General features: G+C 41.8%; 2 protein-coding genes across 4 annotated transcripts in view; one reads left to right on the top strand and one right to left on the bottom strand.

Moving 5' to 3' along the window:
• Window positions 1-129, top strand: part of LOC109868959 (metabotropic glutamate receptor 7) — a 125,549-nt gene extending 125,420 nt beyond the window's left edge. The window contains exon 10 of the mRNA XM_031804360.1: window positions 1-129. This exon is cut by the window's left edge and continues 1,119 nt beyond it. The gene's annotated coding sequence lies outside the window, so the exon portion shown is untranslated.
• Window positions 130-28,963: 28,834 nt separating this feature from the next.
• Window positions 28,964-47,276, bottom strand: LOC109869016 (dystroglycan). Of its 3 annotated transcripts, none has more exons than XM_020458827.2 (3): window positions 46,982-47,276; window positions 36,299-36,884; window positions 28,964-33,396 (listed from the first exon to the last, which is right to left on the bottom strand). In XM_020458827.2, the coding sequence occupies exons 2-3, from the start codon at window positions 36,671-36,673 to the stop codon at window positions 31,093-31,095; spliced, it is 2,679 nt and encodes an 892-aa protein (XP_020314416.1). In that variant the 5' UTR covers window positions 36,674-36,884; window positions 46,982-47,276; the 3' UTR covers window positions 28,964-31,092. The 3 variants fall into 3 exon arrangements, with proteins under 3 accessions (XP_020314416.1, XP_020314417.1, XP_020314418.1); XM_020458828.2 differs by lacking the exon at window positions 46,982-47,276 and adding an exon at window positions 46,713-46,835; XM_020458829.2 differs by lacking the exon at window positions 46,982-47,276 and adding an exon at window positions 46,433-46,562.
• Window positions 47,277-72,089: the final 24,813 nt, after the last annotated feature.

Genomic DNA, 72,089 nt, shown 5'->3' with positions numbered 1-72,089 from the left:
GGGAAGAAAACCTATCTGAACAATCATGCAAGTATGTTGTGATGTTGTCTGTCCAATTATCAACATGTAATAAAATCATTTTGTTATCTTTTATACAATTAAACAAAGCGGAACCTAATCGTTATTTATGTGCATGTGTGTGAGTGCTTGTGTGTGTGTTTGTGTCAATATTCCTGTATTGGCGTGAGTGTGGAGTGAGGGGGCATGCGTGTGTGTGTGTGTGTGTGTGTGTGTGTGTGTGTGTGTGTGTGTGTGTGTGTGTGTTTGCATGCATTCACATGCATGTGTTTGTGTTCGCACGTGTGTCTAATAGAGAGATTGACAGCTGTGTATGCACTGATGCATGGGTAAATACCATTAATCAGTGTTTTGTTTATGGCTTCATGTAAACTGATGACAATTTAATCTGCTCATTTTGTGTCTCACCCTGTGAATGCCACATTATCAGGCTCACTGAGCTACGCTGTCATGCAGAGGAGATGGGTTCCTGGGAGATAGATAAACTATGTCCACTACACCCTCTGTTTCTGTTTCTCTCTTTTTATGCCTCTCTCTCTCTTCATCCTCTCACTCTCTCTTTTCCACCCTCACTCTCTCTCACTCTCTTTCACCCTCACTTTCTCCCAACTTGACTCTCTTCCCTTTTCAGCCTCTCCCTCAGCCTCCTCTTTTCCCAACACCAATACTCTGTATGTTGAAAATGAAATATGGTAGAACAATTTGTCCACATACAAAAAAAGCCTATTTTAAAGCTGCAAGCAGCGTTGCTGGGGTTCAGCTGTGTGTCCACTGTGCCACCATCAGGACAAATTGGACACATTGCCCAGGGGTGAGCTACTTCTGTACTGTTTATCACGCTTGCCAGATATCAGAACTCAACATCAATCAGGTCATTCAATATTATCCTTTTGAGGTATTTTGGACCATTTTCAATTATGTTTACTATTTCAAACGCCTTGTCCTTCAGGACCGCTGGACAAATTTGGCACCAAATGTGGTATATATATCATCTATGTACCCATGTCTTTAAACTGAACATTTTCCTGGACTCTAACTCAAACAATATGGCTGCTATGAGCCAATAAGCTTCCATTAATGTTTTTTCAATTCCAACAGTGCAACCATGTGGCATAACATAACCATACCTCACAGGTTAGGTAGACTCATATCCCTGAGCGTGTGTGCCAAATTTCATCACTCTGAATCAAACAGATTAAGAGATATAAACATGTACACGTTATAGCGCCAACGTGTGGTTGATCTGAACAGGGCTTGAATATGTTGAATCTTCACAGTATTTGGAACATGTGTACTAAGTTTTGTTACAATACAAATATCCGTGACTGATTTATATGCATTTATGTGCCCGACCATGCCCACATGAATGCTTATTGGTCAATAGCGGCCATGTTGTTTTAGGAACTAGTCTGGATGTTGCGTTGGGAGAACTTTGTCCATAGATGCCACATATGAGGTTTCGTACAGATCTGTCATTCCGTGCCAGAGGAGTAGCATTTTAAGTGTTTTTCACAAAATTCTAAATGGTGGAAAATCCATAATGGCGGCTCTTGATGGTCCTTGAGGCAAATTTGTTCGTTGTACCAAATTTGTTCGTTGTACTGAATGTCATGCCGCTAGATCAAAGTTTGCATGTTAAATTGAATGTTATAGCGCCACCATGTGGCATGTTGGCATGGTATTGCATGAGAGGGTGTGACCCTTTACCATCATGCCAGGTTGCACCTTCCTAGGCCTTATCATCTCAATATAATTTGTATTTTAATTTGGCCTAACAGAAAAAGAGGAATAATAATAATTAACAAAATACAAAAGGCTTTCAACAGCTTAGCTGCTGAACCCCTAATAAGGTAAACACAATTCACCTCTTGTATGTGCCTGTAAATGTACATTATTCTTTATTAACTACAATGCATCACAATAGCTACATTCCCCCGGAGAAACACGAAGTAAACCTGTTTGCTTACCATGTAAAGTCCCCTGGAGTCTATTACATAGACACATGACATGACATATGACTGGGCATGCTGCTGCTGCTACTGCTGCAGTAATCTGCCTGTGTGTGTGTGTGTCAGAGGGAGAGGAGAGCCATTCTCAGCACAGAGTTGCTGTTGTTTCCCTTTAGCTCCGTCTGGCAACTCCCAGGTTCCTTTGAGACCAGATGGTCTTTACTTCTCAAATGTATAGTCTGTCATTCCTCTCGCGTGCAGCCAAGAAAAATCCCACTTATGCCCAATTAATACTAGCCTCTCCTCCTCCAGCTTGTCAGTGTCTGTGTGGAGGCAATCGGTAGGGGCTGGCCCACATTTGGATTTGTGGCCCTCTGGGGAAAAAACGACAACAAATCAAACAAACTCCAAGAGCATTAATGAAAGAACAAACAATACAAAAAACTGCCATTTTATTGGATGTTTTGAACAATTACCTGCAACCTCAAACAATACTCTTCAGTATCTCTATAACAAACAACAGACTTGAAGAAGTGACAGTAATATTCTTAAGAGGAATTGATCTTTGAAATTCAAGACAAGGTGCATTCTGGAAATGCCTACCACTTCACAAGAATGGAAATCAGGTTCCCTTTTCGTTCTACACTAAAGACTCATAGAATAGTATTTGCTTTGTATGTGCTAAAGAGCCCGTTATGTAGATAGCCCACTTGAGTCTAGTGGGAGATTCAAGTACGCTGAGATCAGAGAAAGTAAAGTAATCATGGTAGTCTGATAGCTAGAAGCCGACACAAGAGAAAGTAAAGTAATCATGGTAGTCTGATAGCTAGAAGCCGACACAAGAGAAAGTAAAGTAATCATGGTAGTCTGATAGCTAGACACAAGAGAAAGTAAAGTAATCATGGTAGTCTGATAGCTAGAAGCCGACACAAGAGAAAGTAAAGTAATCATGCTAGTCTGATAGCTAGAAGCCGACACAAGAGAAAGTAAAGTAATCATGGTAGTCTGATAGCTAGAAGCCGACACAAGAGAAAGTAAAGTAATCATGGTAGTCTGATAGCTAGACACAAGAGAAAGTAAAGTAATCATGGTAGTCTGATAGCTAGAAGCCGACACAAGAGAAAGTAAAGTAATCATGCTAGTCTGATAGCTAGAAGCCGACACAAGAGAAAGTAAAGTAATCATGGTAGTCTGATAGCTAGAAGCCGACACAAGAGAAAGTAAAGTAATCATGGTAGTCTGATAGCTAGAAGCCGACACAAGAGAAAGTAAAGTAATCATGGTAGTCTGATAGCTAGAAGCCGACACAAGAGAAAGTAAAGTAATCATGGTAGTCTGATAGCTAGACACAAGAGAAAGTAAAGTAATCATGGTAGTCTGATAGCTAGAAGCCGACACAAGAGAAAGTAAAGTAATCATGCTAGTCTGATAGCTAGAAGCCGACACAAGAGAAAGTAAAGTAATCATGGTAGTCTGATAGCTAGAAGCCGACACAAGGGAAAGTAAAGTAATCATGGTAGTCTGATAGCTAGAAGCCGACACAAGAGAAAGTAAAGTAATCATGGTAGTCTGATAGCTAGAAGCCGACACAAGAGAAAGTAAAGTAATCATGGTAGTCTGATAGCTAGAAGCCCGACACAAGAGAAAGTAAAGTAATCATGCTAGTCTGATAGCTAGAAGCCGACACAAGAGAAAGTAAAGTAATCATGGTAGTCTGATAGCTAGACACAAGAGAAAGTAAAGTAATCATGGTAGTCTGATAGCTAGAAGCCGACACAAGAGAAAGTAAAGTAATCATGGTAGTCTGATAGCTAGACACAAGAGAAAGTAAAGTAATCATGGTAGTCTGATAGCTAGAAGCCGACACAAGAGAAAGTAAAGTAATCATGGTAGTCTGATAGCTAGAAGCCGACACAAGAGAAAGTAAAGTAATCATGGTAGTCTGATAGCTAGAAGCCGACACAAGAGAAAGTAAAGTAATCATGGTAGTCTGATAGCTAGACACAAGAGAAAGTAAAGTAATCATGGTAGTCTGATAGCTAGAAGCAGACACAAGAGAAAGTAAAGTAATCATGGTAGTCTGATAGCTAGAAGCAGACACAAGAGAAAGTAAAGTAATCATGGTAGTCTGATAGCTAGAAGCCGACACAAGAGAAAGTAAAGTAATCATGGTAGTCTGATAGCTAGAAGCCGACACAAGAGAAAGTAAAGTAATCATGGTAGTCTGATAGCTAGAAGCCGACACAAGAGAAAGTAAAGTAATCATGGTAGTCTGATAGCTAGACACAAGAGAAAGTAAAGTAATCATGGTAGTCTGATAGCTAGACACAAGAGAAAGTAAAGTAATCATGGTAGTCTGATAGCTAGACACAAGAGAAAGTAAAGTAATCATGGTAGTCTGATAGCTAGACGCCGACACAAGAGAAAGTAAAGTAATCATGGTAGTCTGATAGCTAGAAGCCGACACAAGAGAAAGTAAAGTAATCATGGTAGTCTGATAGCTAGACACAAGAGAAAGTAAAGTAATCATGGTAGTCTGATAGCTAGACACAAGAGAAAGTAAAGTAATCATGGTAGTCTGATAGCTAGAATCCGACACAAGAGAAAGTAAAGTAATCATGGTAGTCTGTTAGCTAGAAGCCGACACAAGGGAAAACTTTTAGCCAATAGTTTTGATTTTGTAGCCAATTGAACTTACATTTTTGTAGACAGTTTTACTGGTTATACATTTACTGGTTATAACTTTAAAATACTTTAAAAAGGCTATTTAAGGCTGTAGGTCGCAAGGTGTTTTCACCTTCTTGTTGGACACCAAAGAAGTGTTTTAAAGAATAATGGACACCCACAATTTCTGGAGTGGGTGTGACCTGGCTTAAAGCTTTCTGCTATCTTGACTTTTACATTAGAATCCAATCTTCACTTGTGTCTGTTGTTTCTTTATACCACATCTAAGTTGCAGAACTCACAAACACAACTCAAGCTTTCCCCTCAGACCCTCCACATATCTCTGTTTATTCAAGCACGGCCTTTGAGGAAAGCCTTCCTCATGTTGTCAGAACTCTGATGTGCTCTTTCACAGACAATTTACCAATGATGAGTCCAAATTAGCTCTGTTTCGTGGCTCCGACTCTCTCCACTCTCCTATCTCTCCATAAATGTCCAATTATCTATCTCTAGCCAGAGTGGAACCTTATCTGCTTCCCTCACTGGACGACTGGGACCGATAGAGCAACTTCCTGTGGATTAAGCCACTCTTCCATTCTCTCTTTATTTCTCGCTCTCTTTATCCCTTTGTCTTGGTCTTTCCCTCCATCTATCTTTATCTATCTAGCTATCAGCTAGGTGTAAAATGTTATCTTTTTAATGGAAGTCAGTCTGTAGGTACTTACCATGCAGTAGCTACAGTAGCTGAACTGAATCACCCAGTTTCCCTGTTTCCCATTAATGCAATTCCACATATCAGTTACAGTAAATTGATGATAATGACAATGCTCAGGGAATAGGGATCTCTAATTGAGCAATACCAGAGAAAGTTCCCTCTTTTTCTCTCCAACTCTCTCTATTAATGGCTGTGGGGTCTTCTGGTGTCAGCCCACTTTCATCCCCTGGTCCACCCATCTCTCCCTTTCTGCTGACACTATACAGAGAGTGTGTCATAACGTTATTGCATTTTTAACCAGGGGAACGGAGCAGGCATTATTCTCATTACATTACTGTCTCCTGGTATATATTTAGTTGTCTCTGTTTTACTCCCTTTGCTTCCGAGAGGAGTTTAGTGGGTGGAGAGAATACGTTTGAAATCTGTTGGTTTGACATTCATTAGAGATATGGGTTGTGGCAGTCTGCAATTAACTCAGTCATCTCCTTTATCTTCACCCGGGCTTGGCTGTGGAGTCTATTCTGCTCTGTATGGACGAAAGGATGGGTTTCTTCATATCTCTCTCTCTCTTTACTTCTCTCTCTACTTCTCTCCACTTCCCTCTCCTTCCCTCACTCCATGACTGCTAATTTCATTCTCTCTAGCGTCTAGCTGCTAATGATAATTTGGAAATCACATATCTGACGTTATGGCTATAATTGACTGATTGTGTTATTAAGATTGGCTGTGTGAGAAAGAAAACTCATTCTATTTGTAGCAGTAGCGCAGATGCAAACCGCTTTTCCCTACACAAAAAAAATAAATCCATTAATTGAGAAAATGACTGCCGCGTGTTGACATTATGATTTCTGTGAATATGCTGCATATTTGTTTTGCTGTCGGCTGAATAAAATCTGTTGTTCACATGGCCAGAGCCTGCACATGTACTGCAAAAAGTCATGCATTTTTAAAAGGGAATCATAACACAGGTCCATGGCAAAGCAACAGCCAACAGCGTTTATGTGAAGGCAGATACATCTGTGGCCTAAACAAGAGGTGACAGAGATAAGTACTCGCTGGCTGTGAAATATGATTAGAGCTAAGCCCTTGATTTCAAGGGGCATGGCAAAAACAATGCATTTCCACAACCCACACAAGTCACTACTTTTCAAGGGGAAAGGAATAAAAGGTTAGATAGAACTAGAAAACAACTGGAAAAATAAGAGAAATATACACTCTTGGAAAAAAAGGTTCCAAAATTGTTCTTCGGCTGTCCCCAGAGGAGAACCCTTTTTGGTTTCAGTTTTGGTTTCAGTTAGAACCCTTTTGGGTTCCATATAGAACCCTCTGTGGAACCCGGAACCCCCTAAAAATATTCAAAGGGTTCTCCTATAGGGACAGGTGAAGAACAATATTAGGTTCTAGATGGCACCTTTTATTCTAAAAGTGCAAAGCAGAGGAAGAAAGGAAGTAGTCTATGTTTACAATTAGACAATAAAGCATCTTTTGAATTTAAAAGTATGTCCAGTCCAGTGAAAATCACCAGTCTAGTGTTTTGTTTGCAGGAAAAGGTTTTATATACTGTAATACATCTCGCTCTTGGACACTGCGGCCAAATCTTATCTGCACATAACACAAACATATTGATCATTTTGCATGGTTCATGTGAAAGTTTGAATTAAGTGCTCCTATAATACCAGTCTGAATTTGGCCATGAAATGTACTGTAATGTCAAACTGAAATTCAGTGTGACACATTTTTCAGTTGTCTCTGAAGTATAGATCACTCTAGATTTGATTAAACTCTTCACAAAGGCTACATTAATTATGTATCATCACAATGGAGATAATGGACCAGAGTACCAATTGAAGATGACTTCACAAAAATTCCTCATGACATGATCTCAAATATTAAATGATTGGAATGGAGCAGTCTTCCACATCGTCTGTGAAGAACAATAGAGAGTAGAATTTTCATTTATCTTCTCTATACTGCATATGATACAATCTACGTACAGTATTTCTAATCGAGCAACTTTTTACCTCCTCGTGTAGTGTATGTGCGTCTGTGTGTCTGTGTGTCTGTCCTTCCCTTTGATCCATCCATCCTATGATCCAGCTTCTAGAGTCCTGTTCCCCAGGGTTGCGGTCCCCCGAGTGGCCCCACACAGAGAACAGAAGGGGCCTGGCGATGTCCAATTTCCACACTCACTGACCCAAACATACCCATCTGGCCCTCAGGGCCCCGGGAAACAGAGGACTCACACTAAAGCACTCGACAAACATGGAACAGGAGGGTGGACCATCACACAGTACTGTGTTGAGTACTGTGTTATATAAATATATATATATATAATTTTTGGGGGGGTCACATACACCGGATAGGTGCAGTGATATGTCTTGTTTTACAGGGCCATGGTAGTACAGCACCCCTGGAGCAAGTTAAGGTTCAGTGCCTTGCTCAAGGGCACATCCACACATTTTTCACCTTTTCGGCTCAGGTATTCAAACCAGCGACCATTCCATTTCTGGCTACCTGCAGCCACTAGATAAACTAATGTTAATAACTTTTCATGTTCATAACTGTGCACTCTCCTCAAACAATGAATGGTATTCTTTCACTGTAATAGCTACTGTAAATTGGATAGTGCAGTTAGATTAACAAGAATGTAAGCTTTCTGCCAATATCAGATATGTCTATGTCCTGGGAAATTGTCTTGTTACTTACAACCTCATGCTAATCACACCAGCCTACATTAGCTCAACCGTCCTGTGGAATTGACACCGATCCCAAAGAAGTTTTAAACTAGTTAACTTGTTCTCAAATTTTTTGGGGGTCAAACACCACTCTATCAATTTACTAAGAACATGCAACAAACTGATTTTGTGGCTGTTAGAGTCAGCAAAGGGTGCTTTACTAATTTTAGGCAGTGGAATTACTTTAGCTTCCTTCCCGCTTGTGACACACTCCTTTATGGTTTAGTTAAAGATATAGCAAATATGGGTGGCAATACAGTATGTTATGATTCTCAATAGTTTCCCATCAAGATTGTCTATACCTGGCGGCTTATCATTATTGATGGATAACACTATTTTTTCCATCTCTCCCACATGAACTTGACCAAATTCAAACCAGCAATCCTTCTCTTTCATTGTTCTTTTTTTTAAAACTTAAATATAATGGGCAATATCTATAGGTTTTGTTCTGCCAATGATATAATTTAAGGTACTCCAAAATCTTTTCCCATTGTGTTTTATGTCATTTATCTTGGTTTAGTAATGTCATTTCTTCTTCTTTTTATTAAGTCACAACTTTTCTCAATGTACAGTAAGTCAACCAATCAGCTGAGCAGCCTGACTTGTTTGCCAGCTCTTTTGCATCATTTCTTTTAACCATAATATTTTTCAATTCATCATCAATCCAGAGGCCTCTAACAGTTCCAACTTCATTTCTTAGGTGCATGATTGTCAACAATTTGCATGAATCATTTTACAAATACTTCTAGTGCTGCTTCTGGATACCCTTTCTCATATACATCAGACCAACATACAGTAAATGTTTTACATCTTTAACAAATGAGTCCTGAGAAAATAAATTGAATGATCTCTTATGAATTACTTTAGGCCCAACCATTGGCACTTTGGCTTTCCTTGTTATTGCCACAATGCCATGGTCACTACAGCCAATGGGAACTGCTATGTTTTTGGAGAAATGCAGCATTAGTGAAGATATGATCAATATAAGTGGATGTCACAGATCCAACACTATTGGTTTACACTCTAGTTGGTTGAGTAATTGGTCATTATACAGGCATTAGTCACAGTTAGAAGCTTCTTCTTGATAGGACAGCTAGTGGCTTACAAGTCAATGTTCAGGTCACCCAGGAAATAGACTTAACATTTTGGTAAGAAAATTTGGAGGATTTTGTTTTGAGATGCACAGGACAACCCTACTACAATATGTGGATGTTGGGGAGATAAATGTGGTTTAATATCTAAAAAGAACAAAGAGTGTTAACACGTTGCAATAGTGATGATCTGTTGAACATCATTTCTAAAGGTTGAAGATGGTTTAACAGCTGGTGCTGACATGACCTTAGTGCCGACTCATTATTATTGCAGTGTTCTCCTCCCCCTGTTCTAATCCCAGGCAAATTCCCCAATAACCTTTCACATGACAGTTTGTACTGTTGCTTCAAACTCGTGCCGTGGCCTCCAATAAGGTATTGTCTAGTTCGGAATGTGGCTCATGCCTTATAAACCAGGGGGAGGAGTCAGTACAACCAAGAAAATGTCATGTTTTCTTCCCATCCGAGCCCCCTTCCAAGACAATTCACAACGTTCATATGAATGGGAGCTTTATTGGTCTTCTATGAGTGACAAAACATTATTCTCTCCAGTCTCTGGAAAGGATCCAATTTACGAGATAAGAATGGAAAATGCAATTAGCCTAAACTTTTGAAATATGTAAGGGAATTACAGAGGAAGTCTCACAGTTGTTCCAATTTATCACATTTTTCTGATTATAATTGTCACTCCGGAGATTACTTTACACATGTTATTGTGTGGTGAATTAAAGGGGAATCCTTTCATTACTTATAGGCTATTAACAAATGGCTCATTTCAGGAACAAGTGTGAGTTTGAGTTGAATGTGATAACAACAGTGATGTACTGCTGAGAAGATGTGGTTGTGCAGCATGGCCCTCTGGGTAACACTTTCTGTTGCTTTTGGATGAAATTAAGAGCAGAAATGTTTCATGTGACAACCTTATCATTTTGAGTGACATAGCCATCCTCAGAATAATTATCATCTGCATTATTACCTTATTAACACCTATAATAAATTGTGTAAATCAATCCCAGTTCCTACTGTTGCTATCCATTTTCAATGTGACTTCATGTCATGATATTTCTGAAGTACTGTATTTTATGTCTGACTCATACAAATGATTATTTTGTGTTTTGATTGCAGGTTAGAATTTTTCATCATGAATCTTGTTCTGGAGGCAGCTCTGCAGAGTGGTCACTAGCTGGCAAAGCCACTACGTCATAAAATATGATTTAAAATTGAATCCTAACCTTAACCCTAACCCTAACCCTCATGCCTAACCCTTACCTTAAATTAAGACTAAAAAGCACATTTTTGTTATCATTAAATTTTACAATGTAGCCAATTTTGAAATGGCCATGTTCTGCCTCCAGGACAAGACTCCAGGACAAAACGTCAACCTGCGTTTTGTTCAGTGTTGCTCTGGTTTGGAACCCATTCTCTTTCAAAGGTGTGTTACTGCCCTCTTCTGGTTTGTGTTTATCTCAGTGATAATGCATGGGGTGTGGAAAAGGTTTATGCAATATTGACCTTTTTCACTAGATGGCACTATGTTCACTATCAATAGATAAAAATGTAATCCATATTGGTGACAACGAATTGTCTCTGGTTATTTCAAAAATATATATATTTCACCTTTATTTAACCAGGTAGGCTAGTTGTGAACAAGTTCTCATTTACAACTGCAACCTGACCAAGATAAAGCTAAGCAGTGCGACACAAACAACAACACAGAGTTCCACATGGAATAAACAAGCGTACAGTCAATAACACAATAGAAAAAAAGAAAGTATATATAGAGTGTGTGCAAATGGCGTGAGGAGGTAAGGCAATAAATAGGCCATAGTAGCAGGTAATTACAATTTAGCAAATGAACACTGGAGTGATATATGTGCAGATGATGATGTGCAAGTAGAAATACTGGTGTGCAAAAGAGCAGAAAAGTAAATAAAAACCTTATGTCCTGATTCTCCACCCTTTTCCAGAACTGTGTACATAGATATAAATCATAGGATTGGTGCAAACTTTGGCTGGAGGTACAAACCCATGTGACAAAGTGTGGAGACGAGTGGAGAATCGGTATGCAGCTAATGGTCCCGTGAAAAGAGTGTCTAGTGAATTTCAACCAGGGGTCTTCAACCTTTTCTTACCCAGGGCAAACCAGCAACCCAGGGACCCCCATCACACGTTACCAATTTTTTTAATTATGTCTGATCTTATCATCAGATGAATGATAATGGCAAGAAGTAATCAACATTCTAAAATGAATAGATTTGGTTGATATTTCTTCATTATTTTGACCTCCCCACATTATACATGGAAGAGGATGTGTTAACTCTAACATAGCCTATTAGCTACAAAGGTAATGCCAAACACATTTTTGCCAAGGGGCCGATTCCGACCCAAGGTAAGCGTGTGTAAATGGAACATAATTCTCTTTTATGCCTTTTCTCTCTACGGTAGTCTGACCTTGAACTTAAGCATCAGAATAGCATGCTCTTCACCCGCTATTCGTTGGGGATGGAGATCAAAGAAATTAAGGTCTGGTGGAGGTGTGTCTACAGATAAGACATATACTGACTTTGACTTAATTCCCTCATAATTCCACCATCTTTACATGAAACGATGAGTAAGGTTCTTGATTTGTGATATATAAAATGTTTTAATTATATGCCCAGATCCTTTACTGTATTATATACATTTTGTATTGTGATAAATATTATTCATTGGTTAAAGGTTTTTTGCACGCCCAATTTTTCAGTTTTTGATTTGTTAAAAAAGTTTGAAATATCCAATAAATGTCGTTCCACTTCATGATTGTGTCCCACTTGTTGTTGATTCTTCACAAAAAAATAAAGTTTTATATCTTTATGTTTGAAGCCTGAAATGTGGCAAAAGGTCGCAAAGTTCAAGGGGGCCGAATACTTTCGCAAGGCACTGTAAATGCTTTAAAGAGTTCAAGTAACAGACACTGCATGAATCAGGCCTTCATTGTTGAATTGCTGCTAAGAAACCACTACTAAAGGACACCAATGAGAAGAATATAATTTTGTGGGCTAAGAAACACAAGCAATGGACATTAGACCGGTGAAAATCTGTCCTCTGTGAGATGTTTGGTTCCAACTGCCATGTCTTTGTGAGATGCAGAGTAGGTAAACGGATGATCTCCGCATGTGCGGTTCACACCATGAAGCACGGAGGAGGAGGTGTGATGGTGTGGGAGTGCTTTGTTGGTGACACTGTCAGTGATTTATTTTGTATTCAAGGCACACTTAACCAGCATGGCTACTACAGTATTCTGCAGTGATACGCCATTCCATCTGGTTTGCGCTTAGTGGGACTATCATTTGTTTTTCAAAAGGACAATGACCCAACACACCTCCAGGCTGTGCAAGGACTATTTGACCAAGAAGGAGAGTGATGGAATGCTTCATCAGATAACCTGGCCTCCACAATCACCCAACCTCAACCCAATTGAGATGGTTTGGGATGAGTTGGACTACAGAGTGAAGGAAAAGCAGCCAACAAGTGCTCAGCATATTTGGGAACTCCTTCAAGACTGTTGGAAAAGGCTTCCAGTTGAAGCTGGTTGAGAGAATGCCAAATGTGTGCAAAGCTGTCATCAAGGGAAAGGGTGGCTACTTTGAAGAATCTCAAATATATAATATATTTTGATTTGTTTAACACCTTTTTGGTTACTACATGATTCCACGTGTTGTTTCATAGTTTTGATGTCTTCACTATTATTCCACATTGTAGAAAATAGTACAAATATAGAAAAACCCTTGAATGAGTAGGTGTATCCACACATTTGACTCATACTGTATTTTTAAATGGCGGTATACAAAACAATCAAGGTGAGTGAGTTTGGAAATGCTGGTTAATCTGTCACGTTCGTTGTAACGAGGAGACCAAGGCACAGCGTGATTGGAATACATTCTTATTTTATTAAATGAGGACCACTTAAACAAAGTGACACTATAAACAACTAGTGCTGACATGGAACTACACATAGACAATAACCCACAAAACCAAAAATGGCAACCTAAATAGGATCCCCAATTCAGGCCACCATAGACTTATATATACCTAGACATACTAAAACCCCATAGATATACAAAAACCCTAGACTGGAAAAACACCTAGACAATACAAAAACTAAACCAACCACCCTTGTCACACTCTGACCTAACCAAAATAATAAAGAAAAACAAAGATAACTAAGGTCAGGGTGTGACAATCTACTTATGTTCCGTGGGTGGCACTGGGTGCTCTTTTTAAAGCATGGGTCCAAATCTCTCAAAGGATCTAGGATACAGGTGGACAAGGGTGCTCTGCCGGTCACTTTGAAGACAATCCAATTTGGGATAGGGGGAGGTTTTAGCCAGTGGAAGGGTGGAGAACAATTGGTGGTTTACTCAGTAGCAGTGCAAATACCATGGTACAGCTATATGGACACTCAATTATTATGGTACTTTTTAATGGTAAGCTTTCAAAAATATATTATGATAAATACAATTGAAACTTGTATCTCATTATGGTAAAAGGTGAAATAAGCATAGCCAGTTATAATTGTAATGGAAAGCAGATAATAAGAAAAGATGATCGGTATTTAGAAGGCTAAAGGGAACAAATATAATATATATAGTTTATAGGAAACTCATTCAACAATTTCTGACGAAGTTGTGTGGAAAAGGTAATGGGGGGGGGGGGAATATACTTCTTCCATGGGCAAAGAAACTGAAAAGGAGTGATGATATTAATTAACCATTTTGATCCGAATGTGCAAATTATTCAAACAGATCCGCTAGGTAGATGGATTTGTTTAAAGATGTCATTGGACCATAAACAGATTTGTCTCATTAACATATACATTCCAAATGATGATCCACGCTTCTTTGAAAATATATATAATAATGTATCTGTCACGCGCTGACCATAGAGAGCTATTTATTCTCAATGTTGGTTGGGTCGGGGTGTGATTTAGGGTGGGTTATCTAGGGGAATTGTATATCTATGTTGGCCTGATATGGTTCCTAATCAGAGGCAGCTGTTTATTGTTGTCTCTGATTGGGGATCATATTTAGGTAGCCATTTTCCAGTTGTGCTTTGTGGGATCTTGCCTATGTATTGTTGCCTGTGAGCGGTAGTCTAGCGGCACGCTTTTTGTTCTTTGAAGTTTTCATTTCCAAAATAAAGGATGGAAACATACCACGCTGCATCTTGGTCCACTCCTTATGACGAACGTGACAGTATCAAGTCTACAAGCAACACAAGACTATTATAATGGTGGGAGATTATAATATGGTTTTTAAATACCTCAATGGACTGTAAAAGAAATCACACTACAAACGATCATCCTTATGCACTTTTACATGGCGGAGGCTCAATCAAGCTAGTCGTACTGACTACTTTCTTATGTCATTCTCGCTGGCACCAATAGTTTAAAAAATGTTGATAGGGGACAGAATGCGGTCAGACTATCAAATAATTGGCATATGTCCCCTTATTGTATGGGACACTTTTAAATTAGTCTTTAGAGGCCATGCAATTCAATAATCATCTTTAAAACAGAAGCAATTTAGGTCAAATGAATTCATATCATCAAAGGAAACAGAGGTACTAACTGTACAGATAGATAGCAATAGAAACGGTACCATAGAGGCACATAATAAGTTAGAGGAAAATCAAAAGGAAATTGAGGAAAGATCAAGTATAATATATTATACAAATAAAGCGAAGTGGTTTTTAAAATCCTCAACATAGAAATGCTACAAAAAATGATTTACTGAAACTTGTTACAAATGACAGTCACCCATGATTCACCAAACTATATTTTGAAAGAGGAAGCAAAGGACTTAAAGCATACAGTATGTTTTTGTTTCAGTCTCCGTCTCCACTAACCGAAGTTAAAAAGGTATTGTCGGACATTATTCATCCTAATCAGACAGATTTTTTACATGGTCGTTAAATTGGAGATAATATAAGACATATACTGGAAACAATAGAACAGTATAACAAATCTGGGAAATCAGGCCTGGCATTCATATGACTGGATGACTGATGACTGGAATTTATATATACAGTGCATTCGGAAAGCATTCAGATTCCTTGACTTTTTCCACATTTTGGTACGTTCTAGTCTAATACCAAAATTTATTAAATTGTTTTTTTTCCCTCTTCAATCTACACACAATACCCCATAATGACAAAGCAAAAACAGGTTTTTAGATTGTTTTTGCAAATGTACATTTATATATATATCACGTTTACATACAGTACCAGTCAAAAGTTTGGACACACCTACTGATTAAAGGGTTTGTTCTTGATTTTGACTAATTTCTACATTGTATATTGAAGAAATCAAAACTATAAAATAACACATATGGAATCATGTAGTAACCAAATAAGTGTTAAACAAATGAAAATATATTTTATATTTGAGATTGCCAAGAGAGTACAAAGCTGTCAACAAGGCAAAGAGTGGCTACTTCGAAGAATCTAAAATCTAAAATATATTTTGATTTCTTTACCACTTTTTGGGTTACTACATGATTCCATATGTGTTGTTTCATAATTTTGATGTCTTCACTACTATTCTACAATGTAGAAAATATCAAAAATAAATCAAAAGTGTTGAATGAGTAGGTGTGAACAAACTTTTGACTGGTACTGTAAGTATTGTAAGTAATGACAAAATGTGGAAAAGGGGCAGGGGTCTGAATACCTTCCGAATGCACTGTAAAATGCCTGGGATATTTCCGTTTTGGAGAATCTCTTATACAGTGGGTTAAAGTTATGCATAGTAACTCTATAGGTGTAAAATAGTAAATATTGGCTACATCTCAGAAAGTTTTAAACTATCAAGAGGAGTAAAACAATGTTGTCCACTATCGGCATATCTATTTATTATGGCCATCGAAATGTTAGCTATTAAAATCAGATCCAACAATAAGGGACTAGAAATACAGGGCTTAAAAACGAAGCTGTCATTGTACGCTGTTTCATGTTTTCTTTTAAATCAAACATTTGGATCTCTCCACAGCCTCATAGAGGATCTAGATAATTGTTAACCTCTCTGGATTGTACTATATATTACATATTGGATCACAATTTCTTTTAACTTTACATTATCGTGTAGTTTTCCAATAAAATGGTCTGACGGTGAAGTGGACATACTCAGTATTAATATCCCGATCTCACTACAATAGAAAGTTAAAAATAGGTCAGATCTTCCTACCATTGAAAGGAAAATACCTGTCTCTTTGTGGAAAAATCACCCTGATTAACTCTTTAGTCATATCCCAGTTTACATATTTATCTATGGCCTTGCCTACACCTAGTGACTTGTTTTTTAAAATGATATGACCCCCCCAAAAATCTATTTTATTTGGAAAGGCAAGCCAGACAAAATTAAACAGGCCTATTTACATCTTTTATATGAATTCGGAAGGCAGAAATGATTAAATATGAAAGCATTAGACCTCTCACTAAAGGCTTCACTCATACAAAAGTTATACTTAAATCTGAACTGATTCTCAAGCAGATTAGTAAGAATGTCTCACCCCATGTTCAAGAATTACACGCTCCCTCAAAACTGAAAAAACGACACATTTTAGAGTGGCCGTTTATTGTCCCCAGCACAAGGTGCACCTGTGTAATGATCATGCTGTTTAATCAGCTTCTTGATATGCCACACCTGTCAGGTGACTGGATAATCTTGGCAAAGGATAAATGGTTGCTAATAGGGATGCAAACACATTTTTGCACAACATTTGAGATAAATATGTTTTTTGTCATTATGGAACATTTCTGGGATTTTTTATTTACTGCTCATGAAACATGGGACCAACACTTTGCATGTTGTGTTTATATTTTTTTCTGTGTTTATGGAAATGTCTGCTCTATCAAAATTACAACTAATTGCAGCATTACTGCAACAATGGAGGAGGCAAGTGGAAGCGGGGGAAAGTCTGTTGGCATTAAAGACCAAAATTGGGTAAAGAAAATTGTGATCAATAAAAAAAGTATACCAGTTTCTAAGGACCAAAAGATTGACAGCTGTGAGATATAGACTGTAAAATAGTTGGGAAGAGATTTTCGATTGGTTTATGAACTCATGTACAAAATGCTGGATTCAAAACGTAGTTTTACAATTTAAATTATTATTATTACAAAAGTATTACAAAATTCTTGCAAACAATAGAATGTTATACAGTCAGGTCCATGAATATTTGTCTACCACAGCATATTGTAGTTGAAATTAAATAATGCATATGAGCTGACAGTGCAGAGTTTCCACTTTAATTTGAGAGTATTTATATCCAAATTCGGTGAACGGTGTAGGAATTACAGCACTTTTTATATGTGGTCCCCCCTTTTTAAGGGACCAAAAGTAATTGGACTGTTCAGCTGTTCCATGGTCGCAAATGGGTCTTCCAAATGGACAGTGTGTTATTCCGTCATTAGTTAATTTACAAGTAAACAGATAAAAGATCTAGAGTTGATTTTTAAATCTGTTGCTGTTAACCCTCAATATGAAGTCCAAAGAGCTGCCAGTGAAACAAGCCATCATTAGGCTGAAAAATCTGAACAAACCCATCAGAGCGAAAGCAAAAACATTAGGTGTGGCCAAATCAACTACTCGGTACATTCATAAACAGAAAGAACGCACTGGTGAGCTCAGGAACACCAAAAGGCCCGGAAAACCACAGAAAACAACTGGTGGATGACAGAACAATTATTTCCCTGATGAAGAAAAATCCCTTCACAACAGTTGGCCAGATCAAGAACACCCTCCAAGAGGTAGGCGTATATAGTTGAAATTAGAAGTTTACATACACCTTAGCCAAATACATTTAAACTCAGTTTTTAATCCGAGTAACAATTCCCTGTCTTAGGTCAGTTAGGATCACCACTTTATTTTAAGAATGTGAAATGTCAGAATAATAGTAGAGAGAATTATTTTTTTCAGGTTTTATTTCTTTCATCACATTCCCAGTGGGTCAGAAGTTTACATGCACTCAATTAGTATTTAGTAGCATTGCCTTTAAATGTTTAACTTGGGTCAAACGTTTTGGGTAGCCTTCCACAAGCTTCCCACAATAAGTTGGGTGAATGTTGGCCCATTCCTCCTGAAAGAGCTGGTGTAACTGAATCAGGTTTGTAGGCCTCCTTGCTCGCACACACTTTTTCAGTTCTGCCCACAAATTTTCTATATGATTGAGATCAGGGCTTTGTGATGGCCACTCCAATACCTTGACTTTGTTGTCCTTAAGCCATTTTGCCACAACTTTGGAAGTATGCTTGGGGTCATTGTCCATTTGGAAGAACCATTTGCGACCAAGCTTTAACTTCCTGACTGATGTCTTGAGATATTGCTTCAACATATGAACATAATTTTCCATCCTCATGATGTCATCTATTTTGTGAAGTGCACCAGTCCCTCCTGCAGCAAAGCACCCCCACAACATGATGCTGCCACCGCCGTGCTTCACAGATGGGATGGTGTTCTTCGGCTTGCAAGCCTCCCCCTTTTTCCTCCAAACATAACGATGGTCATTATGGCCAAACAGTTCTATTTTTGTTTCATCAGACCAGAGGACATTTCTCCAAAAAGTACAATTTTTGTCCCCATGTGCAGTTGCAAACCGTAGTCTGACTTTTTATGGCGGTTTTGGAGCAGTGGCTTCTTCCTTGCTGAGCGGCCTTTCAGGTTATGGCGATATAGGACTTGTTTTACTGTGGATATAGATACTTTTGTACCTGTTTCCTCTAGCATATTCACAAGGTCCTTTGCTGTTGTTCTGGGATTGATTTGCACTTTTCACACCAAAGTACATTCATCTCTGGGAGACAGAATGTGTCTCCTTCCTCAGTGGTATGATGGCTGCGTGGTGTTTATACTTGTGTACTATTGTTTGTACAGATGAATGTGGTACCTTCAGGCATTTGGAAATTGCTCCCAAGGATGAACCAGACTTGTGGAGGTCTACAATTGTTTTTCTGAGGTCTTGGCTGATTTCTTTTGATTTTCCCATGATGTCAAGCAAAGAGGCACTGCTGAGTTTGAAGGTAGGCCTTGAAATACATCCACAGGTACACTTCCAATTGACTCAAATGATGTCAATTAACCTATCAGAATGTTCTAAAGCCATGACACCATTTTTTGGAATTGTCCAAGCTGTTTAAAGGCACAGTCAACTTAGTGTATGTAAACTTCTGACCCACTGGAATTGTGATACAGTGAATTATCAGTGAAATAATTTGTCTGCAAACAATTGTTGGAGAAATGACTTGTGTCATGCACAAAGTAGATGTCCTAACTGACTTCAACTGAGTGGGTGAAAAATTAGTTTTAATAATGACTCCAACTTAAGTGTATGTTAACTTCCCACTTCAACTGTATGTGTCAAAATCAACAATCAAGAGAAGACTTCACCAGAGTAAATTCAGAGGGTTTACCACAAGATGTAAACCCTTGGTAAGCCTCAAAAACAGGAAGACCAGATTAGAGTTAGCCAAAAAAAACATTTTAAAAAGCCTGTACTGTTCTGGAACAACATCCTATGGACAGATGTGACAAATATCGACTTGTACCAGAATGATGGAAAGAGAAGAGTATGGAGAAGGGAAGGAACTGCTCATGATCCGAAGCATACCACCTCATCTGTGAAGCATGGTGGAGTTGGTGTTATGGCGTGGGCATGTATGGCTGCCAATGGAACTGGTTCCCTTGTATTTATTGATGATGTGACTGCTGACAAAAGCAGCAGGATGATTTCTGAAGTGTTTCGGGCTATATTATCTGCTCAGATTCAGCCAAATACTGCGAAACTCATTGGACGGTGCTTCACAGAGAAGATGGACAATGACCCAAAGCATACTGCGAAAGCAACCCAATACTATTTTAAGGCAAAGAAGTGGAATATTCTGCAATTGCCAATTGAATCACCTGACCTGAATCCAATTGAGCATGCATTTCACTTGCTGAAGGTAAAACGGAAAGCAAAACACCCCAAGAACAAGCAGGAACTGAAGACAGCTGCAGAGAAAGGCCTGGCAGAGCATCACCAGGGAAGAAACCCAGCATCTGGTGATGTTTATGGGTTCCAGACTTCAGGCAGTTGCCATGAAATGCACTGAAAGGCTGGTAATGGCTCACATCAACACCATTATCCCAGAAATCCTAGACCCACCCCAATTTCCATACCTCACCAACAGATCCACAGATGATGTAATCTCTATTGCACTCCACATTGCCCTTTCACACCTGGACAAAAGGAACACCTAGGTGAGAATGCTATTCATTGACTACAGCTCAGTGTTCAACACCATAGTGCCCTCAAAGCTCATTATTAAGCTAAGGACCCTGTGACTAAACACCTCCCTCTGCAACTGAATCCTGGACTTCCTGACGGGCCGCCCCCAGTTGGTAAGGGTAGGTAACAACACATCCGCCACACTGAACCTCAACACAGGGGCCCTTCAAGGATGCTTGCTCAGTCCCCTCCTGTATTTCCTGTTCACTCATGACTGTGCAGCCAGGCACGACTCCAACACCATCATTAAGTTTGCTGATGACACAACAGCGGTAGGCCTGATCACCTACAACAATGAGACAGCCTATAGGGAGGAGGTCAGAGACCTGACCGTGTGGTGCAAGGACAACAACCTCACCCTCAACGTTATCAAGACAAAGGAGAAGTTTGTGGACCACAAGAAAAGGAGGACCGAGCACGCCCCCATTCTCATCGAATGGGCTGTAGTGGAGCAGGTTGAGAGCTTCAAGTTCCTTGGCGTCCACATCACCAACAAACTAACATGGTCCAAGCACACCCAGACAGTTGTGACGAGGGCTCGACAAAATCTATTCCCCCTCAGGAGGAAAAGATTTGGCATGGGTCCTCTGATCCTCAAAAGGTTTTACAGCTGCACCATTGAGAGCATCCTGACGGATTGATCACTGCCTGGTATGGCAACTGCTCAGCCTCCGACCACAAGGCACTTTAGAGGGTAGTGAGTATGGCCCAGTACATCACCGGGGCCAAACTTCATGCCATCCAGGACTGCTATACTAGGCTGTGTCAGAGGAAGGCCCTAAAAATTGTCAAAGACTCCAGCCACCCAAGTAATAGACTGTTCTCTCTGCTACCACACGCCAAGCAGTACCGGAAGGCCAAGTCTAGGTCCAAGAGGCTTCTAAACAGCTTCTACCCCCAAGCCATAAGACTCTGAACAGCTAATCAAATGGCTACCCAAACTATTTGCATTGCCCCCCCCCCCCCAACCACCCTCCTCTACGCTGCTGCTACTCTCTGTTATTATCTATGCATAGTCACTTTAATAACTCTACCTACATGTACATATTACCTTAATTACCTCGACTCCGGTGCCCCCACACATTGACTCTGTACCGGTACCCCCTGTATATAGCCCCGCTATTGTTGATTACTGCTACTCTTTTATTCGTTATTCTTATCTCTTACTTTTTTGTAGGTATTTTCTTAAAACTGCATTGTTGGTTAAGGGCATGTAAGTAAGCATTTCACTGTAAGGTCTACTAGACCTGTTGTATTCGGTGCATGTGACAAATAACATTTGATTTGATTTGTCCAAATACTTATGGACCTGACTGTATATACACTGCCCCCAAAAATAAAGGGAACACTAAAATAACACATCCTAGATCTGAATGAATAAAATATTCTTATTAAATACTTTTTTCTTTACATAGTTGAATGTGCTGACAACAAAATCACACAAAAAATGATCAATGGAAATCAAATTTATCAACCCATGGTCTGGATTTGGAGTCACACACAAAATTAAAGTGGAAAACCACACTACAGGCTGATCCAACTTTGATGTAATGTCCTTAAAACAAGTCAAAATGATTCTCAGTAGTGTGTGTGGCCTCCACGTGCCTGTATGACCTCCCTACAACACCTGGGCATGCTCCTGATGAGGTGGCGGATGGTCTCCTGAGGGAACTCCTCCCAGACCTGGACTAAAGCATCTGCCAACTCCTGGACAGTCTGTGGTGCAATGTGGCGTTGGTGGATGGAGCGAGACATGATGTCCCAATTGGATTCAGGTCTGGGGAACGGGCGGGCCAGTCCATAGCATAGCGGTCCATAGTCCATAGCATAGCGGGCCAGTCCATAGCATCAATGCCTTCCTCTTGCAGGAACTGCAGACACACTCCAGCCACATGAGGTCTAGCATTGTCTTGCATTAGGAGGAATCCAGGGCCAACCGCACCAGCATATGGTCTCACAAGGGGTCTGAGGATCTCATCTCGGTACCTAATGGCAGTCAGGCTACCTCTGGCGAGCACATGGAGGGCTGTGCGGCCCCCCAAAGAAATTCCACCCCACACCATGACTGACACACCGCCAAACCGGTCATGCTGGAGGATGTTGCAGGCAGCAGAATGTTCTCCACGGCGTCTCCAGACTCTGTCACGTCTGTCACATGTGCTCAGTGTGAACCTGCTTTCATCTGTGAAGAGCACAGGGCTCCAGTGGCGAATTTGCCAATCTTGATGTTCTTTGGAAAATGCCAAACATCCTGCACGGTGTTGGGCTGTAAGCACAACCCCCACCTGTGGACGTCGGGCCCTCATACCATCCTCATGGAGTCTGTTTCTGACCGTTTGAGCAGACACATGCACATTTGTGGCCTCCTGGAGGTCCTTTTGCAGGGCTCTGGCAGTGCTCCTCCTGCTCCTCCTTGCACAAAGGCGGAGGTAGCGGTCCTGCTGCTGGGTTGTTGCACTCCTACGGCCTCCTCCACATCTCCTGATGTACTGGCCTGTCTCCTGGTAGTGCCTCCATGCTCTGGACACTACGCTGACAGACACAGCAAACCTTCTTGCCACAGCTCGCATTGATGTGCCATCCCGGATGAGCTGCACTACCTGAGCCACTTGTGTGGGTTGTTGACTCCGTCTCATGCTACCACTAGAGTGAAAGCACCGCCAGCATTCAAAAGTGACCAAAACATCAGCCAGGAAGCATAGGAACTGAGAAGTGGTCTGTGGTCACCACCTGCAGAACCACTCCTTTATTAGGGGTGTCTTGCTAATTGCCTATAATTTCCACCTGTTGTCTATTCCATTTGCACAACAGCATGTGAAATTTATTGTTAATCAGTGTAGCTTCCTAAGTGGACAGTTTGATTTCACAGAATTGTGATTGACTTGGAGTTACATTGTGTCCACTCCTTTTTCCATTTTTTTGAGCAGTGTATATGAGGTGTTCAACCATCCCAGCTCTGCAGATTTTGCTGAGAAGAGACAGAATCATTAGATCATTTGTTTTGGCGCTGTCCATATGTAGCTTGTTTTTGGTCGCAGGATCAGGAATTGCTGAAGATTTGCAACATTTAACTGGAGCTAAGTCTGCAAATAGCACTGCTGGATGACTTAAAATGTCATAGTCAATCAATCAATAGTCATAGCAAAAATCACTTTTTAAATGTATTTTCGAACCCCCTGCAGTACTCCCGGTTGAATATCCCTGATTTAATCCAGTCTCTGATTTTAAACAAATGAATTCATTTCGAAGACAGTGGAGTATGGGGAGTACAGTTGGTCAATTGTCAAATGTAATCTCTTCTTCATCATCTCTTTCCTCTTTTTCTCCAACTCTGTCTTTTTGTTTTCCCTTGACCTGAATGTTATCAGTTCTCTAGATGAATGGGCTTATAAATCTGTGCCATAAAAATGAATCATAAGCAGAAATCCGCAGGGGGATATTCAGTACTGTGCGATGTTCAGAACTCAACAGCAGACGTCTAATAACCATAACTGACAAGATTCTCCATTATGTGGAAGAGAGAGGTGTACACTCAATACATCACACTTTTATATGCAATATCCTAAACATCATGAAGTAATGCATATCAAAGACATTGAAGAACATACTGTATGAAATAATGGGTTAGTAAAAAACAAACAAATCCAATGCACCCAAATGATGTTTAAAAATCCTGTATTGCTAATGCTATGTATTGGCCAGTGAGAGGCTATGAAGCCGCAGGTCAACCATATTAGCACTCCCCATAAGGAGCAGTCCTCCATAGAAATGAATGGAATTCTACAGTATTTCATGTTTCATGGACAAAATTAAATGTATTTAACCATTTTTGTTGTTGTAGGATTTCAAAAAAGTATACTTAAATCTTGTATTATTATGTTTAGATCACACAATATAATTGCAATGTATGCATTAAGGTGTCTGTAATGGAATAAATGTGTCATAAACAAATGTAGATATGATATGGCTTCCCCCAAAAACTGTACAATGGTGGAGGAATACCAAGATGGAGACACAGTGTCTTCAACACAGCACCCCCTGTCAGACATCTAATAAAGATATACTGTATATATATACTGTACTATACCCCAATCCATCCATCTTTTTTTACCCAGTAAGTAAGAATCCCTGCATCAGAAAGGCAGAATGAAAAATGTATATACACTGGGTCACAGAGGAGTCAGTGCACCACATCACCAAGTAAAGTGCTACTTTTAGTGGGAATGCACTGATACAGCCATCTCTGACATCAGAAGGGCAAAGGTCAACAATAATCCATGGAGCTAGCCCAAATTATATAGAATCTGTCCCAAATGACACCCCATTCAAAAGTACTGCACTTAACTGAGACAAAGACACATAGCACCACGCAGATACTGCGTTACCAGCAATGTTATTAGGAGATCAGCTATAATAGCTTCAACAACCACTGGGTTGCTTGCATATGAAGCTGGGTCATTAGTGTCTTTTTAGAATAATTTGACAGTTTGTGTCAATTGGAGAGAGAGAGAGAGAGAGCGTTATTACAGTGGAATAATTGCAGCCTCTCTCAGGGAGAGGTTGCCCTGGAAGCATCATGTGGCTAATGAGCATTTGTTATGATTCCAGAGAAACAGCCGAACACTTGAAAGGAGAGATTTAATTTGACAGCCAATTTCACCCTGAAAAAACAAATATCTTATTTAGTGTGTTGTAATATACCTGATAGTACTAACAAACAACCTATTTAAAGCTATTCTCATATAGTAGATATATCTCTGGGATGTGTGTTTTGTTGTTGAAACTCCTTGCTCAAGGGCTTGTACACTCATAAAACGTATGTATGTTCTGTGTGTAATGTAGTGTTATAATGGCTTCTGTCCCAAAGCTATGTAGTTAGCCGAGAAAATACAATTTGGTCTAAAAAGTCTATTTTTGTTAAACTCATGTAATGTAACCCAACACGCAAACCTCATTAGTGGACCTTCAGGGTTAGGGCTTCAATCTGAATAAACTCATGTCTTCCGTGACAATAATGTGACATAGAGTGGTAGAAGATGGTGGTTTTTGTGCACAGAGCAGTGAAAGGGACCAAAACAGGACAAGCCCAAACTGCCAAGAGGCAGTGCATCAGAGGCATTGACAACTGAAAGGTCAGCTCTGCCTAGGCTCTTATAAAACTCATCAATATTTCATCACATACATTAACCTTCATTCCCAGTACATTATTAATGAGTGCATTGAGTTTTGATGAAGTGGGGGGAGGCGGGATATGAAAAAGCCTAATCTCCAAGTTTTTACATCATTGCCCAACAAAACCCTGCTGTACTTAAGCTACAGCACAATGCAGTGCTGCAGTCAGTCTGACAAACCCTGCGCAGTTACAATAATGGATTATTCTCCATAAGTAATTCCATAAAGCAGTTTCATAAAAGTATAATGTGAATTTACTTTGAATGGCATTCTCTTCAAATCAGTTGACAATTAAGAGAAAGAGACTTTAACTGATTCAACGGTGAGGTGAAACATTCAGAAGGTGGCAGATACTGCAGAACTGTAATTAATAGACCTCACATGACCCCCTATTCACCATGACAGTCAGTCATACATAATAAATATCTGTTCAGTACAATGAATTTCTATCTGAATTCTGTGTAACGTTGGACCCTCCTGATCTGTCTTGCATACTCATGACACACGGCAGTGGATCTATGTTGGTTCTAAGGAGGAGTGGAGGATCAACATGAAAATAAACCCTGGACTTTTGAATAACCGATTAAGCAAAGTATGATAGTATGATTCACTTTACAGGTGTAGGATCATAATTGCACCTGTATTTTGGCAGCAAAATAATCCTGCAGCAATAGGATTTGAACTTTTAGTCCATAATGTTGCTTGACCGGTGGTTAGGCTATTAGCTACAGGCTAGGCTACAGGTTAGGCTATTAGGCGACATGAAAAGTGGAATACTGTTAATATAACAGTGTGTTAGTGCAGGTTTTCAGTTCATTTATGTCAATCACAAAGCTCATCTGCATTTCCTGCAGCACAGGACAATTCTCAGCAAGAAAAGAGTGATCAAATGAAGATCCTACATTTGTAAGTATAAACACTACAGTATTGCGGAGGAGAGATAGCCACTATAACACATTTTCACATAAGACTCCCATAACATGGTGACTCAATATGCTCTAGCAACTGGGGCTTTCTGAGGAAGAGGGAAAGAGGAATTTCTCTCAGGCCCTGTATTGTGTCTGAAGAGGACAAATGACAAAATGTGGACATTTTCCACTGAAAAACATCTGTTTGTCAATGAGGTATGGGTCTGAAATGCAACACCAACAGCTAATAGAATTGCTTCTGACCTTTCCAGAGTAAGCCATGATAACAAAAGCTCTCTAATGTTAGAATCGTAAGGCAATGATTAGTCATTGTTATAAATAGATAACCCGGCAAAGAGGTAGGAGCCAAGAGCACTGGAAGAGAAGGCTCCCACCTGAAAACATAGTAGGAACATTGCTGTTAGAACAAATATATATTTCTGGCTCTTCTCCTTACATTGGATTTAAATTGATTTATATTACATAATTATAGTCATTTCTTCTACAAATGTGTGTAGCTTGTATGAGGAAACCCATTCGCAGTAGCCAGCTAGGAACTGGGTTAGCCCATATTGTTTTTATAGTAAGCCTCCAGTAGTCAGACATACAGTATAATTAGGAATGTGATTGTCAAAATGAAGACAATGGGTAAAAGCTATTGGTCCACTGTGATTGTAAAATAGAGGTGTGAGAATCGGCCGTCCAGATTTTCTAGGGTCAAACAATCAGGAATTCCAGATTGGTCAGAAATATCAGTAAATCAAATCCCCTCTCTCAGTAATCCTGAAGGAAAGTTGTGTACTTAGTCCTTACTCGGGCCTGCCTGTGCCTGGTAACAGCACGTGTAGCAGCGCTGGATAGTGGTTATAAGCAACATAAGCGGTTGCTTAGGGCCCCCAGATCCAATGATTATTATTATATATAATTCTTGGGGAACTCAAGTCGGTGTCTCAACTTACTGTTGAGCGTTAGAATAGTAGAATACACAAGGTGTAAGTTAAGAATGTGGTTGTGGATCATCAGTTTTTCTCTTGTTTTGTCAGTCACTGACAATCACTCAATTAGCCATGTCAGCTAACAATTCTTACATTGTGAAATTAGTCTAGCCAGTTATCTGAACTTGTAGTAATCATGGCCGAATATCAACCGGGCACATGCTCAGGAGCACTGACCCAGATATCATTAACATGGCATAAGTTATGGCAAAATGTGTAGAACTGCAGTAATTAGCTTTGAAACTGCAAAGAAAATCTCTGCCCATGGCAAAATTAGTAGAATTGCATGACATTTGCTTTAAAATGTCACAATTTCTCTCTAACCCATGGCAAAATGTATAGAACTGTAGAAAATTGCTTTAACTAGATATTTTCTCTAAGCCCCAATGATTAAATGTGTAGAATTGCAGGAAATGTACTTTAAAACATTAGCAAAAAATCTCCACCCTTAAGAGGGGGGGGGGTCAAACATTTTCTAGGCCTGCTTGGCGTGGGGACCCACCAACCAAATCTCGCTTAGAGCCCCCAAAAGGCTAGAGCCTGACTGGCCCTAATCTATCACTCATTGGACTTGCACTCAAACAGTGGCGTTTGTCAAATACAAAGACCTTTCCAATCCATCGTCATGAATAATGCAGAGTATACGTCCGCAGGGTCACTCCATTTGTGGTTTCTCACAAGAGGACAACATTTAGTGCTAAAGGTACAAAAGACCTGCAGGTTTAATTAAACCGCCAAAGTAGGGCAAGCTTAATATGGGCTTTAAGTGCTACAGCTCCTCTGGTTTACAGTAGCTCCACATTGACACACATCTTTGTTCAATGTGTGTGATGATTAAATGATTCAGATTTTTCATTATACATATTTGTAACCTGTTCATGTGAACATAAGAGGTTGTGCAGTATTAGGCCATTGACAACTATCCTGGGTACCAGTCTTAAGATATCATTCCACTCCTGTCATTTGCCAAAGACAGGAGTGGCAAGGAATGAAACATTAGCTAAAAAGACTGGTACACAGTTTAATCAAAAATGAGCAGATGGTACGTGTAGCTACACATGTTTAGGATTATGAAAAGTAATATGAGACATGATTTAAAATACTGATAGCTAGTTTGTGGAGCGAGAAATGTGTGGCTGATTGATTCAACCGCAAGAGATTCTCAGATATTGATCCCAATCATGATTGTGACGGACATTCTGAAACAATGTAAAAATGTCTTTACACATACTGTAATATATACGAATCTAGACATTAACCTATCTCATGGAAGTGTTAATATATGAACTGTGAGAAAATGTTTACAAAGCGTGAAAAAGAAAATGGTAACGTGATGAAATCTTATCCAATAGTGATACAATATATTTTTCAGAGGAAAAAGTGACCAAAGGGAAAATACAGGGTCTTTGAGGCTTTACAAATAGTAGTACATCTTTATTAATATATTTTCATAAAACAATTTGAGACCGTATCAAAAATTCAGTAAAAACATTAGATTTTTTTTCTCAACCATTTTTCCTTATGGTGATATCAGATATGAAAACGTACATTATTCACTTGTCTTCCTCCCACATCGTATTCTTTACAGGATGCAATATTTTCAGTGATGGGAAAGTCAACTTTTTTTGCCCCCTTCAAACTATGATTTAAATTTATGACATTGTGATCATAAATCTAGACAAAAAATGTAGAATAAAATTTCCCTCCCACTAGCATAACTCTACTGATAAAACACATTAACGTTATGAGATCTTCAGTTTCACAGGCACACCATTATGTACATACACTTGTCTCACAACTGATGACTGAGAGACTAACGATGCAGTGCAGCAGCATAGAGGCAGAGAGCACGGATATTGCAGAACTGTACGTTCCCTCACTTTTCTTATTTCATTTACTTAATAAAAGTTACGGTTATTTTCTCTGATAAAATCTCTTCTGCAACAGACCTGGCCCAAGGGAGACCTGAACCTCAAAACTTACATCAACACAAACAATTGATCAATCTAGTAGCCTAATTATTTACTTCCATCAGTTCACTCTGCTGACTAGTTACAGCATCTCATTGACCCAGCATTATGATGAAAAAGAAAACAGGAATGCTTTGCTTTATCACTACTGTGGCAACCCTGGAATAGTACAGTGCCTTCAGAAAGTATTCATACCATTATTGCACATTTTGTGTTACAATTTAAAAAGATTCTCTTCCCCTTCACCCATCTACACACAATACCCCATAATGACAAAAGTGAAATCATGTTTTTAGAGATGTTTGCTAATTTCTTACATTTAACATAACAATTCATACCCCTGAGTCAATACATATTAGAATCAACTTTGTCAGCAATTACAGCTGTGAGTCTTTCTGGATAAGTCTAAGAGCCTTTTGCAGTTTCACTGTACTGCACATTCTAGAACGTATTTAGGGTTACCATAACAAAGAGGTTGAATACTTAAAGACATTTCAGCTTTTCATTAATTAATTTGTTAAACAAATGTGAAAAAGCATAATTCTACTTTGACATTATAGGCTAGTGTGGGTAAGCAGGCGAAACTAAATGTAATCTATTTTAAATTCCGTCTGTAAAGAGTCAAGGGGTGTGAATACTTTCTAAAGGCACTGAATAGTGATCTCTCTGTTTCAGGGGCAAGTTAATACACCAATGTATATTGATGTGGTTATTACTCCTGTTTTGTAATCCCCTTACATTAAGTGTGGTCACTCACTATCAGTCTATGACTTACTTGTTGACCAAGTACAGTACCTGTATAGCAGAGGATATTTCAGTCCCATTATGCATTAAAAAAAACAAAATGTCCTTTTTAGGCTACCAGTTAGAATGTTCCGTTCTGCCAGACACAAAGGGCTAGTTTTATTAGGCGTCTGCACCAGTGAAAGTTTTACACCTGTTATTTTTAAAACGTAAAAGAAAGAAAAGGGTAACATTAAGAGGAGAATATAAAATATAAGGTTATGATGTAAATAAACAATGGTTTCATGTTTCTAGTTTGACTTTGTCTTAGACGACCTTCTAAAAATAACAGGAGCAAAATCTTAGAGCTAACCCAAAGACCGATAAGTGATATACTGTAATTGGTATAAAGATGAACTTTGTGATTGATAGCCTACAAGTCTGTTGTCATGGTGACATTTGCTCCAAGGCCTCTGCAGCCTACAGTCTCTCGCTTTTGCATTATTTTCTATACAATAGAAACAGTACATCTTCAAAGATAAAAATTATTATTCTTGGCAAGAACAAATAAAAATAAAGATTACGCAAGAGTCGAAAGCATAACTATGAAGGACAACAAAAGAAAAGAGAGCTGGCGTTTACAAACGGTCTCTGTCCAGTTTTCCTGTGCCAGTGTTAGACTTATACAGTACGTTATCCATAGTGGTCACTTATACAGACGTGGTCGTCTACTCCGGCTATGTCAAAGCCATCCCACTGTACAGTGTGTGTAAAATCCCTACGGAAATTGTTTTCAAACAAAGGTCACCACAGCTCCCCCTCCATCCCAAAGCCAAGGCTTTGTAAGCGTTAGGGAGGCACGTAGGGAGGTGGTGACCTGTATGATGTCATGTTCTTGGGGCGGGACCCTTTCCCCTCGATGGGGACAGTGAAGGGTGGCGGGGGCTGATAGGGGGGTGCGTTGGGGTCATCATCATGGTAGATGGAGTACTCCTCCATCAGGAGATCCTGGTTGAGCAGGGTGCTGTGAGGGCCAGCCATGTTGGGGTACTCCGGAGGGGGCAGGGGTGGCTTCTCCTCATGCAGGATGAGGGGGATACTGGAGGAAGGGGGACACTTGGAGTCGTCCAGCTCATCTGCAAAAATGATGGGCACGCCTTTCTTGATGAAGGTAGCCTGCTCCTCAATGCTCATCTTTCCCTTGCGCTTCTTGCGGTAGCAGACCATGGCGATGACGCCGGCAATCAGCAGTAGCGCCGCCACCACCACAGCTGGGATAACTGTGTGCAGGTAAACATCGTCACTGGTGCTACGACCAGTGCCAGGGGAAGGAGTGGCTGGAGGGGGAACAGGGATGGTCACCTCTCCTGGGGGCACGAACATGTAGGTCTGACATTTGTTGGTGCCGCGGACAGAGATGTTGATGGGTTTGAAGTCTGGCTCCATGGCATTGGAGAAGGCCAGAGTGGGCCTGCCCTGGGGGTCGGAGATCTTTCTGCTGAGGATGGTGATCTGGTCCTTGGGACAGGGGCTCTGCTGGAGGCTGTTGTTGGTCCACTCCACCACAATGGAGCCCTTGGTGATACTCCGCAGGGTCACTGTGCTGGTGTTCCGGTCACCCAGTGCATACGCCAGCTTCTTAGTCAGGAGGATCTTTTTGTGGACGTTGTTGGCCAATGTCTTGGGTTCACCATGGAAACGGGCGGCAAAAACAACAGAGGGCTTATCGGTGGCCGGCCAACGGTTGACATGGACCTCAAAGGCATCTATGGTGCTCATGCCTGCCTTGTCGGTGGCCAGCATAAAGTACTCGTGTTTGCCTACGTGTTCTTTCTCTGGGAGACCGTACAGGAGCTGGATGGTGCTGTTAAACTGGATCCAAGAGGTCTCGCTCACCACTTCGTTGTGGTTCTTCCTCAAAGTCAGACGCAGCTTGTCCGTGGTGCCGTCCTCTTTGTCGAAGAAAGTATCTGGAGGAATCTTCACCTCAAAGTAGGTCCCGACCCAGGCATTCACCTCGTCGATGGGGTTGCGTAGCTGGGGCTTCTCGTTGTTGTAGTCAGGAACAGGAGACAGAGGGGTGGTGCGTCTGGGTGGCTTAGCCGTGGTGGTCTTAGGTTCTCTGGGCACAGGAGTGGAGGTTTTTGCCTTCTTGGTTTTCTTGGTGGTGGAGGTCTTTGGCCTTCTAGTAGTGCTTGGTGGGGTGGGAAGAGCAGTAGCCTCTGGAATAGCAGGCCGGGTCATAGTAGGTTGGATGGGGATGGTACTGGTGGTGCCCAGAACCCTAGTAGGCTGAGGAGCACCTATGGTAGGAGTGTGGGCTATCTGATCTCTCAGCCTGTTAGTGGGCTTCACCGGCAGGGGCAAGGGTCCACGGACAGGGGGAGCAGAGCTGTCAGTGGCTGGGGAGATGGAAGGGGATGTGGGGGTGGGAACAATGCGAGTAGGGGGCTCAGGGTAAGTGGTTGGGGGGAGCAGGGAAGGTACAGGGGTGGGGGTGTTTCCCAGCTGCCTCCTGACCCGTTTCACCAAGTGGGGTTTCTTGTTGACGATGTGCCAGCCCACCACTGGGTAGCCTAGCTTAGATGACATGGACCCATCCTTGGCAGGCGATTGGACACTGTTGATGTTCGGAATGTTAGACTGGTCCAGGGCGCAGCCCAGCTTCCATGACAACAGGGCCCCATTCTCCACCACCTTCTTGGCATTTCCAGGCCCAGCCATGAAGGCGGACATGTCGAACAGGCGGTTGTTAATGACAGGGACCACCCTCATGTGTTCCAGGGGGACACCGGAAAACTTCTTCATGCTGGCCAGCAGGCCTACCCTCTGATGAGCGTTCATCTTGGTGAGGTCAGCATCCAGGATGATGGTGAGAACAGTGACGGGCTCCTCGCTGCCACAGGTGAAAGGCTGGAGGTTGTTGGCCTCAGCCTGGAGAGCCAACAGGGACGGCTCACCGTCGGCCCACTCCTCTGGGTGCACCTCAATAGAGAAGACTTCCAAGCCATGGCCACTGTTTATCATCTCAGAGTCAGAGCGGGAGATACGGTGGACACCTCTGTCCTGCTCCAGGGCCAGGCCTCGTAGGATGCAGCTCCCTGTGGCCCAGTACAGCCAGGAGGGTAAGCGTTCCTTTCCCAACTCAGTTAACTACAATAGGAGAGAAGAAGAAAGGGGAACGTTATGGCTCATAGATCAAAAAATTCTGAAAGGACAGGGTGTTTCACACAAGAGGCCGATCCTGACAAAAACCTATCCAACTGTACAGTAATCTTAAGGGTATATCAGACAGACCTGATGTAGAAAACTCAGTCTTACATTTTTCATTGACTCATTTCGTCCATCTGTACTGAAGTCTACTGACCCTTGTTGAAGTGAGCAGGAAGCTCTGCTCCCAGTGAGCCCATATTCACAAAACGACAGCCGCCTGAGTCATCTCCCCTTCATTTTGAGACATTACAATTTGGCCGGATATTATTCCCAATAATACAAGGAGAGAAAAATAATATCTTCTAATTCAAACTCCAAGGAACAAATTGCACAACAGTCAAATAAAAATTAGCATTGATACAGTGAGAGAGAATGTACTGAGGCATGAATATTATGCATATCCATTCCATACATAGCATTGCAAATATGTAAATATTTGGCTAGTTAAGAAGAGTAAGGCTTAAACAAATTGCTGCCACAGAATTATCTAGCCTAGAGTATGTTTAACATCCAATAGAAATCATTGCAGAAGGGTTCAAAATGTCCATACGAGCTTGGGGAGTAAAAACTGAATAGGAAATAGAAGAGAATGAAAGGGTTGGGGTTATGTAAAGTTAAGCCTATTGGGAAGGACTACAATGCTGCCCAAAATGGCTTTGTTTCCTCCATTCTCCATCCACACAGATTGAAGGCAATTTTCTGTTCAGCTGTAATAACTGTTCCCAAAATCCAAAGAGAATGAGAGATGTCTGTTATGTGCAAGGTAACCTCACATTGCTATTTCAACATGGACAGGAAGACTGAAAAAGGCACTATTGTGATCAAGCGCTGGGCACAAAGGATTACAGAAATGAGGTATAGGAGCATACAGAGTGACAAGTTGAATGTTATACACCGAGTGTACAAAACTTTAAGAACACCTTCCTAATATGGAGTAGCACCCCCTTTTGAACAGCCTTAATTCATCATGCCCCAATGAATTAAGGCTGTTCAAAAGGGGGTGCTACTCCACAAGGTGACTCTACAAGGTGTCGAAAGCATTCCACAGAGATGCTGGCCCATGTTGACTCCAATGCTTCCCACAGTTATGTCAAGTTGGCTGGATGTCTTTTGGGTGGTGGATCATTCTTGATACACACGGGAAACTGAGCATGAAAAACCTAGCAGGGTTAGTCTCGAACCACTCAAACTGATGTGCCTGGCACATGCCATACCCTGTGCAAAGGCACTTACATATTTTGTCTTGCCCATTCACCCTCTGAATGGCTCACAAGACATGTCTCAAAGCTTAAAAATCCTTCTTTAATCTGTCTCCTCCTAGTCATCTACAATGATTGAAGTGGATTTAACAAGTGATATCAATAAGGGTTCATAGCCTTCACCTGGATTCATCTGGTCTGTCTAGGTCATGGAAAGAGCAGGTGTTCCTAATGTAACTTGGATTGCAAAATGACAGGAACTTTCAATAAATTCACTTTTTTTCTCCAGAAATCCTGGTTGGAGGATTCTAGATTTCCTCATTCTGTGAATCCTCCAACAAGGATTTCTGGAAAACCAGGGAATTTATTGAAAGTTTCAGGAATTTTGTAACCCTACATATGGCATATTACATCATATAAAGGAAGTCAAACATCTGAGCAGCTTAACATCAAAGTTAAATTGCATACATGTATTCAATGGCACGATCGCATTCAGGACATCATACATGACCTTTTCATTGAAATACAACGGTACATAAAAAGGTCCGTTCTAGAGAGTGCTGTTCAATCAAAACCGATAACCAGGTTTCCTAATGTCGGTAAAATACAAACTTCACTCCTTCAGCACAGAAAATTATGAACCTAAAAAGTAACTTCTATTGCCAACTATGTAAAAATAGCCTACATAAAGCCAACAAATAAAAACATTGCAGCCTGCAGGTAGAAAATGTTCAGATACAAATAAATATCCAATAAATCACATTGGCTATGACGAGCCTGTCAGCAAGGAACTTGAAGCACTGTAATCAACTATTAACTTGGGTCCAGCCCGACGCTTGCACTAGCAAACTTGCAACATTGCATAATATATTCTTGGCCCTCAGTTTCTCCACCAGTGAGGTCAGGAAAGAAAACTGTAGGTTATTTGCGCAAGGGATAAGAACCAGTGCTTGACTTGGGCAAGAACTCACTGGAGCAGAGTACCAGCACATCAAATGTTCTACTGCTTGAGCTCCTGTTCCTCTTATAGAATACTAGCTCAAAAGTATTGTGGAGCTCCTGCACCTAAATATAAACAGTACCGGCACCCAAAATGAGTACCGGAACCTACTTCAGTCCAAGTCAAGCACTGATAAAATAGTGCTACCCCATTATTTCTTATGGCAATTCCATTGGATCAGACAGCATGACATTTTTCCCTTTCACGCTGAGTGGTTATCAAAAGGGAGAGAGCTGGAAAGATTTTTCAAATGCATTGAGCTATACAGAGTCTTCTGCATTGCTACGATATTTGGGAGCCTCCTACCACATTTTCCCCACCCTCCACATGGAGCCTCCTACCACATTTCCGGATCAAGCATAAATGAGCTTTTAGTCTATGCCTCCGCAATGGATTAGTTCACCGATATGGGCCAAATATATATTGGTGTTACTGCTCGACTAAAACAATCTTGGTCGACTGATAGCTTAACGACCAAACAATCGACCAGTCGAGTAATTGGGATCAGCCCTAATTATTACTATCAGTGTTCATATGGACATTACAGCGGTGGTTTGATTATCACCATTAGATCCACCACCAGTGTGTGGGGAGGGTCACTATATTCAATCAGCAGTAACGTCCTAGTCATGACAACGCTTACCTTAACATTGCAACTGCCATTCTTCCCCCTGGGCGGGATCCTCAACTGGAACCCCTGGCCCACCACCGCTGAAGAGTCAGGGATTCCTGCAGGGGCCACCTCTGTGACTGCAGCCAGGGATTCTGGGATACCCGTGAGAGGTCCCTCTGTGGCTACAGAGGATGCAGTCTGCAGGTCAGAGAGGACAGAGGAGTGCATGGAGGCTTCCAGGTCCACCGACAACATCTCCCCCAGGCCCTCCACCAGTGGTCTCCCAGGCACACTGCCCTGGACCAAGGCCACCAGTAGCCCCAGCACCAGGGGGATAGTCCTGCCTGGGGGAGGTCTGGTTCTTCCCACACTTCCACAGTCCCAACCTCTCTGTTTACAGTGCATAGTGGTAGGCCTATGTGTTCCCCGCCTCCTCCTTAGGACAACATGCACTGGAAGTCAGAGTGATGGGACGATAGTGGTGGGTTGGTTCCCCTGGATGTTTGTCTTTGTTGATAATTAATAAGGTTTTATTTTGTGTTTCCTTTGTCGTCTTCCTCTGTTATCCATGAAGAGAGTCTGTGGCAGGTAGTTAGTCAGCCATGTTAGTCAGCCACTGCAAAGAAAGAACCACTGTAAGAACCTGATATCATTTTTTTTATTAATAAACTCATCAAGTGTTATTTGCCTCCAAAAAAGACCTCTCAAGCTTGTGCGGGCAAGTCCATTTTTCAATACTGTATAATAACAAAGAAATTCTCTGCACACATTATGTTGGGTTTTGCAAAATATTGAGCGCAAAAGAGTTAACTAACAATATTTCAATGCAATAGTCCATGAAGTGGGTGAACATAACAATGACAAAACAAAACTGGGGCAAAACTGAGTGCTAAAAACATTTTGCATTCCCAGGATAGAGACTTTTGTTTTGTTGCCTTTATCAGAGCAGTTATGAACTAGCAATCTAGTGGGAGGCCTGACTAAACGAACAAGCAGAATCTAAAAACAGGCTTTGATACAGAAGACCAAGCATGAAGTAGTATTCCGATACAGACAGTGCCATAATTATTTGCTAAGAGGGTATGTTGATCTCCCACTGATCTCTTCGCATGTCATGGAGTTTTCAGAATAGCAGTTCTCACGAGATGGCAGACAGAGTCAAAGGTCGTTTGTCTTGGTTGTAAGTTTTAATTAGGTGCCCTGGGGGTGGGAATTAGAGCCTCCACTGTGCTGACCCAGCCAACCCCAATTCTGTAACGCTGAGAGACGGGCAGTCCAGGGTCGGCCAATCGCCTGGAATCCTAATGCCAAGCAAACAGTCCTGATGAGCTGACGTCACAGCCTATAACATACCATTTTTCACAAGAGAATTTGAATGGAAATGAGCATTTATATTGCCTAAAGAGGAAAATTCCTATTTACAACTGGCAGCTGTTATTGCATGGTTGTACTGTTCCTATAAGTCTCATTTTCTCCATTCAGTTGTGTTCAGCGTGAACTTATTCAGAGGTAGGATTGCAATGGGTTGGAAACTTTCCGGTAAATTTCCAGACTTTTTCCATGGGAAGTTAAGAAACATTCCCGGGCTTAAATTCATTTTTAAAGTTTGCTTATAACCTAGAGGTCGACCGATTACGATTTTTCAACACCGATACCGATTATTGGAGGACCAAAAATAGCCGATACCGATTTTGTATTTTTTTTTTTTTCAATTTTTTTTTATTCTTATTTTTATATCGGCCGATGTATGTATGTATGCATGCATGCATGTATAATAATGACAATTGCAACAATACTGAATTAACATTTATTTTAACTTAATATAATACATCAATAAAATCAATTTAGTCTCAAATAAATTATGAACTCAACTTCGTTTAAATAATGCAAAGACTAAGTGTTGGAGAAGAAAGTAAAAGTGCAATATTTGCCATTAAAAAAAAGCTACCATTTATGTTCCTTGCTCAGAACATATGAAAGCTGGTGGTTCCTTTTAACATGAGTCTTCAATATTCCCAGGTAAGAAGTTTTAGGTTGTAGTTATTATAGCACTATTTCTCTCTATACCATTTGTATTTCATATACCTTTGCCTTTTGGATGTTCTTATAGGCACTATAGTATTGCCAGCCTAATATCGGGAGTTGATAGGCTTGAAGTCATAAACAGCGCAATGCTTGAAGCACTGCGAAGAGCTGTTGGCAAATGCAGGAATGTGCTGTTAGAATGAATGCTTACGAGCCTGCTGCTGCCTATCTGCTTCTGCCTGTGTGAAGAAATAGTCTTCACACAGTTTGCAATGAGCCATGCAGCCCAAACTGCTGCATATACCCTGACTCTGGTTGCAGGTTTAACAATATATACTTGTGTATTGATTTTAAAGAAAGGCATTGATGTTTATGGTTAGGTACACATTGGTGCAACGACAGGGCTTTTTTCACAAATGCACTTGTTAAATCACCCGTTTGGTGAAGTAGGCTGTGATTCGATGATAAATTAACAGGCACCGTATCGATTATATGCAACGCAGACTACTAAGTAGATAAACTAGTAATATCAACCATGTGTAGTTAACTAGTGATTATGTTAAGATATATATATTTTTTTTATATGATAAGTTTAATGCTAACTAGCAACTTACCGTGGCTCCTTACTGCACTCGCGTAACAGGTAGTCAGCCTGCCATGCAGTCTCCTCGTGGAGTGCAAAGTAATCAGCCATAATCAGTGTACAAAAATGCAGATTACCGATTGTTATGAAAACTTGAAATCGGCCCTAATTAATAAGCCATTCCGATTAAATCGGTCGAACTCTATTATAAACAGTGAACCTTTGTGGGATACACAAGGCAATTCTAGGTATTGTAGCATATTTTGGCTAAACTATCCCCAATTCAATGGAATTGATGCATGCACAGTGCATGCATCACAGTGCATTCTTCCATCACATGTACAGCTGATTCTCAAGATCTTGCACACTAATGAGATGCTATTGAGCACACACTACTACACTGTCTGAGCAAAGGACTACATGCTTTCTGATAAGTTTGGATTACAATACTGGGTGGGGTGAATATATTTTATATGACATACATGATTTGTTGTTAAGTAGTAAATAGAAGCCTCCAGAAAAGTGTGTTTAAATCACTTCTAACTCAATTTCTGCTAGTTTTTGCTATTCATGTGGGTTTTAGCTTGCTTGAGCTTGCTTAAAGAGTGTTAAATCACCTGTTTCCATACATGTTAAAACATTTACCTTACAAAAGGAGTTAGTTAAGCAGTTAGATTAAACATCTGTCTTTATCATTGTATGTTCTTTAAAAAAATCTTCACATGAAAATGCTACAGGCACTATCTGATGTGTGGCGACATTTCACTGCTGCTAATAAAGGTATACATTTGCAAATACTGTGCCAAATCATATGTGAAGAATGCAACAAAGATGCAGAACCTGGCCAAGTGCATAAAGTTCCCTCAGCACTCAACCTCTGACAAAAGTCCCTCTACTTCTATTTGAGGTGAAAATGATGAACCAGACACCTTATCGATAGCAACAGCTAGAGAGGAACGTAGTCAGAAAAATGCTGATGAATGTCTTGCTCGAGCTGTGTATGCAACTGGTTCACCTCTGATGCGCACAGGCTGTGTATTGGAGGAGATTTTTGAATGTTCTTTGCCCAGCATACACCCCTCCAACCAGACATGCTTTCTTTACTAAGTTGCTAGATGCAGAGTTTAACAGAGTTCAAGTGAAGGTCAAGCAAAGCAGAGAAAGCAGACTATTGCAATCATCTCTGATGGGTGGTCAAATGCTCGTGGGCAAGGAATAATTAACTACATCATCTCCACCCCTCAGCCAGTATTCTACAGGAGCACAGACAAGGGACAACAGAAACACCAGTCTCTACATTGGAGATGAGCTGAAGTCATTCAATGACCTTGGACCACAGAAGGTATCTGCACTGGTGACAGACAATGCTGCAAACATGAAGACTGCTTGGTCTAAAGTGGAGGAGTCCTACCCTCACATCACACCCATTGGCTGTGCTGCTCATGCATTGAATCTGCTCCTCAAGGACATGGCACTGAAAACAATGGATAGACTCTACAAGAGAGCCAAGGATATGGTAAGGTATGTAAAGGGTCACCAAGTTATAGTAGCAGTCTACCTCACCAAGCAAAGTGAAGAATAAGAGCACCACATTGAAGCTGCCCAGCAACACCCTATGGGGTGTTTGACAGTCTCCTGGAGGGGAAGGAGTCTCGCCAAGAAATGGCCATATCACAGTATGCCAATATGGACAGCCCCATCAAGAGGATCCTTCTGGATGATGTATTTTGGGAGAGAGGGGTAAGCAGCCTGAAACCTATAGCAGTAGCCATTGCACGGATTGAGGGAGACAATGCCATCCTGTCTGATGCTCAGACTATGCTTGCAGATGTAAGAGAAGAAATCCGTACCGCCCTGACCACTTCACTGTTGACACAGGAAACTGCAGTTCTGAAATACATGAAAAAGCGTGAAGACTTCTGCCTGAAGCCCATACACACCGCAGCGTACATGTTGGAACCCAAGTATGCTGGCAAGAGCGTCCTGTCTGGTGCAGAGATCAATAAGGCCTATGGTGTCATCACTACCGTGTCGCGCCAACTTGGCCTGGATGAGGGCAAGATTCTTGGCAGTCTGGCGATGTACACTTCCAAGCAAGAGCTTTGGGATGGAGATGCAATACGGCACTCGTGCCAACATCTCATCAGCCACCTGTTGGAAGGGACTTTGTGGATCTGAGGCTCTTTCCTCCATCATCCTCCTCCAAATCTCACCAACATCAGCCGCCTCAAAGTGCAACTGGTCCTTGTTTGGGAACACACACACCAAAGCACGCAACAGGCTGACCAATACAAGAGTTGAAAAATTGGTGGCCATCAGGACAAATTTGAGCCTGATGAGCCATCCTCAACCAGGTTGGAAAGTGACAGTTAATTTGAGGCCTCAGAGTCTGAAGACATGGAAGCCTGAGAGGAAGACAACCAAATAGACAACCAAATAGTTAGTTTCTAGACTATCATTTTACAGATGTTGAAAACGTTTTTGGGAGACGCGATGGCTCATTGGGGATCATTCAATATTCCTTTTCTTTTGTTGTTCAGTGAAATCATCCCATGTGAAGAGTCAACTCATTTAATTAAAGTTCAATTGGTAACTAAATTGTGTTTTTTTTTTATTTCTATTGGAAGGATTTAATCATTTGTAATGTCTACTTATGGTTATTGTTTCTGTCACCAAAACATCTACATTTAAAATGGTATTAATATTAATTCCCACGGAAAGTTTCCACCTCTGAATATTCTCCAAAATGTGCAACCCTATACAGAGGGATCTTTAAAAGCCTGCCCTTACAGTACCTTTCGGAAAAGCCAATTAAAAGGGGATGAGAAAGTTCAGCACCACAGACAAGCACAGCTTTGATTCCCCTTTGGTCTGTCTGACACTACAATAGTCATTCTGCCTTCATCAAACCCCAAAGGCAACTGATAAGGCTTAACATACAAATGGATCTAAGCATTTTCTCTCCCCTTTTAAAAACACATGCCAACATCATTCAGCCTCTGTAAAGAAACTAAAAGAGAGAAGGGAGGGTCAGGATCCCTGGTCTGTTCACTCTGCTCCGCCGGCCTGGCTAAAGCTGCTCAGAAGCCAAACCCCGTCATCACATTGCTTTCGAGATCAGAAGTGATCGACTGCAGAACCTCAACTTAGATGCAAAGTCAGCAAATCGTCTAAAGTTAGGGCTAAGTGTTTTCCAAGGGAGCCTTCACTCATAGCGACTCAGTCGATCGTTTGAGTGGGGAATTTAAAGTTTAGGCCTATTCATTCAATATTTCAGTTGTTTTTTTTACCCTCTTTTTCCTCCCAATTTCAATCTGGTCTCATCGCTGCAAAACTATGCATTTTGCTTGAATTTTTGCATCACAACAATGAAGTGTAAGGGGACACATTTTTAAAATGGACTGGATCTTTAATTTTACCCCCCTTTTCATGATATCCAATTGCGATCTTGTCTCATCGCTGCAACTCCAACGGGCTCGGGAGAGGTGAAGGTCAAGTCACGCATCCTCCGAAACATGACCCGCCAAACGACGCTTCTTAACCTCTTGGTGTTAGGGGGCAGCATTTTCATTTTTGGAGAAAAAAACGTTCCCGTTTTAAAGGGGATATTTTGTCAGGAAAAGATGCTAGAATATGCATATAATTGACAGCTTTGGATAGAAAACACTAACGCTTCCAAAACTGTAAAGATATTGTCTGTGAGTATAACAGAACTGATGTTGTAGGCAAAGGCCTGAGAAATCCAATCCGGAAGTGCCCCAGGTTTTGAAAATCGCTGCGTTCCAATGACTCCCTATTCAGCTTTGAATGTACCATCAACGAGCTTACGCTTTCTACGTATTCCCCAAGGTGTCTACAGCATTGTGACGTAGTTTTACGCATTTCTGTTGAATAGCCGTAGGCGGCCACATTGCGTAAGTGGTCACATGGTGGCTCCGAGAGAGATTCTCGCGTAAAATACAGAGGTAGCCATTACTCCAATCGGTCCTAGTGGAAAACGAATTGTCCCGACGGATATATTATCTAACGTTTGCAATGTTTCTGTCGATATTATGGAGCTAATTTTGAATATTTTTCGGAGTTGTGGTGACCGCAATTTCCGGGCGATTTCTCAGCCAAACGTGAAAAACAAACAGAGCTATTTCGCCTACAAAAATAATATTTGGGGAAAAAAATGGCCTTTGGCTGTCTACCTGGGAGTTCCGTGAGTGAAAACATCCAAAGGTAAACGATTTAATTTGATTGCTTTTCTGATTTCCGTGACCAGGTTGCCTGCTGCTAGCAAGGCATAATGCTATGATAGGCTATGATAAACTTACACAAATGCTTGTCTAGCGTTGGCTGTAAAGCATATTTTGAAAATCTGAGATGACAAGGTGATTAACAAAAGGCTAAGCTGTGTTCCAAAATATTTCACTTGTGATTTTCATGAATAGGAAGATTTATGTCCGTTACGTTATGCTAATTAGTGTCAGATGATGACAACGGTCCCGTTCACGGGATGGGGTCACGACAGGTTAACACCCGCCTGCTTAACCCGGAAGCCAGCCGCACCAATATGTCGGAGGAAACACTGTTCAACTGACAATCGAAGTCAGCCTGCAGGCACCTGGGCCACCACAAGGGGTGGCCAAGTAAAGCACACCCGGCCAATCCCTCCCCTAACGCTGGGCCAATTGTGCGCAGCCTTATGGGACTCCCGTTCACGGCCAGTTGCGACAGCCTGGGAACGAACGCGGGTCTGTAGTGACGCCTCAAGCACTTGCAATGCAGTGCCTTAGACTGCTGCACCACTCAGGACGCTCTATATTTCAGACTTTTAAATGTCAGTTATGCCCCATTTACATACTTTCTAAATTTTAAAGAGATGGTCTACCTGTTTCTGTAGAGTGATCCATTGACAACAGAAAGCACTGACGTTTTTGCTGTAGAAGGAGATTGTTATGACTAGATCACCAGCTGGGTAAGAGGGAATGTTCCATTAAGCCCCATCCACAGGGTTCCTTTGCTCGGCACTATCCTGCATATAATCTGCAATGCTGGATGTAGGCAGGCACACACCATCTTGAATGCATGGCTTTAAAAATATATATATATTTACTGCTGCAAGGGCAGCTACACAATTGCTGATGTTGCCTAATTTGAAGCAATTGTACAATTGGCAAGTTCTTAAATCCCTCTTTGGCTGAGTAGTCAGTCATCTGCTTTTCAACGTGAGATAATTTAACCATTTGTTTGACCAGTAGATGTTTCTATGGTGTTTAGGTTCACTACCCAACCTTTCTGAAGCTGTAAACCATGACAGGTGTAGCTTAATACTCTGAACTAGTTAGTCATCCTCGTTTCACCTAAAACCAGAGTCTGCTCTGATGACTTATTCCATAACTCTGAGACATGCAGATGTAGGTTAGATCAGAGATCCCAATCAAACCACTACCAGAGACAATTCTATGGTATGCACTCTCCCTCCTTGCATGAGGCTCTCTCCTCCCTTCCGCTAGGAGCCCCTGACTCAGAGCAGTCTGAATAGAAAACACTGTACAGTCAGTCACACTTTCTATAGCTGCCTCCTTGAGACAGACACAGCCAAGCTGGCAAACTGGCAGGGGATGGCCTATATTAGAAGAGGCTGGTGAAGTCCACAAAAAAAAAAACAGGCCTACATAATGGACTGCTAGGCTCTATCATCCAATTCACTTTCCCTCTACTTATTATGTAACAGCACAAACAAGTAAAACCTGCCATGTTTACATAAAAGTGTTTATAGCAAAAAAAGCTATTTGCGCGACAGTGTGCATCAAAGTGAGCACGCTACTCACTGTGGCCTAGATTCTATTATGTTCCAATTTCCTGAACATTATTCAATCATGTGTTCAAACCAAGGATTCATTTCAAGGCCCATTTCCCAAACAAACAAAGTATTTGATGTGTTTCTGTTCGCGCCATACCTAGCTACATACAGTGCAATAGCAAGAAGGAATATGATGCAACGAAACAAACAAAAGCAGTGGATTTCTTAAGGAGTCTGAGACGTTAGTTTAAATGGTGAAGACTTGTCAGTAGATTGTGACATTTCCGTTGTAGCCTATACCCAACAGTCGTGCCATCCCTGAGAACAAAGATCTTTGACATAAACCCTAGTTGGAAGCCTCAGTTAGCACAGTCTTGGAAATCTGTTAAACAGCAGGTGCTTTAAATTCAACAAAAAGCCAAAGAGCACCAAACAAACAAACTCTTTGTAAAATTGATACTTATAACAATGCAAAGTTAAGTTTGGTAAGGTTGCAATTAGGGAACATTTTTATTTTGGGAAGGTCTGTCAGTAGCCTAAATCACAACCGAACAGCTACTATATCTCAACTCCTCACACAATATAAAAACAGAATAATTGGTTCAACTAACTTCAAACTAAAATGACATTTTTTATAAATTGAAAAACGCAGTGTGACAGAGCACATTATGTTAGGCCTTCAAAGCCTTGTGAAAATTAAAGCAAATGTTACCATGCTGACAATTTCCTACCATATTTACAGTCAGAATAATATAGCCGTGTACATCCCCATGTAGAAAGGATGTCTGGGCCATCCAGTTCCAACTAAAGAGGAAAAGTTTACATGAAATTATATCCGTAATTCCTCTTCACAATCATTTGCAGTGGAAATAACTTGAAACCATCCAAAATAATTAGGCCTCAAATGCAGTGGCATTCAGAGCAAATTGAATTGACGTATCCAACGTCCACCAAAGCAGCCACTGGATAGTACATGATCTGAATATTAAACATTTCAACAAGACAAGCTTGCCTTGCAATCTCAGACGATTGGATGTTCCCTCTGTTACCCAGTATACCCCAACCACTGAACAACATAGCTGAAAGTAACTTAGCTAGCTAGTAAGTAGGCTATTCAAATGTTGACCTTCGTATAAGGATATGTAGGCTAACTAACTTAAGTGTAAGAGGGAAATGTTTTTTTTAGCTAATGTTGCTGTGAAATCCAATCAAGCTGCAATTTAATGTGATTCAAATTATAAGACGGTAGTCAGTAGCCAATATGGAAAGGGAAGTTGAGAGAACTAATTTAGTTAGTCAGGTCTTAAAGCCAAATGATCAACAGTAGCAAGATGAGACAATGTAACGTAGTCTAGTACTACTAACTAGTTACTTAACGTTACATGCTAGCGTAGCTACCTCAAAGTAATAAAGGTTCCCTGTATTTAAAATATGAGCGCTAAAAATATATTAATATTCGCCATAGCTGCCGTGAAGACAGACAATATTCACAGCACTGGCAAACAAACATAGCTAGCTACTAAATTATGTGAGCTAGAATGTTAGCAGAATAAATAATTAAACCTGGAATTATCGAAAAAGTCCGGATACAAAGAGATAATAGGCATTCTGTCATTCCATTACAAGGAGGGCCCTGCCTGCCCCGTTTCGGGTGGTATGCTAACTAGCTAGCTACAGCAAGCTAAGTAGCTAGTGAGATAACGTTAGAGAAGCAGGCCATTGCTAGCTAGCTTTATTAGACTTCCAACATATTACAGACACTTACAAACATCAATCGCAATGCAATCCTTCCAACAGTGATGATACATTTTTTAACACGAACGGATTGTTTTGGTAACAAATATGCCAAGAACCGCAAGTCGACACGACCATCACAGCGCTCGAGCGAGATGCACCTGTTCTAACCGTACGCGGAAAGGACTCGCGGTTTTAGCTAGTCGTGTGTTCGATCTAGGCTAGAGCTGCACTAAAACCCTACCTTGCTCAATGTAGCTAGCGAAGTTGGTTATTAAAAACAGACAATCGATTCAATAAAAAATACGAACGTTTGCCTCCTTTCTCCCGTTCCATCCATTATTTTAAGATGTCGACGACGAGAACCGAAGAATGACCACTGTTGTTAACCTTCCGCCGAGAAGATGCAGTAGAAACTAGTCTCGATTAATCGAATGTGCTAGCTAGTCTTTAGAATGGATGGTGACGAAAGACTAACAATTTAGGAAATAAATGACACTGATGAATAATAAAAACGGATTGATTTTGTTTATTTAGAGAACTTGCTATTATATTTAGATAAATAATCATGAAAACTGACCTTGTTAATTTAGGTAAGAATGTTTCCTCTTTTCTCCCGTTCAGTTCCTCATCGGTGTGAAAAGAAAACCGCGATAAACTCAAAAACCTAAATAGCCATCGTTTACGCGTTTAGTGTCACTAGACATAAAGACAAATTGGTAGGCCAACCCCGAAAAGTCACCGCTATCCAGCTCAGTTGTCAAGGTATTTTTAAACATATGTTCAACATTGTTAATCAGCTGGAAAAGATTGCCACTTCACACGTCTCCTAGTCCTCCCACACTGCTGCTCTCCCCCACCCTATTCTTGGATCTTCAGGTTTGTTATAATCTCGCTATCTCACATAACTCCTCCCGTTTACAGATTCGCACCCTAATTTGCAGTGGTGGAAAAAGTACTAAATTCTCATATTTGAGTAAAAGTAAATATACCTTAATATAAAATGACTCAAGTGAAAGTCACCCAGTAAAATACTACTTGAGTAAAATTATAAAAGTATTTGGTTTTAAATATACTTAACTATCAAAAGTAAAGGTAGAAATCCTTTCAAAATCCTTATATTAAGCAAACCCGACAAGTTTCATATTTTTTTATTGACGGATAGCCAGAGGCACAGTCCGACACTCAGACATAATTTACAAACGGAGCATTTTTGTTGAGTGATCAGAGGCAGTAGGGATGACCAGGGATGTTCTCTTGATAAGTGTGTGAATTGGACAATTTTCCTGTCAAAATGTAAAGAGTAGGTACATTATTTTATTTAGGAATGTAGTGAAGTAAAAGTAAAAGTTGGCAAAAATATAAATAGTAAAGTACAGATACCCCAAAAAACAATTTAAGTAGTATTTTAAAGTATTTTTAGTTAAGTACTTTACACCACTGCTAATTTGTTTTTGACAGGGTCTAGGTAAAATGGGCCATAATTCTATAACTGCATCTACATGAAAGAAAATAATTATCCTCAACCTTTAAGCACCAAGTTTGTAACATTATTGCAACACTATAGTCTGAGAAAAAGATATATGCTGGTACAACATTATTTGATACATATCCTTTTTTTGATACATCTATTGATCTATGAAATGTAAGTGAATTGTTTTATTTTGCTTAGAGATTCGATCACAAGTTATCACATAGCCTGGCTGCATACAGTCTGCGGATGCTTTGTAAGAGGACTTAACAAGGGGCTTTTAACCGTACAGCCTTTAGTAGCATCTAACATAACACACCTAATTTTGTATTTGTATGTTTTATTCAAATGTGACTAGGAATGATTACACAATGACTTTGAACATGCACTTAATAAGAGGTGCACTTGTACTTAAATTAGCCTGGGAATCCTTGAGTGGAACACTTATGTACTTCATAATTGAGGAGCATGATGTGAAAATGAAAGCTACTGTTGGACCCCTTTAAAATCCTTAAGAGTCTATTGATGCACCCGTGCTTCAATCTAAGTGACATAATGAAAAAGCCCCATCAAAATCTGCCAGTTTAAGCTTCAAGATATCTGTTTATTTACATGGGATGCGTCTCAATCAAAACCTTATTCCTTATGATAAAAAAATATCCTGTTTTTTGTTGTTGCCATTTATGAATGTGCATTTCAATGCATTTCTATGGGCTGTAGTAGTAAAGGCCAAATATATATATTTTTATAATACTTATTTTAAAGGGGCCTAAAATTCAAAATCAAATAGCTAAATGACTCCCCCCCTTTTTAAGAAAATCAATTAAGTCGTTTTTTTTTACCTTACATAAAATACTTGACACCTCTCTGTTGTCATGTCAGAGGGAAATGAAATCTCTTCTGTTATTTTCAAAGTTAAAGGGTAAAGGTTGCTTAAGGATATTAATATATACTATGGATATTAATATAGACTCTTAGGTTTCTTAGGTTGAAATCAACTGGTTGTCATCAAACAACTTGTCAGCGCTGATCATCCCTTCCTCTGGAAAATCCCTATAGACAGAGAAACAAGTTGAACATTATGTCCAAAGGTTGAGCTTTATGTCCGGCTGTTGTTGTCAAAGAAGATGAGGAAATACTTACAAGGGGAGTGGTACATATTTTTTAAGTTAAGTTTTGGGCGGTGCTTATGGCCAGTGCCTTGTCATTTCACTAATTATGCAAACATTCCATTGTGGTTAGTCAATAGGTGTTTTCCTATAAACCTCACCACTAAACACACTTTTTGATCGATCTATAGGACTCTCCTGGGGTTGTGGTGGAAAAGTCCCAAATGTCCAGATGAAGTCATATTCACTATCAAGACATTGGTTTACCTGTATCTGCTCTGAGAGATGATAACAAGCATAGAATGCTGTGCAAATCAATACATGCATGATCAATATGTACTATCACAGAAAGGCAGTTATTGGCTGAGTGAACACATCTTTGGGAGGTCAGAAGGTGCAAAGACGATGTGGATGTTGAAACTTGTCACTATCTTCTTTAAAGGTCTAAAGGCAAACCCTCCCTGCGGTGCACATTGACTTTCCAAGTCATCAGAAAAGTAAGCTCATAGCAGTGCACTAAAAACCATGGTACACAATATCTCAACATGCTTCCTGAATACTTGAGCAACTGCACAATTGTCTGTAGTGAGACTTCTCTATTTTAACAAGCCATTCTGGGGAAGGAAAAGGTGTCTTAAATTGTGGCTGTGTAGCTGGTCAGGGCTTGTCAAACAGACATGGGAGACGTTGTTGTCTTATTAGCCAGGAATAATGCTATTGATTGTTCTGTCAAGTGGGACATCACTTACTAGTAAGACACTCATTAATTGATCAGTGCAGCAATTCATTGGGAGCGAGGTTCAGTTAGTCAGTTTTATCAGATTGAAGCTGTTTTCATGCTGGTCAGTCATTGCCCTTAGTGTGCCCATTTGGTCTTACTGTCAAATCAACATCCAGTAACACTTGTTATGTATTAATAGTATATACATTACTTATAAACGGTTATGAATGACTTATTAATGAAAGTATTACACATTGTACTCTATCTAGGTTTGTTCTCACTTTACCCCTGCCCTACTACGTCAATAAATGTTCAGTTTCCTCTTTAGAAACACTATATATATTTTAAAAAATGAGCATCCTTTTTTATATTGAGTGGTTCCAGATTAATCGACAGTTATTGGCTCAGAAGGGCCTTTTTGAGTTGATGTGAGTGGCTGGTTATATTAGCCAGCACATTATTATGTTTTTAAATAGGACATAAGCTCAGCTGGGAACGCCGCAAGAAAGAGGGAGGGACAGTTTGGAGGCAGAATGATATCTCACAGACAGACAGGCAGCACATCCTCAAACTATGACAGCAATACCCAATATGCATCAAACGCACACTGACCTTGAAAATACGCATTTATTCTTGTCATTTATTGAGTGCCAACAAATGCCATCTAAATGACGATAGTCTAGACTGTAAACAGTAATCATCTGTGTACTGACAGGAATCACAGTTGCCCTTCACCGTTAAAAAGCAATATGATAGAGTACATGAATAGCAGACCACTGACCATAGAATGACTAGGCCTTCAAAGGCTAATGCAAGTCCTGATGGGCATAAATGTGATTTTAAGACATGGAAACAACCTGTCTATAACAGTTCAGTGGCCTGTCACTAAACTGGATCTGTGACTCTTTGTTCGAGAGAGATCGAGAGAGAGAATATTATCTAACATTATATAGCATTAAATAATGACATAACTATACTGTACTGTTCACGAATGATACGATTGCCAAGAGCCCTGACTTATCATCCTTCTTCTAATGTGCATAACGATTAGTAGTCTGTAGGTCCTTGTTCTTAATATAACAATACCACATTCAGCTGTGCATATGGCTTATGTTACAATTCTAAGGGTACGATTTTTGTGTTTGATCTCTTTGTGGGTTACGGTTCAAAGTATGGCGTGTTACTGAAATCAATCTGCAAACTTTTGTCTTCCAGCCAATTACACCTCCCTCGATACACAGGGGACAAGTGAGTCACATGTAAATGGCTTCACTTGATTGTAATAAACAGATCTCTCCCCCCACCACACACACACACACACACACACACACACACTCTCCTCTCGCAGGTCTTACAGAGCATGATTGCTCTGCAGTCAAAGGGCCTCCATGTGATAGCACAGATCAATCTGACTCTTGATGTGTGAGCGCGAAGCGAGAAGGGGAGCGGATTAGGAATCAGCTAACTCCCCACATTTCCTTCCAAGAGACTTATTGGGAGGGTAAGAGAGAGTAGACTATTGGGCTAGGGGGAGTAGGGGGGTCTTATTTGTTAGGGTGTGATGGTTGAGGGGGGGGTATTAGTAAGTGAAACTCTAGGGGAGTAGGGGGTTGTTGTTGGGGTGGGATGGGATGGGGGGTTAGGAAGTGAGACTCTAGGGGACTAGGGGGGTTGTTGTTGGGGTGGGATGGGATGGGGGGTTAGTATGTGAGACTAGGGGAGTAGGGGTGTTGTTGTTGGGGTGGGATGGGGGGGTTAATATGTGAGACTCTCACTGGAACCAATACGTCTTTTCTCCCGCTCTGTGTGTGATATTACTGTTGACAATCTATCCAACTTCCATTAGCAACATCAGGGGAAAAGATCCTATTGCTTCCTACAGGCAGACTCCTGCTCCTACACTCTTAGAAAAAATCTAGAACCTAAAAGGGTTCTTAGGCTGTCCCCATAGGTAGACCCTTTGAATAACCGTTTTTGGTTCAAGGTAGAGCCTTTTTGAGTTCCATGTAGAACCCTTTCCCCAAATACATGGAATCCAAAATAATTTTCCCCGGAACCAAAATGGGTTCTACCTGAAACCAAAAAGGGTTCTCCTACAGGGACGGCCAAATAACCCTTTTGGTACCCTTTTTTCTAAGGGTGTAGGCTCCTGTGACTGGTTCTCCTTCTGCTATATTTTACCTGACCCTCTCTATGTATCCATCCATTGGGTCTGTTTGTGTTTGTGAACAGAGCCCCAGGATCAGCTTGCTTAAAACTTCTTATGGCTGGGGGCAGTATTGAGTAGCTTGGATGAATAAGGTGCCCAGAGGTTCCCAGAGTAAACTGCCTGCTACTCAGTCCCAGTTGCGAATATATGCATAGTATTAGTATATTTGGATAGAAAACACTCTGAAGTTTCTAAAACTGTTTGAATGATGTCTGTGAGTATAACATAACTCATATGGCAGGCAAAAGCCTGAGAAAAAATCCACCAGGAAGTGGGAAATCTGAGGTTGGTAGATTTTCAACTCATTCCCTGTTGAAGATACAGTGGGATATTGGTCATGTTGCACTTCCTAAGGATTCCACTAGATGTCAACAGTCTTTAGAAACTTGTTTGAGGCTTCTACTGTAAAGGAGGGGCTCATAAGGGCTCTTTGAGTCAGTGGTCTGGCAGAGTGCATGCATTGTGTAACATGAAGGCCTATGAGTGTCATCTGATGAAGATCATCAGAGGTTAGTGATGAATTCTATCTCTATTTCTGATTTTTGTGACTCCACTCTTTGGCTGGAAAAATGGCTGTGGTTTTCTGTGACTTGGCTCTGACCTAACATAATCGTTTGTGGTGCTTTCGCTGTAAAGTCTATTTGAAATCGGCCACTGTGGCTGGATTAACAACAAGATTATCTTTAAAATGGTATAATATACTTGTATGTTTGAGGAATTTAAATTATGAGATTTCTGTTGTTTGAATTTGGCGCCCTGCACTTTGACTGGCTGTTAACGGGATCTCAGCCCTAAGTTAAAGGACTATCTTCTAGTTTCATGTCTCTGTAGGTGATGGCTTTGTTATGGAACGTTTGGGAATCGCTTCCTTTTAGGAGGTTGAAGGATCTAACGTCTCTTCCCTCAATTCTTATAATCAGTGGGTATCGTCCTAATTCTGCTCTGCATGCATTATTTGGTGTTTTACGTTGTACACAGAGGATGTTTTTGCAAAATTCTGCATGCAGCGTCTCAATTTGGTGGTTCCAAACTTATTCCATTTAAGAATGATGGAGGCCACTGTTCTTGGGGACCTTCAATGCTGCAGAAATGTTTTGTTACCCTTCCCCAGATCTGTGCCTCAACACAATCTTGTCTCGGAGCTCTACGGACAATTTCTTCAACCTCATGGCTTGGATTCTGCACTGACATGCACTGTAAACTGTGGAACCTTATGTAGACAGGTGTGTGCCTTTCCAAATCATGTCCAATCAATTCAATTTACCACAGGTGGACTCCAATCAAGTTGTAGAAACATCTCAAGGGTGATCAATGGAAATAGGATGCATGTGAGCTCAATTTCAAGTCTCATAGCAAAGAGTATGAATACATATGTAAATTATTATTATTATTGAACCTTTATTTGACTAGGTAAGTCAGTTAAGAACAAATTCTTATTTACAATGATGGCCTTCCGGGGAATAGTGGTTTAACTGCCTTGTTCAGGGGCAGAACAAAATATTTTTTACCTTGTCAGCTCAGGGATTCGATCCAGCAACCTTTTGATTACTGTCCCAACGCTCTAATGCTCTAACCGCTAGGCTACCTATCTGTTTTTTTATATATACATTTGCAAACAATTCTAAAAACTTGTTTTCGCTGCGTCATTATGGGGTATTGTGTGTAGATTGCTGAGGAAAATGTTTTATTTAATCCATTTTAGAATAAGGCTGTAACGTAACAAAATGTGGAAAAAGTCAAGGGGCCTGAATACTTTCCCGAAAGCATTGTATATATTGTGGCGTACAGCAGGTCAGCCACCAGGGGGAGACTCGTCGAGGCCTGGTAACAGATGGAGTATACATCACGAGGCGATGGCTCCATCTGCAGGACGTGCCAGGTCTCGACGAGCTCTCCAGCCAGGACTAATTGGGGCTGATTGGGAGCTGGTGAGTAATCAAGGGTGGCTTGCTCACCAGCTGTGCGAGGCCCGTAAAGCTGCCAGAAGGGCAGCACACAGAGAGGGTGGGGGAAGAAGACTCGCCTCATGAAAGAGTTGTGTGCCCTCCTGCAGATCAAGCAGATCTGGGGCTCCGTTTTCACCCGCAGATGGATGGGCTCGTCGAGCGCTTTAACAAAATGCTCAAACAGATGCTGCGGAAGGTCATGGAGCAGGACGGGAAGAACTGGGACCACCTACTAACCCATCTAATGTTCTCAATCCGAGAAGTACCCCAATCCTCCACTGGGTTTTCCCCGTTCAAACTCCTCTACGGGAGAAGGCCACGTGGCCTACTGGACCTCGCCAAGGAGGTGTGGGAAGCTCAACCGACCCCCATACGCAGCGTGGTAGAGCACGTGGAGACGATGCGGGAGTGGATGACAGCCATATGGTCAGTCGTGAGGAAACATATGGAGAAGGCCCAACGCGCCCAAGCCCAGGTCTACAATCGGGGAGCCCAGCCCCGAGAATTCCAGGTGGGAGACAGGGTGTTGGTATTGATCCCCAGTAGAGGTCCCGAGCAATGAGGACCTCGACCTGGCCCAGAAGCAAGAGCTCAGGGAGCTCGTCGATGGGAACAGGGCGGTCTTCTCCGAGAAGCCGGGCCGCACGGCCCTTATTGAACACCACATCCGTACCCGGCCCGGGGAAACGGTATGAAAGAGACCATATCGGATTCCGGAGTTCTGAAGGGAGGCCATGAAACAGGAAGTGGAGGCTATGCTGAGGATGGGGGTTGTGGAAGAGTCCCACAGCGCATGGTGAAGCCCCATCGTGTTGGTGCCCAAACCGGATGGTAGCCTCCGCTTCTGTAACGATTTCCAGTTGGTGAATGACATCAGCTTGTTCGACGCATATCCCATGCCGAGGGTGGACGAGCTCATCGACCGATTGGGAAAGGCCTTGTACATCAGCACCCTTGACCTGACCAAAGGTTATTGGCAGGTACCGTTGGCAGCCTCCTCCCGGGAGAACACAGCGTTTTCGACAACAGACGGGTTGTATCAGTACTGGGTGCTCCCGTTCGGTCTCCAAGGAGCCCCGCCCACATTCTAACGGCTGATGAACAGAGTGCTTCGACTCCACCAGCAGTACGCAGCGGCATATCTGAATGATATCATCTACAGCCAAGGTTGGGAAGAGCACCTGATGCGCCTCCGGGCGGTGCTGGTTGCGCTCAGACAAGCCAGGTTGACCGCAAACCCCAAGAAATGCAAGCTAGGGTTCGAGGAGGTGGAGTACCTGGGGTATTTGATCGGACGGGGGAACGTCAAGCCCCAGGAGAGGAAGGTTCTGGCCTGTTCCACGCACCAAGACACAGGTCAAGTCCTTCCTGGGACTGGCAGGATACTATAGCCGGTTTCTCCCCAACTTTGCGGCTATAGTTTTCCCCCTCACCGATCTAACCAGGGCCCGCCTCCCGAAAACAGTGAAATGGACGGACGAGACAGAAGCGGCGTTCAACAGTCTGAAGGAAGCGCTGTGCTCCCATCCTATTCTCTTAACGCTCGATTTACAGGTGTCGATGGGGGTCCAGACGGACGCATGTGATATGGGACCAGGGGCCGTTCTGTCCCAGGTACACGGGGGGGGGGGGAGCACCCCATCATGTACATCTGCCGAAAGCTGATGCCTAGGGAAAATAAATACTCTATCGTTGAGAAAGAGTGTCTAGCGGTGAAGTGGGTGCTAGACACTCTCAAGTATTACCTGCTAGGTACCCACTTCACCCTGGTCACAGACCATGCTCCCCTGGTCTGGATGGCCAGGGGAAAGGACACAAACGATTGGGTCACCAGGTGGTTCTTGTCCCTTCAACGCTTCTCTTTTTCTGTTGTGCACAGGTCGGGTGCGAAGCATGGAAAAGCAGATGGGTGACCTACGTTGCACTGTTGACAGTCCCCTCCCCGACAGCGCTAAGGGGTGGGGGGGGGGGGTACAGCAGGTCAGCCACCAGGGGGAGACTCGTCGAGGCCTGGTAACAGGTGAAGTATACATCACGAGGCGATGGGTAGCTTTCCATCTGCTGGACGTGTCAGGTCTCGACTGGCTCTCCAGACAGGACTAATTGGGGCTGATTGGGAGCTGGTGAGTAATCGAAGGCGGATTGCTCACCAGCTGTGCGAGGCCCGTAAAGCTGCCAGAAGGGCAGCACACAGAGAGGGTGGGGGAAGAAAGGACTTCCGTGTTATTGTTGACGGTAGCAGAGGTATCAAGAGGGAGTTCAGTTTTGTGCCCGACAGGATACAGCCAGACACGGAACCCCGAAGAGATCTCATGGGGGAACCTACCCTTTTCTTTTTGATCTATTATTTATATAAACACCCTTGAAACTGAGCTAAGCCTTCTCTGTCCGTGTCTGATCTGGATAAACGTCTTGACCAAACCCCCCCCTGCCACAATATATATATATCCTTGTCTCGTTACACTAATACAACAAGAAGATACAAAACTTCAAATATGTTTTCAAATAATATAATTGCATGTTGTATAAGCCATTTCAGGTTAGCATTTATTATTTATTATTAACAGGTCATGCCAATATCTGCAAAGTTGGTTTACTAGCAGTGACTGTACGTACATCATTATATACAGTAGATACGGTGTAGGAATCTGCCTCCAGTAATTCACCTTAATGTGCTTCGATGTTTACTTTTCGTTTACAGTTTTTCTCAATCGCTTTGGCTCAATGGTAGATAGCCTAGTGGTTAGGGCTTTGAGCCAGTGACCAAAAGGCTGCCAGATTGAATCTCCGAGCTGACAAGGTAAAAATCTGTTCTTCTTGCCCTGAACAAGGCAGTTAACCCACTGTTCCTAGGTTGTCATTGTAAATAAGAATTTGTTCTTAACTGACTTGCCTAGTTAAATAAAATAAAGGTTTAAAAAAAAATCGTGAATGAGAATAATTGTTTTCGAAACAATAAATTCAAATCTCTGAACAATAAGTTTCTTGTTCACACCAGATTAGAATTTCTTATTAATTTAAGCAAATTGCATGTGTTTTGGCACATGTGCAAAAGTGGAAGTACAATTGTCTACAATTTGCACAATAACTACATGCACATGGCTTGCTGATGAAACTGATGAGTTGAAATTAGCATACTCTTCACAACTTCTAAACGTTCTTTCATCGTGTGAGCCATCACATGCAAAATGATCCTTTTAATTATCAAAATCAGTCAGACATGCATGTATATACCATAAATATCTATGACATGGAATGTTTGTGATGTCTGCTAAATTGGCAAATTACCTGCCAGGTGACATGGTAATGTAATAGGAATCACAATCAACCAATCAAGTTTGGAAGTATATATATATGGAGCTTGCCCACAGCACATTTTTGAACATGGAGGAACATCACAACGCTGAACAGCAGCTACATGCTGGTGGAGGAGAAATAAGAAGATGTGTAAGAATGCATGGTGGTGGTGTCAGGGGAAGACATAATAGAGGAAGAGGTAGAAGGCAAAGAATAAGAGGCCCTGATGAAATCAGAGCCACAATTGTGGACCATGTCATAAACCTTGGTCTTACAATGGAAGAGGCTGGTCGGAGAGTACAGCCTAATGTAAACATGTCCAGTGTCATCAATTGTGCAAACATTCCGTAGGGAAAACACATGGATATGTATTCGTTCTTTACTTTTGTTACAGCATTAAATTCACAACAATACAGCAACTATTGTAAAGGTAAATGCAAGTCTGAAAATCACAGATAAGATATGTCTGAGGAATATACAGTAATACAGCACAATTTGAATACAATATACTGTCGGTAACATGATCTATTTGTGAATTCTACATGTCATATATAGGACTACATAACGACCTCATGCTGATGGCAGAGCAGTTCTACATGTCATATATAGGACTACATAACGACCTCATGCTGATGGCAGAGCAGCTCCACATGTCATATATAGGACTGCACAACGACCTCATGCTGGTGGCAGAGCAGCTCTACATGTCATATATAGGACTACATAACGACCTCATGCTGATGGCAGAACAGCTCCACATGTCATATATAGGACTGCACAACGACCTCATGCTGGTGGCAGAGCAGCTCTACATGTCATATATAGGACTGCACAACGACCTCTACATGTCATATATAGGACTGCACAACGACCTCATGCTGGTGGCAGAGCAGCTCTACATGTCATATATAGGACTGCACAACGACCTCATGCTGATGGCAGAGCAGCTCTACATGTCATATATAGGACTGCACAACGACCTCATGCTGGTGGCAGAGCAGCAGTATTCAGCCATCAGCAAGAACAAGACATTTGCAACATGGTCATAGCCAATAATTCCATCAGGCTAAAAGAGATCCAAAGTGCAATCATAAATGACAACAATATCTTCAAAAATATAAATTCTGTCAGCATTAACACTATAGACAGAGTTTTGAAAAAAAAAATCTAATGACTACGAAACCACTCTACAAGGTGCCATTTGAGAGGAATAGTGACAGGGTGAAGGAGCTGTTGTACCAATATCTCCAGGTAAACCATTGGTGTGCGCATGGTATATTGTACAGGGAGTATTACTGTACTTAATTTCTTTTTTTTTACCTTTATTTAACCAGGTAGGCTAGTTGAGAAGTTCTCATTTACAACTGCGACCTAGCCAAGATAAAGCAAAGCAGTGCGACACAAACAACAACACAGAGTTACACATGGAATGTTACTTCAATGATGCCTGTATATACTTCTTGAAGTTGTAGATACCCATAAGAACATAACATTTCTACTTTACTAAGCTTTGTGATTCTAGATTAACTTTATATTTTGTTTCTGTGTTACTATATAGAGAATAATGGAGCTGGAAGGACATGAAATGACCTATATTCTTGTTTTTGTGGACGAGGCTGGGTTCAATCTGGCCAAATGCAGGAGACGTGGCCTTAATCTCATTGGACACCGAGCCACAATTGGCACACCAGGCCAACGTGGGAGCAATATTACAATGTGTGCTGCCATTTCTGAGAATGGTGTGAGCACACATATTCCACACAATACCAAACTTCTCCTGGCCTTCCTAAATACACTTTACAGAGACCTAATACCAGAACACGAAAGACCTTTAGTTAGACCAGATTTGCTAAATTATGTAATTGTGTGGGATAATGTCAACTTCCACCGAACCAACATTGTTAGGGAATGGTTTGCTGCGCATGAAAGGATAACAATGGAGTTCATTCCACCATCCTCCCCATTCCTGAATCCAATACAATAGTTCTTCAGCATGGAGGTGGATGGACTATCAGGCACGAGATCAGATGTCTCTGTTAGATGCCATGAATGCTGCTTGTGAGGACATCACAGGCGATCATTGCAGGGGATGGTTGCTCCACGCAAGGAGATTTCCCCCTGGTGCATCACAAGGGAAAACATCAGATGTGATTGTTGATAAATCTCTGGCCAGACCAACAAGAGCGACAGGATGTCCACCAAGAAGGGAACTTGTAGTGTTACGTACTGTGAGGAGGTACAATTTATTGCTTTTTTTACAGAACTACCGCAGGTTTTCATTGTTGCAGCTTTTTTGGGTTGTTGTATGGATGTAATTTTGAAGCAAACTTTCTGTTCGCTATATGACTTTACATGTAAGAAATATAAAAAAATGGACATGCAAATGTGAATTTTGTGTTTACATGTAACACATTGCTACAAAAATAAATTGACTATATACATACAAATGCACATATCATTTTTCTGTGTACTACAGTATTGACTTTTCTCAGTAAACTTTTACCTACTGTTGAAATCGGTTTCTAAAAGCTCAGTGTGATACACAATAGCATTAAGCTAGACAAAACTGACATTCTGGCATAGTACAGTAAGCAGTCAGTGTCAACAAAAAAGTAGAACAAAACGGACATTTGTATAACAAACATTTCCAGGTTTGACTGCCATGGTGAAAAAACATCTAAACATTTTGACCAGTACGGCTCACATGATGACAAAACATTTCATTTTGGTATTGGCCAATTTACTGACACAACTAGGTTTTGAAGCATGAATTAAATGTTTTGGGTGAGTTACCACATTTTGCAGACATGCAATAGAGTTGTGATGTCCCATAAAACAGTTGTGACAATTGCACTTACAGCTTAGAGACTGTTTCAAAAAATGAGCCAAAGGAAAAACTGTAAAGACTGGACATCGGTTGAGCTATTATTTGTTATGTGACACGATAAAAGGAACAGGAGAATTAAGAGGATTTCATCTCGGAGGGCCCAGAGACTGCTGTACCTGTTTGTACCTGCCCCGAGTTATTCTCAGCACAAAAAATGCGATTTCCCAAGAGGGTCTGTCAGCAGTTCCATGTGTTTACATTCAAATAGGGGGATGGGGGTGTTTGAAACAGTGTGCTATTCAAACAAACCATGAATCCGGTAAACAGCAACACCCCCCCGAACCTGGGTTTGTTTGAATAGCATTCTAGCAGTGATACAATTTCCTTTCCTCTCCATTAACATACATCTCAGTGTAATTTAAACTCTAAGTCCAAGTCCTGCTGAGACAAGTTAGCTGATAATTTGCAAATTACACTGCACAATTAATCCACCATCAGAGACCCGGAAGGCAATTACAGGGGATTGGTCATTAACAGTACATTAGACCAGAGCCGGAGGAGAAGGTCTCTCCATTACAGAGTAAACAACTTTCTCTTCAGGACGCCTGTGCAATGTGCAATTCCAATCATGTTAAATGGAGGCTGGTAGAAACCCCATAATGGGTTTCTGTGACTGGCATAATAGATTGTGTTATCAGAGACAAAAGGGCCTAATGCTTCTAGAATACATCAAGAGGACATCAGCGAAGGCACAGATCAAGGGGATGGCCACTGAGTGACCCTCACGAAAAACAAAGAAATCGAATCCTTGATTACAGTCACAAGTAAATGGGAGCTCTATAAGCCCAGAATGAGCGCTTTTACTCTCTCACTGTTATAGGAAAGACACATAAATGCACATAACAGAACTTACGACAGAGAATGATAGTGGATGTAAAATGTGGATATTCAACAGCGCTTGCAAACAATTGCTACAAAAAGACTACTGTATGGTACCTGTCAGCCGAACTTACATGTAGACTTGGTGAATGCTCTATACAGGCGTTATACGTTGTGGCTCATTGAAGTGGGACCAAAATACCTCTTATTCTGTAATTTAGGTTGACATTCTGTAGGAAATACAGTGCAATCGGAAAGTATTCAGACCCCTTCACCTTTTCCACTTTTTAAAAACTTATTCTAAGATGGATTTTTTTTTTTTTACGTCATCAATCTACACACAATTCCCCACAATGACTAAGCAAAATAGGTTTTTAGAAAATTTTGTAAATGTATTAAAAATACAAAACTGAAACACCTCATTTACATAAGTATTCAGACCCTATACTCAGTACTTTGTTGAAATGCCTTTGTCAGTGATTACAACCTTGTGTCTTCTTGGGTATGACGCTACAAGCTTGGCACACTTATACTTGGGGAGTTTCTCCCATAGTTCTTTGCAAATCCTCTCAAGCTCTGTCAGGTTGGATGGGAAGCGTCGCAGCACAGCTATTTTCAGGTATCTTCAGAGATGTTCGATCAGGTTCAAGTCCAGGCTCTGGCTGGGCCACTCAAGCACATTCAGAGACTTGTCCCGAAGCCACTCCTGCATTGTCTTGGCTGTGTGCTTAGGGTCGTTGTCCTGTTGGAAGGTGAATCTTCGCCCCCAGTCTGTCCTGAGCACTCTGGAGCAGGTTTTCATCAAGGATCTCTCTGTACTTTGCTCCATTCATTTTCCCATCGATCCTGACTAGTCTCCCAGAATAACATCCCCACAGCATGATGCTGCCACCACCATGCTTCACCGTAGGGATGATGCAAGGTTTCCTCCAGACTTGACACTTGGCGTTCAGGCCAAAGAGTTCAATCTTGGTTTCATCAGACCAGAGAATCTTGTTTCTCATAGTCTGAAAATCCTTAGGTGCCTTTTGGCAAACTCCACTCGGGCTGTCTTATGTCTTTTACTGAGAAGTGGCTTCTGTCGGATTGGTGGAGTGCTACAGAGACAGTTGTCCTTCTGGAAGTTTCTCCCATCTCCACAGATGAACTCTGGATCTCTATCAGAGTGACCATCTTGTTCTTGGTCACCTCCCTGATCAAGGCCCTTCTCCACCGATTGCTCAGTTTGGCCAGGGACCCAGCTCTAGGAAGAGTCTTGGTGCTTCCAAACTTCTTCCATTCAAGAATGATGGAGACCACTTTGTTCTTGGGGACCTTCAATGCTAAATAATTTTTTGGGGTACCCTTCCCCAGATCTGTGCCTCGACACAATCCTCTCTCTGAGCTCTATGGACAATTCCTTCGACCTCATGGCTTGGTTTTTGCTCTGAGATACATTGTCAGCTGTGGGACCTTATATAGACGTGTGTTTTCAAAATCATGTCCATTCAATTGAATTTACTACTACTGAATCTGGAGGACTCGTCATTTCCGTTCACAACTTGCAGACTTGTTTACGTGTTGCTGTGCCTTTTGTTACCAATCTTACTTTGCTACCTGAAAACTGTACGTTTTTTACTTTTATAATTTTAGTTTTTCCCTCACTCAACTTTTTTTCATTCAACTTTTTCACTCCGGACGCCGAAGCTAAGTAGTAACATTAACATGATGCCTTCTAATTGCAGCCGCTCTATTCATCATATACAGGAGAACGGTTGCCTTACGGCGAGGATAGCTGTGCTGCAATCCCAGCTTCAGACACAATCGTTAGGCAAGGGTCATTTCAGTGTAGGAAAGGATGAAACAGCGTCTGTGCCACCAGTAAGTACACATAGTAACATTAGTATAAATCCCCTCGCACGGTCCCCGCAGACGGACAACTTTCTCATGGATTCTGGAGGGAAATGCTGTAGGAATGCTCAACCGGTGTCGCTCATTCAGACAACGGAAACTTTCAACCGGTTTTCCCCATTAAGCAGCGAGTCGGAGTCTGAGGCCAAGCCTTCTCTTGTCTCTACTCCTCCCGTTACAGGGTCTGAGACGTCGAAGCTTCCCACCATTCGCACTTACAAATTGAAAACCCTAGTCATTGGCGACTCCATTACCTGCAGTATTAGACTTAAAACAAAACATCCAGCGATCATACACTGTTTACCAAGGGGCAGGGCTACCGACGTTAAGGCTAATCTGAAGATGGTGCTGGCTCGTAGAGAGTATAGAGATATTGTTATCCACGTCAGCACCAACGATGTTAGAATGAAACCGTCAGAGGTCACCAAGGGCAACATAGCTTCAGTGTGTAAATCAGCTAGAAAGATGTGTCGGCATCAAGTAATTGTCTCTGACCCCTCCCAGTTAGGGGGAGTGATGAGCTCTACAGCAGAGTCTCACAACTCAATCGCTGGTTGAAAACTGTTTTCTGCCCCTCCACAAAAGACAGAATTTGGAGATAATTTGGGCCTCTTTCTGGGACTCACCCACAAACAGGACCAAGCCTGGCCTGCTGAGGAGTGACGGACTCCATCCTAGCTGGAGGGGTGCTCTCATCTTATCTACCAACATAGACAAGGCTCTAACTCCTCTAGCTCCACAATGAAATAGGGTGCAGGCCAGGCAGCAAGCTGTTAGCCAGCCTGCCAGCTTAGTGGAGTCTGCCACTAGCACAGTCAGTGTAGTCAGCTCAGCTATCCCCATTGAGGCCGTGTCTGTGCCTCAATCTAGGTTGGGCTAAACTAAACATGGCGGTGTTCGCCTTAGCAATCTCACTACGATAAAGACCTCCATTCCTGCCATTATTGAAAGAGATCGTGATACCTCACATCTCAAAATAGGGCCACTTAATGTTAGATCCCTCACTTCAAAGGCAGTTAGGGTCAATTAACTAATCACTGATCATAATCTTGATGTGATTGGCCTGACTGAAACATGGCTTAAGCCTGATGAATTTACTGTTAAATGAGGCCTCACCTGGTTACACTAGTGACCATATCCCCTGTGCATCCCGCAAAGGCGGAGGTGTTGCTAACATTTACGATAGCAAATTTAAATTTACAAAAACAAAAATGACGTTTTCGTCTTTTGAGCTTCTAGTCATGCAATCTATGCAGCCTACTCAATCACCTTTTATAGCTGCTGTGTACAGGCCTCCTGGGCCATATACAGCGTTCCTCACTGAGTTCCCTGAATTCCTATCGGACCTTGTAGTCATAGCAGATAATATTCTAATTTTTGGTGATTTTAATATTCACATGGAAAAGTCCACAGACCCACTCCAAAAGGCTTTCGGAGCCATCCTCGACTCAGTGGGTTTTGTCCAACATGTCTCTGGACCCACTCACTGTCACAGTCATACTCTGGACCTAGTTTTGTCCCATGGAATAAATGTTGTGGATCTTAATGTTTTTCCTCATAATCCTGGACTATCGGACCACCATTTTATTACGTTTGCAATCGCAACAAATAATCTGCTCAGACCCCAACCAAGGAGCATCAAATGTGTCATAAGAAACTAGCTCCCTGGTATACAGAAAATACCTGAGCTCTGAAGCAAGCTTCCAGAAAATTGGAACGGAAATGGCGCCACACTAAACTGGAAGTCTTCCGACTAGCTTGGAAAGACAGTACCGTGCAGTATCGAAGAGCTCTCACTGCTGCTCGATCATCCAACTTAATTGAGGAAAATAAGAACAATCCAAATTTTTTTTTTGAAACTGTCGCAAAGCTAACTAAAAAGCAACATTCCCCAAGTGAGGATGGCTTTCACTTCAGCAGTAATAAATTCATGAACTTCTTTGAGGAAAAGATCCTTATTATTAGAAAACAAATTACGGACTCCTCTTTAAATCTGCGTATTCCTCCAAAGCTCAGTTGTCCTGAGTCTGCACAACTCTGCCAGGACCTAGGATCAAGAGAGACACTCAAGTGTTTTAGTACTATATAATGAAAATAATCATAGCCTCTAAACCTTCAAGCTGCATACTGGACCCTATTCCAACTAAACTACTGAAAGAGTTGCTTCCTGTGCTTGACCCTCCTATGTTGAACATAATAAACGACTCTCTATCCACTGGATGTGTACCAAACTCACTAAAAGTGGCAGTAATAAAGCCTCTCTTGAAAAAGCCAAACCTTCACCCAGAAAATATTAAAAACTATCGGCCTATATCGAATCTTCCATTCCTCTCAAAATGTTTAGAAAAAGCTGTTGCGCAGAAACTCACTGCCTTCCTGAAGACAAACAATGTATACGAAATGCTTCAGTCTGGTTTTAGACCCCATCATAGCACTGAGACTGTACTTGTGAAGGTGGTAAATTACCTTTCAATGGAGTCAGACCGAGGCTCTGCATCTGTCCTCGTGCTCCTAGACCTTAGTGCTGCTTTTGATACCATTGATCACCACATTCTTTTGGAGAGATTGGAAACCCAAATTGGTCTACACTGACAAGTTACGGCCTTAGATCTTATCTGTTGGAAAGATATCAGTTTGTCTCTGTGAATGGTTTGTCCTCTGACAAATCAAATGTAAATGTCGATGTTCCTCAAGGTTCCGTTTTAGGAGCCGTATTGTTTTCACTATATATTTTACCTCTTGGGGATGTCATTCGAAAAATGTATGTTAACTTTCACTGCTATGCGGATGACACACAGCTGTACATTTCAATGAAACATGGTGAAGCCCCAAAATTGCCCTCGCTAGAAGGACAATGTTTCAGACATAAGGAAGTGGATGGCTAGCAACTTTCTACTTTTGAACTCGGACAAAACAGAGATGCTTGTTCTAGGTCTCAAGAAACAAAGAGATCTTCTGTTGAATCTGACAATTAATCTTGATGGTTGTACAGTCGTCTCAAATAAAACTGTGAAGGACCTCAGTGTTACACTGGACCCTGATCTCTCTTTTGACAAACATATCAAGACTGTTTCAACAGCTTTTTTCCATCTACGTAACATTGCAAAAATCAGAAACTTTCTGTCCAAAAATGATGCAGAAAAATGAATCCATGCTTTTGTTACTTCTAGGTTAGAGTAGAGCAATGCGCTACTTTCCGGCTACCTGGATACAGGACAAAATAAACTTCAGTTAGTGCTAAATACGGCTGCTAGAATCCTGACTAGAACCAACAAATCTGATCATATTACTCCAGTGCTAGCCTCCCTACACTGGCTTCCTGTTAAGGCGAGGGCTGATTTCAAGGTTTTACTGCTAACCTACAAAGCATTACATGGGCTTGCTCCTACCTATCTTTCTGATTTGGTCCTGCCATACATACCTACACGTACGCTACGGTCACAAGACGCAGGCCTCCTAATTGTCCCTGGAATTTCTAAGCAAACAGCTGGAGAAAGGGCTTTCTCCTATAGAGCTCAATTTTTATGGAATGGTCTGCCTAAACATGTGAGAGACGCAGACTCGGTCTCAACCTTTAAGTCTTTACTGAGGACTCATCTCTTCAGTGGGTCATATGATTGAGTGTAGTCTGGCCCAGTAGTGTGAAGGTGAACGGAAAGGCTCTGGAGCAACGAACCGCCCTTGCTGTCTCTGCCTGGCCAGTTCCCCTCTCTCCACTGGGATTCTCTGCCTCTAACCCTATTACAGGGGCTGAGTCACTGGCTTACTGGTGCTCTTTCATGCCATCCCTAGGAGGGGTGCATCACTTGAGTGGGTTGAGTCACTGACGTGATCTTCCTGTCTGGTTTGGCACTCCCACCCTGGGTTGTGCCGTGGCGGAGATCTTTGTGGGCTATACTCGACCTTGTCTCAGGATGGTAAGTTGGTGGTTGAAGATATCCCTCTAGTGGTGTGGAGCCTGTGCTTTGGCAAAGTGAGTGGGATTATATCCTTCCTGTTTGGCCCTGTCCGGGGGTATCATTGGATGGGGCCACAGTGTCTCCTGACCCCTCCTGTCTCAGCCGCCAGTATTTATGCTGCAGTAGTTTATGTATCGGTGGGCTAGGTTCAGTTTGTTATATCTGGAGTACTTCTCCTGTCTTATCTGGTGTCCTGTGTGAATTTAAGTATGCTCTCTCTAGTTCTCTCTTTCTCTCTCTCAGAGGACCTGAGCCCTCGGACCAGTCCACCTGGACGTGCTGCTGCTCCAGTTTCAACTGTTCTGCCTGCAGCTATGGAACCCTGACCTGTTCACCGGACGTGCTACCTGTCCCAGACCTGCTGTTTTCAACTCTCTAGAGACAGCAGGAGCGGTAGAGATACTCTATAAAATGCCAACTGACATTTACTCCTGAGGTGCTGACTTGTTGCACCCTCGACAACTACTGTGATTATTATTACTTGACCATGCTGGTCATTTATGAACATTTGAACATCTTGGCCATGTTCTGTTATAATCTCCACCCGGTACAGCTAGAAGAGGACTGGCCACCCCTCATAGCCTGGTTCCTCTCTAGGTTTCTTCCTCCGGAGTGGGGACCGTCGCTGGAGGCTCCGGACTGGGGACCGTCGCTGGAGGCTCCTTTCCATGGATCATCACTGCAGGCTCTGGGCCATGGATCATCACTGGAGGTAACGTGCCATGAATCATCCCTACAGGCTCAGGGCCATGGATCATCACTGGAGGCTTTGTGCCATGGATTATCACTGGAGGCTCCGGGCCATGGATTATCACTGGAGGCTACGTGCCATGGATCATCACTGGAGGCTTTGTGCCATGGATTATCACTGGAGGCATTGTGCCATGGATTATCACTGGAGGCTCCGGGCCATGGATTATCACTGGAGGCTTCGTGCCATGGATCATCACTACAGGCTCCGGGCCATGGATCATCACTGGAGGCTTCGTGCCATGGATCATCACTGGAGGCTTTGTGCCATGGACTATCACTGGAGGCTTCGGGCCATGGATCATCACTGGAGGCTTCGGGCCATGGATCATCACTGGAGGCTGCGTACGTGGAGCCGGAACAGGTCTCACCGGACTGAGGAGATGTACTGGAAGCCTGGTGCATGGAGCTGCCACAGGGCTTAACAGGCTGGGGAGTCACACTGGAAGCCTGGTACGTGGAGCCGAAACAGGTCTCACCGGACTGGGGAGATGCACTGGAAGCCTGGTGCGTGGAGCAGGCACCAGATACACTGGGCTGTGGAGAGGCACTGGAGGTCTCGAGCGTAGAGCTGGCACATCCCGTCCTGGCTGGATGCTTACTTTCGCCCGGCAAATGCGGGTCGCTGGCACAGGACACACTGGGCTGTGAAGGAGCACCAGAGACACAGTGCGCTGAGCCGGCGAAGGATATCCTGGGCCGAAGAGACGCACCGGAGACCAGGAGCACTGAGCCGGTACAATCCGTCCTGGCTGAATGCCCACTCTAGCACGGCAAATGCGAGGAGCCGGCACAGAGCGCACCGGGCTGTAAATGTGCACTGGAGACACAGTGCGCATCACCGCATAACACGGTGTCTGACCGGTCACATGCTCCCCACGGTAAGCACGAGGAGTTGGCTCAGGTCTAAACCCTGACTCTGCCAATCTCCCTGTGTGCCTCTCGTGCTTGCTTCGAGGTCGCGAACCTCTGTGTCGACGTTGTTCCTCCCTCGCTGCCTCCGTCTGCTCCCATGGAAGGCGATCCATTCCGGCCTGGATCTCCTCCACATCCAGGATCCTTTACCGTCTAAGATGTCCTCCCATGTCCAGTCCTCCTGGCCATGCTGCTTGGTCCGTTTTTCGTGGAATCTTCTGTAACGGCTCTCGTTGGTGGTAGGAATAGTAGACAAAAGCGCAGCGTGGTAAGTGTTCATGATTCCTTTTATTCAAAAAACACTTAAACAAAACAACCAAAGCGAAAACGAAAGCAAACAGTTCTGTCAGGTACGGTCACTTAACAGAAAACAAGATCCCACAAAACCCAAAAGGAAAGTAACAACTTATATATGATCCCCAATCAGAGCCAACGATAGACAGCTGCCTCTGATTGGGAACCACACTCAGCCAAAAACAAAGAAATAGAAAACATAGACTTTCCCACCCGAGTCACACCCTGACCTAACCAAACATAGAGAATAATAAGGATCTCTAAGGTCAGGGCATGACACTGAGCTCAATTTCAAGTCTCATAGTTACGGGTCTGAATACGTAAGTTATTAAGGAAATCTTTATTTTTTTCTTTATATTTGCACAAAAAAAATGTAATACTCGGGTATTGTGTGTACATTGATGAGGGATTTTTCCCCTATTCATTTTAGAATAAGGCTGTAAAGTAACAAAATATGGAAAAAGGAAAGGGGTCTGAATACTTTCTGAATGCACTCTGTATATCATTCAGTGTCATATTGCTGAACTGGCAGAGGTACAGTATATATACAGTGTATGTATACAATAGTATGTGGACACCATTGAAATTAGTGGATTCGACTATTTCAGCCACACCCGTTGCTGACAGCCATACCCGTTAAGACTGCACTTGAAGAAACTTTCAAAGATCTTGAAATTCTCCGGATTGATTGACCTTCATGTCCTAAAGTAATGATGGACTCTCATTTCTCTTTGCTTATTTGAGTTGTTCTTGCCATAATATGGACTTGGTCTATTACCAAATAGGGCTATTTTCTGTATACCACTGCTACCTTGTCACAACACAACTGTTTGGCTCAAATTCATTAAGAAGGAAAGAAATTCCACAAATGAACTTTTAAGCTTTGCACACCTGTTAAATGAAATGCATTCCAGGTGACTACCTTATGAAGCTGGTTGAGAGAATGCCAAGAATGTGCAAAGCTGTCATCAAGACAAAGGGTGGCTACTTTGAAGAATCTCAAATCTAAAAATATACACTGCTCCAAAAAATTAAAGGGAACACTTAAACAACACAATGTAACTCCAAGTCAATCACACTTCTGTGAAATCAAACTGTCCACTTAGGAAGCAACACTGATTGACAATACATTTCACATGCTGTTGTGCAAATGGGATAGACAACAGGTGGAAATTATAGGCAATTAGCAAGACACCCCCAATAAAGGAGTGGTTCTGCAGGTGGTGACCACAGACCACTTCTCAGTTCCTATGTGTCTCCAAAACCAGACCTCCATGGGATGATAAATTTGATTTGGGGTGGCAGGGTAGCCTAGTGGTTAGAGCGTTGGACTAGTAACCGCAAGGTTGCATGTTCAAACCCCCGAGCTGACAAGGTACAAATCTGTTGTTCTGCCCCTGAACAGGCAGTTAACCCACTGTTCCTAGGCCGTCATTGAAAATAAGAGTTTGTTCTTAACTGACTTGCCTAGTTAAATAAAGGTAAAAAAAAAAGATTTCCATTGATAATTTTTGTGTGATTCTGTTGTCAGCACATTTAACTATGTAAAGAAAAAAAGTATTTAATAAGAATATTTCATTCATTCAGATCTAGGATGTGTTATTTTAGTGTTCCCTTTATTTTTTTGAGCAGTGTATTTTGATTTGTTTAACGCTTTTTTGGTTACTACATGATTCCATATGTGTTTTTCCATAGATTTTATGTCTCCACTATTATTCCACAGTGTAGATAATATAAAAAATAAAGAAAAACCCTTCAATGAGTAGGTGTGCAAACTTTTGTATATGTATATATATTAAAAATCCTAATAAAAAAAGAATTAAGCAAATTAACTTTGTCCATTTCAGATTACTATATGGGCAGAAAAGATGACATCCCTATTCCCTGTAGTATACTCTACAATCCTGACATCAGGTTTGGATGTAAATCTAATCTCAATAGGCTTACATACCTCTGCGTCTTAAATTCCAACACGGTTTGACATGCCTGTCTGGGGTAACATGAAGCCCAGTCCTCTCCTGTTACCTCCCAAGTTTAGATAATGATCATCTGTTCTCTCTTTTTCTCCCACTCGCTCCCCCTTGCTTCCCATCTATCTCTCTCCCTGTCTCTCTCTCCCTGCCTCTCTCTCTCTCTCTCTCTCTCTCACTCCCCCTCTCTCCCCCTTCTCCCCCCCCCTCTCTCCTCCCACTCTCCTCCTCTCTCCCCCTCTCCTCTCCCCCCCTCTCTCTCTCTCTGAAGAGGCATGTAGATGTATTAACCCCAGAGCCTGCGTAAAGGCTCAGGAATGTGCTCCAGTTTCAGCCATTGTAGATGACTGCGACTGGCACACACGCTTAACATTCGTTATATCTGTGTGCTGACGTGTCAGTGAGTCTGTGGCCCTCCTGGGCTAGGGGATAGAGGATAGATGGGGATGGGAGGAGAGCCAGAGAGTGCATTGCTGGGCCCCAGGTGTGCATTTACCGCTACCTATCAATTTCAGGTTGAGAGAGGCTACAGCCAGATCAAATCATGAGTCCGAGCTTCAGGAGGCATTTCTGCCAGGCTGATTGCTTGTGCAGTCACATGGTACAAGGACAGAGTGAGATGGAATGAGTCACATGGGAGCAGCACCCACCACAACATCCAGGTCATGTGTTGGAGGGAGAGCAAAAGTTAGGGCATAAATCATATTTATAATAATTAATTTGGTGGGTGCTTATATTTGTCCTATTTCAAAATGTTTTAGTTGTTGTTGCATATCCCAGCTCCCCCTGAGACACCATCGGAGAGTGGGGTCAAGGCCAGGGTCTGCCATTATTAACCGATGCGTCAACATATTTTTCAGTTTGTCAACTCGGGGATTGGAAATAGCAACCTTTCAGCTACTGGCCCAATCTTCTAAGCCAGGCGTATTCAACTCTTACCCTACGAGGTCCGGAGCCTGATAGTTTTCTCTTCTACCTGAATATTAACTGCACCCACCTGGTGTCCCAGGTCAAAATCTGTCCCTGGTTAGAGGGGAACAATGGAAAAAAGCAGTGGAACTGGCTTCGAGTTCCAGAGTCGAGTTTGAGTGCTCTAAGCACTAAGTTACCTTTTTTAATTATAAAATCTGACTAGAGGCAGTATAGAACAACCTTCAAGGACAATAAATGACAATGTCTGAAGACACCTATTATGTGGCTCCCTATATCTGCCCACCTCTTGGTGAACGGCCGTCTGTCTATGTTGCCTGGTTTCACTAGCTACACGCTCTCACACTGTGTTTACACTGTAGGAGAGCAGAGAGCTCAGTACACTACAGACAGAATCCATGTATTCCTGGTATTCAGATCCATTGGCACCGTCTCATTTAACAGATAAGAGTTTATAATCTACAGGGGTGGGCAGAGAAAGAGAGGCCTTCAGAGACAAGGCCTCTCTTGTCGTTCCCTAG

Source organism: Oncorhynchus kisutch, linkage group LG24, assembly GCF_002021735.2.
Source record: "Oncorhynchus kisutch isolate 150728-3 linkage group LG24, Okis_V2, whole genome shotgun sequence".
NCBI classification, from domain to species: Eukaryota; Metazoa; Chordata; class Actinopteri; order Salmoniformes; family Salmonidae; genus Oncorhynchus; species Oncorhynchus kisutch.
The sequence above is the reverse complement of the archived record's forward strand: the minus strand, read 5'-3'. Positions and strand labels throughout refer to the sequence as shown.

What these genes read in the sequence shown, in the direction of transcription:
- LOC109869016 (XM_020458827.2), bottom strand. Translation starts at nt 36,673, where the DNA reads ATGCACTGTAAACAGAGAGGTTGGGACTGTGGAAGTGTGGGAAGAACC. An exon ending in ATGGCAGTTGCAATGTTAAG is followed by an intron (nt 33,397 to 36,298) that starts GTAAGCGTTGTC and finishes CTCCTATTGTAG; the next exon opens with TTAACTGAGTTGGGAAAGGA.